General features: G+C 45.4%; 2 protein-coding genes across 2 annotated transcripts; both read right to left on the reverse strand.

Moving 5' to 3' along the window:
- Positions 1–32,365: 32,365 nt before the first annotated feature.
- On the reverse strand, positions 32,366–38,800 carry LOC137562030 (vomeronasal type-2 receptor 26-like). The gene is made up of 5 exons (XM_068273372.1): positions 38,713–38,800; positions 38,406–38,563; positions 36,595–36,822; positions 35,096–35,219; positions 32,366–33,306 (listed from the first exon to the last, which is right to left on the reverse strand). The coding sequence occupies exons 1-5, from the start codon at positions 38,798–38,800 to the stop codon at positions 32,366–32,368; spliced, it is 1,539 nt and encodes a 512-aa protein (XP_068129473.1).
- Positions 38,801–64,613: 25,813 nt separating this feature from the next.
- On the reverse strand, positions 64,614–70,863 carry LOC137562032 (vomeronasal type-2 receptor 26-like). The gene is made up of 3 exons (XM_068273374.1): positions 70,834–70,863; positions 70,657–70,780; positions 64,614–65,539 (listed from the first exon to the last, which is right to left on the reverse strand). Exons 1-3 carry the CDS (start codon positions 70,861–70,863, stop codon positions 64,614–64,616), a joined length of 1,080 nt encoding a protein of 359 aa, XP_068129475.1.
- Between the last annotated feature and the right edge of the window lie 1,226 nt (positions 70,864–72,089).

The raw sequence follows: 72,089 nt of genomic DNA on the forward strand, positions 1-72,089 counted from the left end.
TATTGTCATTGAGAATCCTCATGTATTGCTCTTTTCTCATGGTACGGTTTACTGTGATTAGTTTCCCTGGTCCATTGGCTGAAAAACACCCCCAAAGCATTAGGTTCCCACCACCATGTTTGACAGTGGGGATGGTGTTCTTTGGGTTGAAGGCTTCTCCTTTTTTACGCCAAATGAAGAAAACATCAGTGTGACTAAACAATTCAATATTTGTTTCATCTCACTATAACACAGAAGACCAGAAGTCTTCTTGTTTGTCCAGATGAGCATTGGCAAAGGCCCAGCGAGCTTTTGTTTGCCTTATCTGGAAAATGTCCTCCTTGGTCTGCATCTGTGGATCCCGCAGTGTGCAGTGTCCATTGTGGATTGTCTGCCTTGAGACATTGCCACCAGCAGAGCCCAGATTCAACAGGATGGCCTTGGTGGTGATCCTTGGATTCTTTTTCACCTCTCTTACTATCCTCCTGGCAAGCACAAGTGTCACTTTTGGCTTCTGACCACATACATCCTTTAAGATTTTCCACAGTGCGGAACCTCTTGTATTTTTTAATAATACTGTAGCCACTGGAACTTGAAAAGATTTAGAAATGGCCTTGTAGTCCTTTCCTGACTTGTGAGCAGCCACAATGTGCAACCGCAAGTCCTCACTGAGCTCCTTTGTCTCAGCCATGACTGTCCACAAACCAACGGCAGAGAGCTGCTGTTTTTCAACTGTTGAATTGATTAAAACTGCTGTTTTTCCACAGACTGTGACAGTTTGTGAAGGGTGTGAATAATTTTGGACTGGACAATTTTTGCTCAAATGTAAATAACAATAATGCCTCTTGTACATCATCTTTTGGGAGACACCTATGTCATTTCCCATAAAAAAAAATTACTTGCTGCTTGAATAGAAGTAACTTTAAGTCAAAAATGTCCTGGGTTATGAATAATTATGGGCAGCACTGTATATATTTATATATACAGTGACAGCGTTTTAATTACCTGCCATGGTTTGAAATTCCAGACTCGTGTACACGTTTCAATTGGATACAACACTTTGCTTCTCTTGCAGTTCCTCATATGTTCCAAAGATCTAGCTAAAACATACACTGCTGCATAAACATTATTAGTAAATCTAAAACTTGAGATGTACACAGGAATATTCCTTAAACTTTCATTGCCAAAACACTGTTTAACAGGAGCTGCCAATTAGTGTTGGGCGAACAGTGTTCGCCACTGTTCGGGTTCTGCAGAACATCACCCTGTTCGGGTGATGTTCGAGTTCGGCCGAACACCTGACGGTGCTCGGCCAAACCGTTCGGCCATATGGCCGAACTAAGAGCGCATGGCCGAACGTTCCCCGAACGTTCGGCTAGCGCTGTGATTGGCCGAACGGGTCACGTGGTTCGGACCCGAACGCGCTCTGATTGGCCGAACGGTCACGTGGTTCGGGTAAATAAATACCCGAACCACGTCATATCTCCGCCATTTGTCTGTGGGTTTAGCTTTGGGTAGGCAGGCAGGGTAGTTCGCGCTCCAGCCACGCTAGCCAGGGTCCCCCCTGTCATTGTGTCACTGCTGGGAACAGTAGTACACCGCTTGCTCAGCCACACTATATAGCATTCTGTTTACTGCCACTCTGTGTACCTCGCTCAGCCACACTATATAGCATTCTGTTTACTGCCACTCTGTGTCTGCTGGGAATAGTAGTACACCGCTTGCTCAGCCACACTATATAGCATTCTGTTTACTGCCACTCTGTGTACCTCGCTCAGCCACACTATATAGCATTCTGTTTACTGCCACTCTGTGTCTGCTGGGAATAGTGGTACACCGCTCGCTCAGCCACACTATATAGCATTCTGTTCACTGTTCTGTGTCTGCTTGGAATAGTGGTACACCGCTCGCTCAGCCACACTATATAGCATTCTGTTTACTGTTCTGTGTCTGCTGGGAATAGTGGTACACCGCTCGCTCAGCCACACTATATAGCATTCTGTTTACTGTTCTGTGTCTGCTGGGAATAGTGGTACACCGCTCGCTCAGCCACACTATATAGCATTCTGTTCACTGTTCTGTGTCTGCTGGGAATAGTGGTACACCGCTCGCTCAGCCACACTATATAGCATTCTGTTCACTGTTCTGTGTCTGCTGGGAATAGTGGTACACCGCTCGCTCAGCCACACTATATAGCATTCTGTTTACTGTTCTGTGTCTGCTGGGAACAGTAGTACACCGCTCGCTCAGCCAGAGTATATAGCATTGTGTTTACTGCCACTCTGTGTACACCGCTCAGCCAGACTATATACCATTGTTTACTGACACTCTGTGTACACCGCTCAGCCAGACTATATACCATTGTTTACTGACACTCTGTGTACACCGCTCAGCCAGACTATATACCATTGTTTACTGCCACTCTGATTCTGCTGGGAACAGTAGTACACCGCTCGCTCAGCCAGACTATATAGCATTGTGTTTACTGCCACTCTGTGTACACCGCTCAGCCAGACTATATACCATTGTTTACTGACACTCTGTGTACACCGCTCAGCCAGACTATATACCATTGTTTACTGACACTCTGTGTACACCGCTCAGCCAGACTATATACCATTGTTTACTGCCACTCTGATTCTGCTGGGAACAGTAGTACACCGCTCGCTCAGCCAGACTATATACCATTGTTTACTGACACTATATAGCAGACTATATAGCATTGTGTGTACACCGCTCAGCCAGACTATATACCATTGTTTACTGACACTCTGTGTACACCGCTCAGCCAGACTATATACCATTGTTTACTGAAACTCTGTGTACACCGCTCAGCCAGACTATATACCATTGTTTACTGCCACTCTGATTCTGCTGGGAACAGTAGTACACCGCTCGCTCAGCCAGACTATATACCATTGTTTACTGACACTATATAGCAGACTATATAGCATTGTGTGTACACCGCTCAGCCAGACTATATACCATTGTTTACTGACACTCTGTGTACACCGCTCAGCCAGACTATATACCATTGTTTACTGAAACTCTGTTTACACCGCTCAGCCAGACTATATACCATTGTTTACTGCCACTCTGATTCTGCTGGGAACAGTAGTACACCGCTCGCTCAGCCAGACTATATACCATTGTTTACTGACACTATATAGCAGACTATATAGCATTGTGTGTACACCGCTCAGCCAGACTATATACCATTGTTTACTGACACTCTGTGTACACCGCTCAGCCAGACTATATACCATTGTTTACTGCCACTCTGATTCTGCTGGGAACAGTAGTACACCGCTCGCTCAGCCAGACTATATACCATTGTTTACTGACACTCTGTGTACACCGCTCAGCCAGACTATATACCATTGTTTACTGCCACTCTGATTCTGCTGGGAACAGTAGTACACCGCTCGCTCAGCCAGACTATATAGCATTGTGTTTACTGCCACTCTGTGTACACCGCTCAGCCACACTATATAGCATTGCGTACTCTGCCAGTCAGTGTGTATATTGCTGGGATCAGTAATACTCCACTCACCGTCAACCACTATATGAGCTCAACATGAGTTCCCCAGAGACCTCCGCTGTGAGCAGCACTCCCAACAACAGCAACAGCCAACGCCCCACGCAAGCTATAACATCCACCCCAGCAGCCAGTGGTCAGCAGCAGCCCTCCCCGGAGGAGAACGTTGTGTCCATCAGTCCGTCGCCAGAGCGATTAATGAGGGCTGCCATTGAGGAGATGATGGGGCCTGATGTGGAGGAGGAGGTCTGGCTCAGGCCAGCATCCCAAGTTAATGTTGAGGACGATGAGGGGTCTGTGTCTGGGGATGTTGGGGTGGCAGAGGTGGTGGGTGGGTCAGACTCAGGAGAAGAGTTGTATGATGAGGATGATGATCGGGACCATCTGTATGTGCCTCAGAGTCCGACCCCGGAAAACATGTTGTATCGTGTGTTTAGGTACTAAAATCTGCGTTCCCTCCCAGTAGTGTTGGGCGAACAGTGTTTGCCACTGTTCGGGTTCTGCAGAACATCACCCTGTTCGGGGTGACTATATAGCAGACTATATAGCATTGTGTTTAATGCCACTCTGTGTACACGGCTCAGCCACACTATATAGCATTGTGTTTACTTCCACTCTGTGTCTGCTGGGAACAGTAGTACACCGCTCACCCGCCACTGTATAGCATTGTGCTCTGTGTCACTGCTGACAATAGTGGTACACCGCTCACCCACCACTGTATAGCATTTCTGTACTGCCACTGTACTGCTGCCAGTCAGCGTGTACTTTAAGGATAAGTGAAATGAGGAAGAAATCCGGTGAAAGAGGGAGGGGCAAGGGAAGAGGTGTTTCCCCTGACGGTTCACGTACAGGCCACAGGGGAGCACCCAAGAAAACCCACTCAATACTGCCCATGTTGTCCAGGACAACAACCCTCACAGATCCAAAAGAACAGGACCAGATAATTACTTGGATGACCTCTCAAGCGTCCAGCAGTGGGTTAAGCAGCACCAGCACATCACGCACGAGGTCCGAGTCCTCAGCCAGTTAAAGTCTGGGCTTTCTTTGAAGACTGCACTGAGGATGTTACCATGGCTATTTGCAAGGTGTGCAAGACCCGCCTGAGCAGGGGGAAAAGTATTAACAACCTCTCCACCACCAGCATGAGCCGCCACATTCTATCCAAACATCCCACTCTGTGGGCAAACGCGGCAGGACAGGGTACCACCAGCAACACTGCCTCCCTTGGGTTCACCAGACTCACCACCAGACCCGCCTCAGCAGCAGCAGTAGCCCAGCCATTGCGTGGTTCACAACATTCACAAACATCAGACGATGCTGACACTGTCACTTTCCGGACTAGTGCTCTTGAGGTCTCCCAGTGTTCATCAAACACAACAACCAACAGCCCTTCGGTGTGCAGCGCTACGGTTGAGTTGTCTGTCTCTGAGATGTTTGAGCACAAGAGGAAATTGCCAGCAAATGACCCCCGGGCCGTGGCAGTAACAGCCAGCCAGCATAGCCAAGCTTCTGGCCTGCGAAATGCTGCCATATCGAGTGGTGGAGACAAACAGCTTCAAGGGCATGATGTCAGTGGCCATCCCACGTTACGTGGTTCCCAGCCGCTACCACTTTGCGCGCTCTGCAGTGCCTGAGTTGCATGAGCACGTGGTCAGCTAAATAACCCGAAGCTTGAAGAATGCCGTTGCCTGCAAGGTTCACCTCACCACTGACACCTGGACGAGTGCGTTCGGCCAGGGTCGATACATCTCCCTTACCGCGCACTGGGTGAACCTTGTGGAGCCTGGCAGCGATTCCTCACCTGCTACGGCGCGGGTGTTGCCCACGCCGCAAACAGCTGGATAACAACAGCAGCACCTACCTCTCTGACTCCTTCTCCTCCAACGCATCTCAAAGCTGTACCTCATCCGGAAATGCTAACCCAGCACCAGCAGCAGTAGGATCGTGGAAGCAGTGCAGCACAGCTGTTGGCATGCGTCAGCAAGCGTTGCTGAAGCTGATCTGCCTTGGGGATAAGCAGCACACAGGGGAGGAAATTTGGAGGGGAATAAAGGAACAGACGGATTTGTGGCTGGCACCGCTGGACCTGAAACCGGGCATGAAGCTAGACACCTGGCACGAACTGGCAATGTACGCAATAGAGGTGCTGGCTTGCCCGGCAGCCAGCGTTATGTCGGAACGCTGTTTCAGTGCTGCCGGAGGCATCATCACAGATCGGCGTATCCGCCTCTCCACAGAAAATGCAGACCGTCTGACTCAAATTAAAATGAATCAATCCTGGATTGGAAACGACTACGCAACACTCCTGGACCCCAACCAAGTAACATGACCGATGAACATCTGGGATGGTTTAGCGTTTCCGGTCCCTGTTTATTGAACCTCTCATCTGTATTACATTTATGACTGCATGGCGGCAAAAAGCATTGCTGCTATATCCGCACGCTTTTTGTCCTCATGCAAGGCCTGGGTTGTTGTGTCTCACAAAGCGTGGCCTTCTCCTCCTGCACCTCCTCCTGTTCCATCACGTGTGCTGCTGCTGCTGCTGCTGCTGCTGCTGGGTTACCGTTGCCGGTCCCTGTTTATGGAACCTCTTATCTTTATTACATTTATGACTACATGGCGGTACAAAGCATGCTATCCGCACGCTTTTTGTCCTCATGCAAGGCCTGGGTTGTTGTGTCTCACAAAGCGTGGCCTTCTCCTCCTGCGCCTCCTCCTGTTCCATCACGTGTGCTGCTGCTGCTGCTGCTGCTGGGTTAGCGTTGCCGCGTGGTCCCTGTTTATTGAACCTCTTATCTTTATTACATTTATGACTACATGGCGGTACAAAGCATGCTATCCGCACGCTTTTTGTCCTCATGCAAGGCCTGGGTTGTTGTGTCTCACAAAGCGTGGCCTTCTCCTCCTGCGCCTCCTCCTGTTCCATCACGTGTGCTGCTGCTGGGTTAGCGTTGCCGCGTGGTCCCTGTTTATTGAACCACTTATCTTTATTACATTTATGACTGCATGGTGGTACAAAGCATGCTATCCGCACGCTTCTTGTCCTCATGCAAGGCCTGGGTTGTTGTGTCTCAAAGCGTGGCCTTCTCCTCCTGCGCCACCCTCCTCCTGTTCCATCACGTGTGCTGCTGCTGGGTTAGCATTACCGGTCCCTTTTCCTGGAACCTCTTATATGTATTACATTTATGACTGCATGCCGACAAAAAGCATGTTACCTGTGCAAAGAAAACAGACATTTCCCGCATTTAAAAGACAGTTTTCCCTTTGAAACTTTAAAATCGATTTTCTCAAAAACTATAAGCTCTTTTTGCTAAAAAATTTTTTCCTCTTGTACCCACTCCCAAGGTGCACATACCCTGTAAATTTGGGGTATGTAGCATGTAAGGAGGCTTTACAAACCACAAAAGTTCGGGTCCCCATTGACTTCCATTATGTTCGGAGTTCGGGTCGAACACCCGAACATCGCGGCCATGTTCGGCCTGTTCGGCCCGAACCCGAACATCTAGATGTTCGCCCAACACTACTGCCAATGAACTCGAGTTATTTCTCTCATCCAAAAATGTGCAGTTAAAAATCTTTTCCCAAAAAAGCTTTGCCCATTCATTTTTCAGGTCGGAAGGATTCTCAGCCTTAAGAAGAAAATCACTGAAGCCAGGAATGACCAGATTGCTATTTCCAAAACCAACAGTACCAGAAAGAACTGGATTGTACTTTCCTTCTGAAAGTAAGGTGGTCTGCGACCAGCCAGTATTGGCAACAAAAACTTTTCCACTGACATTCTGTTGAAGCATTTCATTCATGACAGGAACCATATCAATATCAGCGGCAAAAGAAATAATCACTGTTGCAGATGACTCTTTGATGACCTTCACTATATGGGGAGCATTCCGGTCTAATTGTTTGAGAAGAATGGTTTCCATAAAGGCCACACACACTCCAGCTTTGATTATCTCTTGTTTTATTGGTTGTAATCCAAGTTGGCCAAAATCATTATCGGATGCCAACAAGCCAACCCAGGTCCAGCCAAAGTGAAGAACGAGTTTGGCCAGACCATTAGACTGATATTTATCATTAGCAAAAGTTCTGAAGAATGAGGGAAACCTTTGCCGATCACTGAGGAGAGCGACACCAGAGACAGGACTAATCTAGAATAATAACAATAATAATAATAATAATAATAATAATAATAATAATAATAATACCCATAAATCATTTTAATTAAATATTACTTGTAGTTTGAAGGTGCTAATTTAATGGTTTATTGTGAAAATGTTTTTAAAGAATACTTATTTAATTTATCAACTAGATGTTGTAGACCTGGTGCATCGAAAGTACACAAAGTTAGTGGAACCTGGTTTAAAGCTGTGAAATTTAAAGAAAATGAAATTTCACCATTGAACTCAATCAAAACAACCTGATTGGCTATTTTGGCTCCACCCACTTTAAAAAAAATTGTATCCCAGTCACCCAGTGACCAAATGTACCAAGTTTGACATTAACAGTGTAAGAATCACAGCAATTTAAATATTCCCATTGAATAACACTAGGTAAAATTTGATTGGCTGCCTTAAGCTCCTCCCAGTTTCATGATTTTTTAACCCCAGTCAACCAGTCATGGTCGGTGCCAAGTTTGGGGCCTCTAGCTTTAAAACTATGAGAATGGCAGTAGTTGAAAAATGTTACATTGAAGTCAATAGGCAAAATCTGATTGGCTGTTTTTGGCTCCACCCACTTCTGCTATATTTTGACCGCAGTCACCCAGTGAGTAATTGTGCCAAGTTTGTTACATTTGGCAATTAAACTGTGATAATAGCAGCAGTTTATCTTTTTCCATTAAAGTCAATGGCCAAAATCTGATTGGCTGTTGTTGCCCTGCTCTTTTTTCCCCCTAATTGTGAACCATAGTCACCCAGTGACTAAAACTTCAATGTTTGTTAATGCTGGCATTTAAAATACAAAAATGGCAGCATTTTATTTTTTTATTGAAAATCAATGAATAACTTTGATTGGTTGTTGGTGGCTCTGCCCACTTTTTCTAAACTTGAACTGGAAACTCACAGTGACCACATTTGTGATATTTGAGGTTCATGATATCAATAATGTGAGATTGAGAGCCTTTTTAATCTTTCCCATTTAAAGCAATCAAATAAATCTGATTAGTTGGTTTTGGCTCCAGTGAATTTTAATCCCCATCCCCCAGTAATCAATTGTGACTTTGCACGTGGCACTTTGCACATGTTTGCACGTGGCACTTTGTACTTTGCACGTGTCACTTTGCACTTTGCACATGTTTGCACGTGGCACTTTGCATGTGTTTGCACATGGCACTTTGCACTTTACACGTGGCACTTGGCACGTGGCACTTTGCACTTTGCACGTGGCACGTTGCACTTTGCACGTGTTTGCACGTGGCACTTTGCACTTTGCACTTGACACATTGCACGTGGCACTTTGTACTTTGCATGTGGCACTTTGCACTTGGCACTTTGCAGGTGGCACTTTGCAATTTGCACGTGTTTGCACATGGCACTTTGCACTTTGCACTTGGCACGTGGCACTTTGCACATGTTTGCACGTGGAACTTTGCACTTTGCATATGGCACTTTGCATGTGGCACTTTGCATGTGTTTGCACGTGTCACTTTGCACGTGTCACTTTGCACATGGCACTTTGCACATGCCAAGTGCCACCTGCCACGTGCAACGTGCTAAGTGCCACGTGCCAAGGGCCACGTTCCAGGTGCCACGTGCTGAGTGACAGTCAGACAGCAGAGGAGAGGACACTAACTGTCACACTGGCACTGCTCAACAGCACAGCAGTTCTGTAGTAAGCTAACACAGTAGTACTACTACTCTAACAACTACTAGCACTGACTGCAGTACTACAGTACGAACTACACAATTACACAGTAATGCTATTCCCTAATCCCTAAGCTAACCTATACTGTAGCTAGCTAAGGCTAATAGCTGGCCAGCAGGCAGCAGCTGGCCTGGTCTGTGCACAGCACACACACAGACACATAGCAGCTGCCTGCAGCACTGGAGCACACACTCTGACTGTCACACAATGAAATCAAGCTAAGTAACGATTTAACAAGAGTGTAGTAATAATGAAGGGGTTAATCACTGAACAGCTTTAGGTTTACACTGTATACACACTTACTAGGCCAGCAGCACTGGAGCATGTCTCTCAGGGAGCATTCACAAGGAAGGGGCACTATTTCTCATCATGGCCAGTGTTCCTTTCGGTGATTGGGTGCCAGGGTTTAGGCTGGGAGCCCTCTGATTGGCTCAATGAGGTCAGGTGGGGCTGGCCAGGGTTCCCCTCTTTGATTGGTTGCTAGGGCTTCTGCTGGGAGCCCTCTGATTGGCTCCAGGATCTCCTGGACGTCATACAGTATCTCCATAGTCGGATATCCCTGGTATCCACGGATATCCGCATTGCCCAGCCAACTATCCGCAGATAGCTTTCCGAATTTGGGCCCAGGTATCCAGAATCCAAATCCAGTCGGATAGCTGAAAAAAGTTCGGATATCCAGGTTACCCGGATATCCGGAATCCTGATGAGCAGCATTTGCGTTTGAGGATTTCATGGAAATGTGACTTTGCACAGTCTCTACACTGTACGTCTTTACTAAAAATATGCTTATGAGAATGAAACTTTATTCCCAAACTCAAAATTGTTGTATTGCTTATCTTAAGTTTTTTTTTAAGTAAAATGAAAACTGGCCCGAGCAAACTATGGCTAGTGGGACAGATTTGGCCTATGGGTGCTATGAAGATAGACCATCGTTAGAGGGCCACATTCTGCTCTGCTCTCCTTCTCCCTCCCGCTGTTTGTGAGAAAATACGTGCAGAGCCCGTACAAGAAGTAACTCACCTATTTGCTCATTTCAGCGGTGATCTCCATGGCAAGGGTGACCTTATATGAACTGTCGTAATTTCGTACCAACGTGTAACATGACGCCCCCATAGCCATGGACGAATGATTGGGTGAGTTGCACCCAATCATTCCTGGCTGCAGAAGTCTGGAGGGAGGAAGGAAAGGAGGGAGACATGGACTAATGTTATGGGCTATCATGTTTGTAAAATTATATCTGGCTAGGAATTGACACGGAAAGGTGATATTTAACAGCACTAAATGTTCAAAGAATCTTCTGTAGCCCTGATACATGCAATATCTTTTTTTTTAACAAAAGTTTATGTTTTCTTCAAATGGTTGGCCCCTTACTATTGTCAAATTAAATATTGTATCATACAAACATAAAAGTGATGCTCTTACCTGGGGATACTTCACAACCCCTAAAACACTGGCCAGCATAATGGAGCTTGAAGATATTACAGTTCCAATAACTGCCGTGAAAGGTGATTTAGAAGGACATCGATAGTTGGGGACAAGTGGGTGGGACTCCGTGAGAAATTCTAAAGCTCCTTGTAAATCATAATGAGGAACGTTGCAAGTATCATACATCTGAAACCCCATAGTAATATTAGGGAGAATGTCTGAATTCATATTTATCTCCTCTATAGCAAAGGATAGAGTTTGAAGCATCCGATAATAATCAACATTAAACCTTAAAAACAAACAAAACATTGTGAACTAGTATTTTTGCATTTTTCATATTCATATTCAATTAGAGACAGTATTTTTGTTCGGGTTCTGATTCTGAATTCCGTAACGAATTAGGAATTTCTCAGATTCCAAGTTCAAATTTTGAAATTGCAAAATTGTAACTTATTTTGAATATACTTAACCATTAACCAGAGGATTAGTTATGGGTAGTGTAAATTTGGGAACATATGATTTTAATAGATTACAATTTGGCATGGAATTTTCATATTTTCGCATAACATGTTCGCTTTTCTCATAGAACGTTGCTCAATCATTTTCCATAAGCATGCAGGTTAGACATTTTTTGCTATTTATGCAAAAAAAAAAAAAATGTTTGTGCATTACGTGAACATAATTCCATGCAACGTTCGGAATTTCGGCATCAAAATTTCAGGAATTCTGAATTTCAGCTCAAATTTGAGAATTCAGAACTCTGCAAGATCCCTGCGCTCACCCCTACTGGGGAGGAGCAGAGAGCAGGATTTAAATGCTGGAAGAATAATGCCTCCCCACTTGTACACAGCGGTGACAGGCAACCTACAGGATGACTGTGATTACCTGATAGCAATCCCCATTCAGAACCTTCGAAGAAAACCTGTGAGGATGTAGAATTAAAAAGTTAAATATTTACCTCGGGAGAGGAAAGCCTTTGGATCCTTCAGCAGCTTCCCCATCTCCCTTCCAGTGCGGTGGCATCCTGAAGCTCATTCTCACTGCCCCTGCACAGTAGCATGGTCCCACTTGGGCTTTGGCGAACTAGACTGATTGGGTCTGTTCTACTGGGCAGGCACAGATGGCCCGTACATGTGCAGTAGCATGGAAATGCTCGGGCTTCGGCAGGAAAAGCAGACATCAGGTCTGTGGTACTCCACATGCGTGAGAAATGGGCCAGGAAAAGAGGGTGGGGAAGCCTTTGGATTATCCAGAAAGTGAAGATGTAGTCCACACAGTATCGGATAAAGATAAAAATGCTTTATTCAATCAGGCATAAGTCAAGCTAAAATCCAAAACACCACATGATGACACGTTTCGGACGTTGTTCGCCCTTAATCATAGCATGCTATGATTACGCATGGAGAATGTCCGAAACATGCCATCATGTGTTTTGGATTTTAGCTTGACTTATGCCTGATTGAATAAAGCATGTTTATCTTTACTTTTTATCTATACTGTGCACAGTACATCTTCACTTACTGGCTTTGTGGGCCTGATCAGCCCGATTTCCGCACTATTGTTAGGACTGAGCTTCTGAGCGGAATATCATCACACATTTTTTGCTATGGATTATCCAGAGGCTCCTCAAAATAGTGGTGAGTAACCCTTCGGGGCAATTTTTTCCCATACAGGTAGACTTTAAATAGAAGCCGTTTTACAACAATTAGACGTTTACCTTTACACCACTAGGCATTCATAGCATTGTGGTATAGCTAACTGGACTAGTACTGTGTTGATGAGATAGTTAGCCAGGATGACTTGGGATTGGGGGGGGGGGATTTGCAATTGCAGCATTTTAGACCAGGCAATGATCTGTTTGCATACTAGATGCTTGATTCACAAAGCGGTGCTAACCCAGTTAGAGACTTTAGGGGCTTGATTCACAAAGCGGTGCTAACTGTTAGCACGCCTGTGAAAACCCCCTTAGCACATCTAAACAAGCTTTTCATGCGTAAAACTTTACGCGCGCAAAACTTTATGCGAGTAAAACTTTACGCACGCACTGCAAAGAGCGCAGGGCGCTCCGCGCGAAGTTCTTATTAAAGCCTATGGGACTTAGCGCGCATAGGACTTTGCGCGCGATCTGATTGAGAAATCCGGTGCTAACCTACTTAGCACCCTGGTTAGCACGTCTAAAGACTTTAGACTTGCTAAGTAGGTTAGCACCGCTTTGTGAATCAAGCCCTAGGCGTGATAACCATTGCACTACGCTGGTGAAAAGCCAGTTTAGGCGTGATAAGTTTAGGCGTGATAAGTTTAGGTGTGATAAGTTTAGGCATGATAAGTTTAGGCATGATAAGTTTAGATCGCCTGCAAAGTCCCGCATGCAAAGCAGCACCATTAAACTCTATGCAAAGTGCACCAGACTTTGCTAGCGCAAAACTTTTGATCAGCTGTGCACTGCGGTGCTAACCCAGTTGGTGCTTAAACTTATCATGCCTAAACGTATCACACCTAAACTTATCATGCCTAAACTTATCACACCTAAACTTATCACACCTAAACTTATCATGCCTAAACTGAGTTTAGGCATGATAAAGGGCTTTTCACCAGCGTGCTAACTGTTAGTATCGCTTTGTGAATCAGGCCCTAAGACTGAAACTATGACGGGCGGAGTCTGAAAGGAGAGGGAGACTTTTATGCTGGCATCAGCCAATGGTTGCAAGCATGCAAACTCCCACACAGCTGAATGGTAATCACTCAATCCTGAGCAGTCCAGAGCTGCAGAACGATTGCAGATGGAATGAACACTCAGTGTTAGTGCAAGCAGAACTATGCAAGCAAATGCATGTGAAGGAATCAGAACTGCTTGGCTGCAGTACCTCTGCAGCCAGCAGTACATGCTGCAGAAGCAATCATGACACTTATATTGTTTAAAAGGAAATAAATATGGCGGCCTCCATATTTTTTTCACTGCAGTTGTCTTTTAAATGTTATGGTCTATGTTTTCTTTCCAATATGATAATGAATGAATAAATATTTAGATTTTTTTTAAACAAACGGAGTGGTGCTTCATATATGGGTGACCTTTTCTTCCTTACTTTTCATATGTGTCTACTACACCCATAGCATACCCCCTTAGGTTGAGTGCGGTGTCCCCCTTTCGTTATAAAGGAAAACCATGTACAGATAGTCATTAAAGGTATTGCCTGAATCAACATTTGTTGGCTGGATGTCAGCATAACTCCTCCGTGACTAACACCAAACCATACCTCACTTGAGCAGAAAAAGGAAAGATTGTGTGATTAAACCTTGCTGTGTACGGACTTGACCTGGTGAAACTACTCTTATTTTGCTTTCTCCCTCCTTGAAAATAGAGTTACATTTAGTGATACAAACTTCTTAATAATAAGTGCATGCATGAATACATGTTGGAACAAAACAAAAAACAAAAACTAACATTGCACAGGTGGTCCTGGCTGGTTTTGCACTGAAAGAGATTATTTGATATACTTTATCTGAATGGACGGGGAACAAAGCTCCGACCATCAGATCTCCGGGTTGTGTTACCCCCTCCAGTTGTGACATAGCCGGCAGCTGGCATCTCTGACACAAGAGAGTTTGAATTATACAGATGTAACACAGTTTGAAAATCATTTCTGAAGATAATAACTTCTCAGTGTTGCAAAAGCTTGCGCCAACCACTTATTAAAGTTCAAGAACTGTTCACTGCCTTTTAAGTAGACTTGCAGTCTAGAAGAAATAGGCATGATATGTTCCCAATGCAGCAGTTAAGACCATGATTAATGATACTGAAACATCCTGCAATATTTATAGGGAACGGTATTTTGATGTGTTAATGCTCATGTCATCCACCCGGCAGGAGCAAAGTATTCCCAACGTCTCTAACAAATTAAATCCCTCTCTTAATAAAATTAAACAAGCACCCCGGTGACTACTTGTGCTCCTAATTGTGCAGCTGTGTCTTCTCCAGAGTACACAGAGGAGAACAAATGACCATTCAACCAAAAGACTAATCATTACCCAATATTTTGTGGATGCTAACATACTTGGTGATCAGTGAAGTACTGGAAAAAGTATTGTGTGTATACCAGGTCATTCTTTAGGAATGGGAAATTTTTTACTTTAGATTTGGTCAGTATTGATTGCTGTAGAAATTTTAGTTTTCCAGGACAATATTCTGACCAATAAAGACCCAGGCTATACATACTGTAAACAGTTTAACCTCCTTGGCGGAAACCCCGAGTAAGACTCAGGATGGAAAAAAGAAACCAGGAGCGGTAGTCCCAAATCCCAAGGTAGTCCCAAGTGGGGGGTGCTGGGAGGAGTATGCAGAGCCTGTGTAAACTCACCTCCCCCGGGGTCCAGACGCTGGCAGCCATTCTTGTTCCGGTCCTCGACGGCTCTCGAGGATAGCTTCGATCCCTAAGGTGAGATTGCCGTTTGTCATCATGATTACGGACGGTGGCTTCAGTGTGTGTGTGTCAGGCAGCGGGAGGGGAAGGAATTAGTGTTGGGCGAACATCTAGATGTTCGGGTTCGGGCCGAACAGGCCGAACATGGCCGCGATGTTCGGGTGTTCGACCCGAACTCCGAACATAATGGAAGTCAATGGGGACCCGAACTTTTGTGCTTTGTAAAGCCTCCTTACATGCTACATACCCCAAATTTACAGGGTATGTGCACCTTGGGAGTGGGTACAAGAGGGAAAAAAATTTAGCAAAAAGAGCTTATAGTTTTTGAGAAAATCGATTTTAAAGTTTCAAAGGGAAAACTGTCTTTTAAATGCGGGAAATGTCTGTTTTCTTTGCACAGGTAACATGCTTTTTGTCGGCATGCAGTCATAAATGTAATACATATAAGAGGTTCCAGGAAAAGGGACCGGTAACGCTAACCCAGCAGCAGCACACGTGATGGAACAGGAGGAGGGTGGCGCAGGAGGAGAAGGCCACGCTTTGAGACACAACAACCCAGGCCTTGCATGAGGACAAGAAGCGTGCGGATAGCATGCTTTGTACCGCCATGCAGTCATAAATGTAATAAAGATAAGTGGTTCAATAAACAGGGACCACGCGGCAACGCTAACCCAGCAGCAGCAGACGTGATGGAACAGGAGGAGGCGCAGGAGGAGAAGGCCACGCTTTGTGAGACACAACCACCCAGGCCTTGCATGAGGACAAAAAGCGTGCGGATAGCATGCTTTGTACCGCCATGCAGTCATAAATGTAATAAAGAAAAGAGGTTCCATAAACAGGGACCGGCAACGCTAACCCAGCAGTAGCAGCAGCAGCACACGTGATGGAACAGGAGGAGGCGCAGGAGGAGAAGGCCACGCTTTGTGAGACACAACAACCCAGGCCTTGCATGAGGACAAAAAGCGTGCGGATAGCATGCTTTTTTACCGCCATACATGCAGTTATAAATGTAATAAAGATAAGAGGTTCAATAAACAGGGACCGGGCGGCAACGCTAACCCAGCAGCAGCAGCACACGTGATGGAACAGGAGCAGGCGCAGGAGGAGAAGAAGGCCATGCTTTTTGAGACACAACAACCCAGGCCTTGCATGAGGACAAAAAGCGTGCGGATATAGCAGCAATGCTTTTTGCCGCCATGCAGTCATAAATGTAATACAGATGAGAGGTTCAATAAACAGGGACCGGAAATGCTAAACCATCCCAGATGTTCATTGGTCATGTTACTTGGTTGGGGTCCTGGAGTGTTGCGTAGTCGTTTCCAATCCAGGATTGATTCATTTTAATTTGAGTCAGACGGTCTGCATTTTCTGTGGAGAGGCAGATACGCCGATCTGTGACGATGCCTCCGGCAGCACTGAAACAGCGTTCTGACATAACGCTGGCTGCCGGGCAAGCCAGCACCTCTATTGCGTACATTGCCAGTTCGTGCCAGGTGTCTAGCTTCATGCCCGGTTTCAGGTCCAGCGGTGCCAGCCACAAATCCGTCTGTTCCTTTATTCCCCTCCAAATTTCCTCCCCTGTGTGCTGCTTATCCCCAAGGCAGATCAGCTTCAGCAACGCTTGCTGACGCATGCCAACAGCTGTGCTGCACTGCTTCCACGATCCTACTGCTGCTGGTGCTGGGTTAGCGTTTCCGGATGAGGTACAGCTTTGAGATGCGTTGGAGGAGAAGGAGTCAGAGAGGTAGGTGCTGCTGTTGTTATCCAGTGGGAGGGACGGCGGTGCAGCTGTTTGCGGCGTGGGCAACACCCGCGCCGTAGCAGGTGAGGAATCGCTGCCAGGCTCCACAAGGTTCACCCAGTGCGCGGTAAGGGAGATGTATCGACCGTGGCCGAACGCACTCGTCCAGGTGTCAGTGGTGAGGTGAACCTTGCAGGCAACGGCATTCTTCAAGCTTCGGGTTATTTAGCTGACCACGTGCTCATGCAACTCAGGCACTGCAGAGCGCGCAAAATGGTAGCGGCTGGGAACCACGTAACGTGGGATGGCCACTGACATCATGCCCTTGAAGCTGTTTGTCTCCACCACTCGATATGGCAGCATTTCGCAGGCCAGAACCTTGGCTATGCTGGCTGGCTGTTACTGCCACGGCCCGGGGGTCATTTGCTGTCAATTTCCTCTTGCGCTCAAACATCTCAGAGACAGACAACTCAACCATAGGGCTGCACACTGAAGGGCTGTCGGTTGTTGTGTTTGATGAACACTGGGAGACCTCAAGAGCACTAGTCCGGAAAGTGACAGTGTCAGCACCGTTTGTGAATGTTGTGAACCACGCAATGGCTGGGCTACTGCTGCTGCTGAGGCGGGTCTGGTGGTGAGTCTGGTGAACCCAAGGGAGGCAGTGTTGCTGGTGGTACCCTGTCCTGCCGCGTTTGCCCACAGAGTGGGATGTTTGGATAGAATGTGGCGGCTCATGCTGGTGGTGGAGAGGTTGTTAATACTTTTCCCCCTGCTCAGGCGGGTCTTGCACACCTTGCAAATCGCCATGGTAACATCCTCAGTGCAGTCTTCAAAGAAAGCCCAGACTTTGGAGCACCTGACTTGCTGGCGATTTCTGTTTGCGCCTCTTTTGCCTCTCACTTGAACTTCCATGCTTGCGGTGCCTGAAATTGCGCGCCGCCTACCTTGTGGCACAAGGCGAACTCGTGCAGCAGTGGGTTCCTCAACAGACTCATCTGTGCTGCTGCTACGACGGCGATGTTCTCGTTCACAAACAAAATCTGGGTCTATGTCCACATTGTCCATACCCTCCTCTTCCATCTCCTCAAACTCGTCATATGTCATTGTGGGGGGCCGCCGCCGTGGAGTAGAGCTCCCCAGAACAACCTCTGCGCAGCTCACTCCAACGTCGTCTGGTTATCTGGCAGTTGTGTGCGTGGTGTCGCTGCCGGTTGTGTCAGCTTTGTGCCCACTGGCTCCTTGTAACTGGCTGAGGACTCGGACCTCGTGCGTGATGTGCTGGTGCTGCTTAACCCACTGCTGGACGCTTGAGAGGTCATTCAAGTAATTATCTGGTCCTGTTCTTTTGGATCTGTGAGGGTTGTTGTCCTGGACAACATGGGCGCTATTGAGTGGGTTTTCTTGGGTGCTCCCCTGTGGCCTGTACGTGAACCGTCAGGGGAAACACCTCTTCCCTTGCCCCTCCCTCTTTCACCGGATTTCTTCCTCATTTCACTTATCCTTAAAGTACACGCTGACTGGCAGCAGTACAGTGGCAGTACAGAAATGCTATACAGTGGTGGGTGAGCGGTGTACCACTATTGTCAGCAGCGACACAGAGCACAATGCTATACAGTGGCGGGTGAGCGGTGTACTACTGTTCCCAGCAGACACAGAGTGGAAGTAAACACAATGCTATATAGTGTGGCTGAGCCGTGTACACAGAGTGGCATTAAACACAATGCTATATAGTCTGCTATATAGTCACCCCGAACAGGGTGATGTTCTGCAGAACCCGAACAGTGGCAAACACTGTTCGCCCAACACTACTGGGAGGGAACGCAGATTTTAGTACCTAAACACACGATACAACATGTTTTCCGGGGTCGGACTCTAAAGCACATACAGATGGTCCCGATCATCATCCTCATCATACAACTCTTCTCCTGAGTCTGACCCACCCACCACCTCTGCCACCCCAACATCCCCAGACACAGACCCCTCATCGTCCTCAACATTAACTTGGGATGCTGGCCTGAGCCAGACCTCCTCCTCCACATCAGGCCCCATCATCTCCTCAATGGCAGCCCTCATTAATCGCTCTGGCGACGGACCGATGGACACAACGTTCTCCTCCGGGGAGGGCTGCTGCTGACCACTGGCTGCTGGGGTGGATGTTATAGCTTGCGTGGGGCGTTGGCTGTTGCTGTTGTTGGGAGTGCTGCTCACAGCGGAGGTCTCTGGGGAACTCATGTTGAGCTCATATAGTGGTTGACGGTGAGTGGAGTATTACTGATCCCAGCAATATACACACTGACTGGCAGAGTACGCAATGCTATATAGTGTGGCTGAGCGGTGTACACAGAGTGGCAGTAAACACAATGCTATATAGTCTGGCTGAGCGAGCGGTGTACTACTGTTCCCAGCAGAATCAGAGTGGCAGTAAACAATGGTATATAGTCTGGCTGAGCAGTGTACACAGAGTGTCAGTAAACAATGGTATATAGTCTGGCTGAGCGGTGTACACAGAGTGTCAGTAAACAATGGTATATAGTCTGGCTGAGCGGTGTACACAGAGTGTCAGTAAACAATGGTATATAGTCTGGCTGAGCGGTGTACACAGAGTGTCAGTAAACAATGCAATATAGTCTGGCTGAGCGGTGTACACAGAGTGTCAGTAAACAATGGTATATAGTCTGGCTGAGCGGTGTACACAGAGTGTCAGTAAACAATGGTATATAGTCTGGCTGAGCGGTGTACACAGAGTGTCAGTAAACAATGGTATATAGTCTGGCTGAGCGGTGTACACAGAGTGTCAGTAAACAATGGTATATAGTCTGGCTGAGCGGTGTACACAGAGTGTCAGTAAACAATGGTATATAGTCTGGCTGAGCGGTGTACACAGAGTGTCAGTAAACAATGGTATATAGTCTGGCTGAGCGGTGTACACAGAGTGTCAGTAAACAATGGTATATAGTCTGGCTGAGCGGTGTACACAGAGTGGCAGTAAACAATGGTATATAGTCTGGCTGAGCGGTGTACACAGAGTGTCAGTAAACAATGGTATATAGTCTGGCTGAGCGGTGTACACAGAGTGTCAGTAAACAATGGTATATAGTCTGGCTGAGCGGTGTACACAGAGTGTCAGTAATCAATGGTATATAGTCTGGCTGAGCGGTGTACACAGAGTGGCAGTAAACACAATGCTATATATAGCGTGGCTGAGCGAGGTGCACAGTGGCAGTACACACAATGCTATATAGTCAGGCTAAGCCGTGTACACAGAGTGTCAGAAAACACAATGCTATATATAGCGTGGCTGAGCGAGGTGCACAGTGGCAGTACACACAATGCTATATAGTCAGGCTAAGCCGTGTACACAGAGTGTCAGAAAACACAATGCTATATATAGCGTGGCTGAGCGAGGTGCACAGTGGCAGTACACACAATGCTATATAGCCAGGCTAAGCCGTGTACACAGAGTGTCAGAAAACACAATGCTATATATAGCGTGGCTGAGCGAGGTACACAGTGGCAGTAAACAATGCTATATATATAGTGTGGCTGAGCGAGCGGTGTACTACTGTTCCCAGCAGCGACACACAATGACTGGGGGGGACCCTGGCTAGCGTGGCTGGAGAGCGAACTACCCTGCCTGCCTACCCAAAGCTAAACCCACAGAGAAATGGCGGAGATATGACGTGGTTCGGGTATTTATTTACCCGAACCACGTGACCGTTTGGCCAATCAGAGCGCGTTCGGGCCCAAACCACGTGACCCGTTCGGCCAATCACAGCGCTAGCCGAACGTTCGGGGAACGTTCGGCCATGCGCTCTTAGTTCGGCCATGTGGCCGAACGGTTTGGCCGAGCACCGTCAGGTGTTCAGCCGAACTCGAACATCACCCGAACAGGGTGATGTTCTGCAGAACCCGAACAGTGGCGAACACTGTTCGCCCAACACTAGAAGGAATGACTCACCACTTCCTTCTACGTTCCAGGCACTGCATTCCACAGCTCGTCTCCTCCTCAATGTTGCCCAATGCACTTGTGGAAGTACAGTGGGCAACTTAAGGAAGTGCGGAGCTGTGAAACGCAGTGCTTGAAATGCAACTTGGAAGGAAGAGGTGAGTCATTCCTTCCCTGCCCAGTGCCTGACACACAAGGTGAGCTAATAGCTGGAGGAGGAGTGAGGATGTGAGGGTTCCAGGTGTGGGAGGGGAAGTCTGACCCCCCTCCCCACCACTATGCCCACCATGTTTAGTGTCAGATTGCCATTAAAGTATTTTGTATTTTTTTCAGCTCTGTGGTCCCTTAGTTTCATTAATGAATTGCATATCCATTATTAAGATTGAGACGAGCACAAACAAAATTGAGTTGATGTCCCCTATCCTCTTTTTTTACTTAACCTTAACTGCCTCCTGGTGGGTGTCTAACCTTATCTCCCTGGTGGGCAACTTTAACCGTGCCCAGCCCCCCAGATGGGCACTTAACCTAATCATGGCCTTTAGTAGGCAGTTAACCTAAACCCTAAGGCCACCTAAGCTTGCCCCGCCTGTTCCCCGACCCCCTACCCAACACACAACCCCAGAGAGAAATTTGGGCAACCACTAAATAGTGAGCACAGGCTGTGCTGGCTATTAGTAGCTGCAGTTTACATGGCAAGTGGCCAAATTTGTCTGGGCTACGATTAGCTGTTCCCAGGGGGGTTGTAACTACAAATCTTTGGGCCCCCCAGCAAAACTTTGATAGGGCCCCTTAACAATTTGCTGTCCGCTCCATGTCATTTGGCGTGGATGCGTTGGCAGCTCCAAGACCTCTCAACACTATTTGGTGTGAAGTCCTGGGGGCAGGGTTTTGCAGGAGATTGCAGGCGCTGATGCGCTCAAATCTACACTTGAATGATGGAGCTCTGCTCCATAATCAGTCTCCCAATGACGATCACCACTTGATAACTGTTAGACGGTGAAACCCATCTATTTACAATGTACAGCGCTGTGATCACGGCTGTCCCCCTGGGAGGCGCAGGAGTAGTGTTGGGCGAACAGTGTTCGCCACTGTTCGGGTTCTGCAGAACATCACCCTGTTCGGGTGATGTTCGAGTTCGGCCGAACACCTTATGGTGTTCGGCCAAACTGTTCAGCCATATGGCCGAACTAAGAGCGCATGGCCGAACGTTCCCCGAACGTTCGGCTAGCGCTGTGATTGGCCGAACGGGTCACGTGGTTCGGACCCGAACGCGCTCTGATTGGCCGAACGGGTCACGTGGTTCGGGTAAATAAATACCCGATCCACGTCATTTCTCCGCCATTTGTCTGTGAGTTTAGCTTTAGGTAGGCAGGCAGGGTATTTCTCTCTCCAGCCAGGCTAGCCAGGGTCCCCCCAGTCATTGTGTCGCTGCTGGGAACAGTAGTACACCGCTCACCCACACTATATAGCATTGTGTTTACTGCCACTCTGTGTCTCTGCTGGGAACAGTAGTACACCGCTCACCCTGTATAGCATTGTGCTCTGTGTCGCTGCTGGGAATAGTAGTGCACCGCTCACCCACCACTGTATAGCATTGTGTTTACTGCCACTCTGTGTCTCTGCTGGGAACAGTAGTACACCGCTCACCCACCACTGTATAGCATTGTGCTCTGTGTCGCTGCTGGGAACAGTAGTACACCGCTCAGCCTCCACTGTATAGCATTGTGTTTACTGCCACTCTGTGTCTCTGCTGGGAACAGTAGTACACCGCTCACCCACCACTGTATAGCATTGTGCTCTTTGTCGCTGCTGGGAAAAGTAGTACACCGCTCACCCACCACTGTATAGCATTGTGCTCTGTGTCGCTGCTGGGAACAGTAGTACACCGCTCACCCACACTATATAGCATTGTGTTTACTGCCACTCTGTCTCTGCTGGGAACAGTAGTACACCGCTCACCCACCACTGTATAGCATTGTGCTCTGTGTCGCTGCTGGGAACAGTAGTACACTGCTCACCCACCACTGTATAGCATTGTGCTCTGTGTCACTGCTGGGAACAGTAGTACACCGCTCAGCCACCACTGTATAGCATTGTGTTTACTGCCACTCTATGTCTCTGCTGGGAACAGTAGTACACCGCTCACCCACCACTGTATAGCATTGTGCTCTGTGTCGCTGCTGGGAATAGTAGTACACCGCTCACCCACCAGTGTATAGCATTGTGCTCTGTGTTGCTGCTGGGAATAGTAGTACACCGCTCACCCACCACTGTATAGCATTGTGCTCTGTGTCACTGGCTGCTGGGAATAGTAGTACACCGCTCATCTGCCACTGTATAGCATTTCTGTACTGTACTGCTGCCAGTCAGCGTGTACTTTAAGGATAAGTGAAATGAAGAAGAGATCCTGTGAAAGAGGGAGGGGCAAGGGAAGAGGTGTTTCCCCTGACGGTTCACGTACAGGCCACAGTGGAGCACCGAAGAAAACCCACTCAATACCGCCCATGTTGTCCAGGAAATCAACCCTCACAAATCCAAAAGAACAGGACCAGATAATTAATTGGATGACCTCTCAAGCGTCCAGCAGTGGGTTAAGCAGCACCAGCACATCACGCATGAGGTCCGAGTCCTCAGCCAGTTACAAGGAGCCAGTGGGCACAAAGCTGACACAACCGGCAGCGACACCACGCACACAACTGCTAAATAACCAGTCCGAAGAATTTCCTCAGGACACAATGGTGTATTCGCAGGAGCTATTCCCAGCCCAACAAACTTCCACCTTTCAAAGGTCAATGGAACAGCCAGAAATTTTGTGCCCGGATTCACAACCATTAACTGTGGGAAATGCACCGCGCACTGAAATGCAAGGCTAGTCCGAGGACTTTGAAACCCAAATCCCAGAGCAAGTTGGGCAGGAGGAGTTTCAATTGCAGGAGGTCGGCCGAGAAGATCTGGAAGACGACGTTGGAGTGAGCTGCGCAGAGGTTGTTCTGAGGAGCTCTACTAGTGTTGGGCGAACAGTGTTCGCCACTGTCCGGGTTCTGCAGAACATCACCCTCTTCGGGTGATGTTCGAGTTGGCCGAACACCTGATGGTGTTCGGCCACATGGCCGAACTAAGAGAACATGGCCGAACGTTCCCCGAACGTTCGGCTAGCGCTGTGATTGGCCGAACGGGTAACGTGGTTTGGACCCGAACTGTCACGTAGTTCGGGTAAATAAACACCCGAACCACGTCATATCTCCGCCATTTGTCTGTGGGTTTAGCTTTGGGTAAGCAGGCAGGGTAGTTCGCGCTCCAGCCACGCTAGCCAGGGTCCCCCCAGTCATTGTGTGTCGCTGCTGGGAACAGTAGTAAACCGCTCGCTCAGCCACACTATATAGCATTGTGTTTACTGCCACTCTGTGTACCTCGCTCAGCCACACTATATAGCATTGTGTTTACTGCCACTCTGTGTCTGCTGGGAACAGTAGTACACTGCTCGCTCAGCCACACTATATAGCATTGTGTTTACTGCCACTCTGTGTACCTCGCTCAGCCACACTATATAGCATTGTGTTTACTGCCACTCTGTGTCTGCTGGGAACAGTAGTACACTGCTCGCTCAGCCACACTATATAGCATTGTGTTTACTGCCACTCTGTGTACCTCGCTCAGCCACACTATATAGCATTGTGTTTACTGCCACTCTGTGTCTGCTGGGAACAGTAGTACACTGCTCGCTCAGCCACACTATATAGCATTGTGTTTACTGCCACTCTGTGTACCTCGCTCAGCCACACTATATAACATTGTGTTTACTGCCACTCTGTGTCTGCTGGGAACAGTAGTACACTGCTCGCTCAGCCACACTATATAGCATTGTGTTTACTGCCACTCTGTGTACCTCGCTCAGCCACACTATATAGCATTGTGTTTACTGCCACTCTGTGTCTGCTGGAAACAGTAGTACACTGCTCGCTCAGCCACACTATATAGCATTGTGTTTACTGCCACTCTGTGTACCTCGCTCAGCCACACTATATAGCATTGTGTTTACTGCCACTCTGTGTCTGCTGGGAACAGTAGTACACTGCTCGCTCAGCCACACTATGTAGCATTGTGTTTACTGCCACTCTGTGTCTGCTGGGAACAGTAGTACACTGCTCGCTCAGCCACACTATATAGCATTGTGTTTACTGCCACTCTGTGTACCTCGCTCAGCCACACTATATAGCATTGTGTTTACTGCCACTCTGTGTCTGCTGGGAACAGTAGTACACCGCTCGCTCAGCCACACTATATAGCATTGTGTTTACTGCCACTCTGTGTACCTCGCTCAGCCACACTATATAGCATTGTGTTTACTGCCACTCTGTGTCTGCTGGGAACAGTAGTACACTGCTCGCTCAGCCACACTATGTAGCATTGTGTTTACTGCCACTCTGTGTACCTTGCTCAGCCACACTATATAGCATTGTGTTTACTGCCACTCTGTGTCTGCTGGGAACAGTAGTACACCGCTCGCTCAGCCACACTATATAGCATTGTGTTTACTGCCACTCTGTGTACCTCGCTCAGCCACACTATATAGCATTGTGTTTACTGCCACTCTGTGTCTGCTGGGAACAGTAGTACACCGCTCGCTCAGCCACACTATATAGCATTGTGTTTACTGCCACTCTGTGTACCTCGCTCAGCCACACTATATAGCATTGTGTTTACTGCCACTCTGTGTCTGCTGGGAACAGTAGTACACTGCTCGCTTAGCCACACTATATAGCATTGTGTTTACTGCCACTGTGTACCTCGCTCAGCCACACTATATAGCATTGTGTTTACTGCCACTCTGTGTCTGCTGGGAACAGTAGTACACCGCTCGCTCAGCCACACTATATAGCATTGTGTTTACTGCCACTCTGTGTACCTCGCTCAGCCACACTATATAGCATTGTGTTTACTGCCACTCTGTGTCTGCTGGGAACAGTAGTACACCGCTCGCTCAGCCACACTATATAGCATTGTGTTTACTGCCACTCTGTGTACCTCGCTCAGCCACACTATATAGCATTGTGTTTACTGCCAGTCTGTGTCTGCTGTGAACAGTAGTACACCGCTCGCTCAGCCATACTATATAGCATTGTGTTTACTGCCACTCTGTGTACACCGCTCACCCAGCACTATATAGCATTATTGTGTTTACTGCCACTCTGTGTCTGCTGGGAACAGTAGTACACCGCTCACCCACCACTGTATAGCATTGCGCTTTGTGTCGCTGCTGGGAATAGTGGTACACCGCTCACCCACCACTGTATAGCATTGTGCTCTGTGTCGCTGCTGGGAATAGTGGTACACCGCTCACCCACCACTGTATAGCATTTCTGTACTGCCACTGTACTGCTGCCATTCAGCGTGTTCTTTAAGGATAAGTGAAATGAGGAAGAAATCCGGTGAAAGAGGGAGGGGCAAGGGAAGAGGTGTTTCCCCTGACGGTTCACGTACAGGCCACAGGGGAGCACCCAAGAAAACCCACTCAATACCGCCCATGTTGTCCAGGACAACAACCCTCACAAATCCAAAAGAACAGGACCAGATAATCACTTGGATGACCTCTCAAGCGTCCAGCAGTGGGTTAAGCAGCACCAGCACATCACGCACGAGGTCCGAGTCCTCAGCCAGTTACAAGGAGCCAGTGGGCACAAAGCTGACACAACCGGCAGCGACACTACGCACACAACTGCCAGATAACCAGTCCGATGAATTACCTCAGGACACAATGGGGTATTCGCAGGAGCTATTCCCAGCCCAAAAAACTTCCACCTTTCGAAGGTCAATAGAGGAACAGCCAGAAATGTTGTGCCCGGATTCACAACCATTAACAGTGGGAAATGCACCGCGCACTGAAATACAAGGCGAGTCCGAGGACTTTTAAACCCAAATCCCAGAGCAAGTTGGGCAGGAGGGGTTGCAATTGCAGGAGGTCGGCCGACAAGATCTGGAAGACGACGTTGGAGTGAGCTGCGCAGAGGTTGTTCTGGGGAGCTCTACTCCACGGCGGCGGCCCCCCACAATGACATATGACGAGTTTGAGGAGATGGAAGAGGAGGGTATGGACAATGTGGACATAGACCCAGATTTTGTTTGTGAACGAGAACATCGCCGTCATAGCAGCAGCACAGATGAGTCTGTTGAAGAACCCACTGTTGCACGAGTTCGCCTTGTGCCACAAGGTAGGCGGCGTGCAATTTCAGGCACCACAAGCGTGGAAGTTCAAGTGAGAGGCAAACGAGGCGCAAACAGAAATCGCCAGCAAGGCAGGTGCTCCAAAGTCTGGGCTTTCTTTGAAGACTGCACTGAGGATGGTACTATGGCGATTTGCAAGGTGTGCAAGACCCGCCTGAGCAGGGGGAAAAGTATTAACAACCTCTCCACCACAAGCATGAGCCGCCACATGCTATCCAAACATCCCACTCTGTGGGCAAACGCGGCAGGACAGGGTACCAGCAACACTGCCTCCCTTGGGGTCACCAGACTCACCACCAGACCCGCCTCAGCAGCAGCAGTAGCCCAGCCATTGCGTGGTTCACAACATTCACAAACATCAGACGACGCTGACACTGTCACTTTCCGGAGTAGTGCTCTTGAGGTCTCCCAGTGTTCATCAAACACAACAACCAACAGCCCTTCAGTGTGCAGCCCTACGGTTCAGTTGTCTGTCTCGGAGATGTTTGAGCGCAAGAGGAAATTGCCAGCAAATGACCCCTGGGCCGTGGCAGTAACAGCCAGCATAGCCAAGCTTCTGGCCTGCGAAATGCTGCCATATCGAGTGGTGGAGACAAACAGCTTCAAGGGCATGATGTCAGTGGCCATCCCACGTTACGTGGTTCCCAGCCGCTACCATTTTGCGCGCTCTGCAGTGCCTGAGTTGCATGAGCACGTGGTCAGCAAAATAACCCGAAGCTTGAAGAATGCCGTTGCCTGCAAGGTTCACCTCACCACTGACACCTGGACGAGTGCGTTCGGCCAGGGTCGATACATCTCCCTTACCGCGCACTGGGTGAACCTTGTGGAGCCTGGCAGCGATTTCTCACCTGCTACGGAGCGGGTGTTGCCCACGCCGCAAACAGCTGCACCGCCGTCCCTCCCACTGGCTAACAACAGCAGCACCTACCTCTCTGACTCCTTCTCCTCCAACGCATCTCAAAGCTGTACCTCATCCGGAAACGCTGACCCAGCAGCAGTAGGATCGTGGAAGCAGTGCAGCACAGCTGTTGGCATGCGTCAGCAAGCGTTGCTGAAGCTGATCTGCCTTGGGGATAAGCAGCACACAGGGGAGGAAATTTGGAGGGGAATAAAGGAACAGACGGATTTGTGGCTGGCACCGCTGGACCTGAAACCGGGCATGGTTGTGTGTGATAATGGGAGTAATCTCATTCGCGCTTTAAGGTTGGCTAAGCTGACACACATCCCTTACCTGGCGCACGTGATGAACCTAGTAGTTCAGCGGTTCCTGAGGACATACCCAGGCGTGGCCGATCTTCTGTTGAAGGTGCGACGAGTGGCCAAACATTGTAGAAATTCCAGTACTGCTTCGGGGGCGCTCGCCAAGATGCAGGAGCGCTTCAATCTCCCCCACCATCGCTTGCTGTGTGATGTCCCTACGCGCTGGAATTCTACGCTGCACATGCTAGCCCGCTTTTGCGAGCAGAAGAGTGCAGTGGTCCAGTACATGACGGCGCAGTACCGAGGCGCATCCGGACAGCTGCCAAGCTTCTGTGGATCCGATTGGGCCAACATGTTGGACCTCTGCCAAGTCCTCCAAAATTTTGAGGTGTCCACGTTACTTGTGAGCAGTGACAACTCTTCAGTCAGCATTACCATACCACTGCTGTGTTTACTGAAGAGGTCAATGTTGAAAATCAAGGAAACAGCTGTCATGATGCAACTGGGGGAATCTGAAGGAGAAAACGATCAGCGTGATGGTACCAACATCAGGCCATCCGCCTCAGGAAACGCTGGCCCCAGCAGCTATGACGAAGAAGAGGAGGAGGAACAGCTGGAGTTGGAGCAGGAATTTCCTGCCACCACTGACGAGGGCCAGAGCGGTGCACGTTGGACTTCCACAATTCAGCGCGAATGGTCAGCAGAAGCAGACCAGGAAGAAGGTGACGACTATGATGCATCACAACAACTATCACAATGCTCACAAGAGGATGATGAGGATTCTGGCAGGACTCTGGCACACATGGCTCAATTCATGCTAGACTGCATTGAACGCGACCCACGCTTTGTGCGCATTCTGGACAACATAAATTACTGGGTTTATACCCTTCTGGATCCACGGTACAAACACAATGTTCCAAAACTGCTTGAAGAAAGAGTCAGACAGGTCAAAATGGAAGAATACCAGCAGGCCCTTGTGGAGACTTTAGAGAGGAGATTGACATCCTCCCCCTCCTCTAGCCAGTTGTACGCCGACAGACTGACTTACGCAAACCCAGGACGACCAGGAGGGCAGCAAACAACACAAGCCGCAGCTAGTGCCCAAAAGGGAATGGTATCGGCAGTGTCCTTGGAGTGGGAACATTTTCTGACACCCATGCAGCAGCCCACAGAACAGCAAGCGTGCAGATCCACCTCCAACACCGATCGCCTGGAGAAGATGGTCAAGGACTACATGTCAGATGGCGTAGCTGTGTTGAACAATCCATCTGCACCCTTCAACTATTGGGTATCGAAGCTAGACACCTGGCACGAACTGGCAATGTACGCAATAGAGGTGCTTGCTTGCCCGGCAGCCAGCGTTATGTCGGAACACTGTTTCAGTGCTGCCGGAGGCATCGTCACAGATCGGCGTATCCACCTCTCCACAGAACATGCAGACCGTCTGACTCAAATTAAAATGAATCAATCTTGGATTGGAAACGACTACGCAACACTCCCGGACCCCAACCAAGTAACATGAACAATGAACATCTGTGATGGGTTAGCGTTTCTGGTCCCTGTTTATTGAACCTCTTATCTGTATTACATTTATGACTGCATGGAGACAAAATGCATTGCTATCCGCAGGCTTCTTGTCCTCATGCAAGGCCTGGGTTGTTGTGTCTCAAAGCGTGGCCTTCTCGTGCTGCGCCGCCCTCCTCCTGTTCCATCACGTGTGCTGCTGCTGGGTTAGCGTTACCGGTCCCTTTTCCTGGAACCTCTCATCTGTATTACATTTATGACTGCATGCCGACAAAAAGCAAATTGCTATCCGCACGCTTCTTGTCCGCATGCAAGGCCTGGGTTGTTGTGTCTCAAAGCGTGGCCTTCTCCTCCTGCGCCGCCTCCTGTTCCATCACGTGTGCTGCTGCTGGGTTAGCATTGCCGGTCCCTTTTTACGGAACCTCTTATCTGTATTACATTTATGACTGCATGCTGACAAAAAGCAAATTGCTATCCGCACGCTTCTTGTCCTCATGCAAGGCCTGGGCTGTTGTGTCTCAAAGCGTGGCCTTCTCCTCCTGCGCCGCCCTCCTCCTGTTCCATCACGTGTGCTGCTGCTGGGTTAGCGTGGCCGGTCCCTTTTTACGGAACCTCTTATCTGTATTACATTTATGACTGCATGCCGACAAAAAGCAAATTGCTATCCGCATGCTTCTTGTCCTCATGCAAGGCCTGGGTTGTTGTGTCTCAAAGCGTGGCCTTCTCCTCCTGCACCGCCCTCCTCCTGTTCCATCACGTGTGCTGCTGCTGGGTTAGCGTTACCGGTCCCTTTTCCTGGAACCTCTCATCTGTATTACATTTATGACTGCATGCCGACAAAAAGCAAATTGCTATCCGCATGCTTCTTGTCCGCATGCAAGGCCTGGGTTGTTGTGTCTCAAAGTGTGGCCTTCTCCTCCTGCGCCGCCCTCCTCCTGTTCCATCACGTGTGCTGCTGCTGGGTTAGCGCTACCGGTCCCTTTTCCTGGAACCTCTCTTCTGTATTACATTTATGACTGCATGCCGACAAAAAGCATGTTACCTGTGCAAAGAAAACAGACATTTCCCGCATTTAAAAGACAGTTTTCCCTTTGAAACTTTAAAATCGATTTTCTCAAAAACTATAAGCTCTTTTTACTAATTTTTTTTCCTCTTGTACCCACTCCCAAGGTGCACATACCCTGTAAATTTGGGGTATGTAGCATGTAAGGAGCCTTTAAAAAACACGAAAGTTCGGGTCCCCATTGACTTCCATTATGTTCGGAGTTCGGCTCGAACACCCGAACATCGCGTCCATGTTCGGCCTGTTCGGCCCGAACCCGAACATCTAGATGTTCGCCCAACACTACGCAGGAGCGATTGGCTGAAGCCTATGACAGCCGATTGCTGGGATTGGCTGGTGGGGGGAGGGAGGGTTGGGAATAAAAAAACCCACAAAAACTTACATTTATTGACAAAAAACAACAAATAAAAACAAACAAACACCTTAGGAGCGACCAGAGCCCAACAACAGAAAGCTCTACTGGTGGGCAGAAAATGGGGGTGGGGAATCACTTATGTGCTGAGTTGTACGACTCTGCAGTGAGCCCTTAAAGTTGCAGTGGCCTAAATTGTAAAAAATAGCCTGGCCACTAGGGGGTGAAAGCCTGCGGCCCCCAAGTCATTAATGTTCACAACGCTTCCTTTGCCTCTTCTTGGTGACCCTCACAACATGAGGACGCATCTTACAAGTAATGCCAGCAGGCTCTTCACACCCATAACATGTGTAGCCCCAAAAACACCTGATCGGGAGTATCAGAGAAAGGGAATATTAGGCCACCCTGCAGTCACAGGGACTGCTCTCCCCTTAGTTACGCCCCTGGTTCCTAGGGGCTGGGGGCATACATGGATCCATATTTAGTTTTATACTACTGAAGTGCTAAAATGCACTGCTGCCTGGCTAATGCAATCGCCTTGGGGTTAGTAAATCAGGTCCAATATGTCATGTATGATCACTGCATGCTACTGACAATCAATAATCTTTATTGCCTATTTTATGCTTTTTCCTGTTATTTATTTGTAACCTTTCAATTTTTTTGACAAGTTATTGTTTGATAAAAATGTTTGTAAACTAGTATACCTTTACTTTCATACAATTATATTTAAACACTAACACTTTAAGCAAAGATAAAAATACATACTTTTTATTTAAATAAATATTATCATCCTGTTTTTTTTTTTCAAATAAAAAATACAGGGTCACTGGTCAATAAATGTTCTGAATAAATGTTATAATAAAAACTTGAAAAGTATATTAAAAAAGAAAGAAATACCTCCCCACACACACACACACACACACGCACACGCACGCACACGCACGCACACGCACGCACACGCACGCACACGCACGCACACGCACGCACGCACGCACGCACACACACACACACACACACACACACACACACACACACACACACACTGCAGGTTATCCTTTCAACCTTTCAAAAACAGAAAAAACCCTACATCACGTTGTGTTACATGCATATTTTATTTGTCCCTTGTTTATTATTTATTAGTTTGTTTTTCCCCATTAGATGTTCTCTGGAGTTCATGTCAGGTCTGTACAAGATGATGAAACATTTAGGAAGGAACATACAGATGACCAGAGCCCAGCTGGAGGCCACAATGGCAAAGATCTCCATAGCCACAGTGTATTTGCCCTGAGCACTGAGGGATGCTGGGATAAATGATATCCAGACACTGAGGAAGGCCAACATGCTGAATGTAATATACTGGGCCTCGTTGAAGCTATCAGGAAGTCTCCTCGCCAGGAAGGCCACGATGAAACTAATGATAGCCAAAAGAAAGAGGTAACCCAACATGGTCCAAAAGGCAATAAGTGAGCCCTCATTACACTCAACAATGATGAACCCAGGTTTGGGTAGAATGTTGTTTTGTGGGAATGGTGGTGTGAATGACAACCAAATAATGCACAAAATGAACTGTATGGAGAAACATATAAAAATAATAACATAAGACACACGAGGAGTAGTCCATCTTCGTAGACTGCTGCCTGGTCTGGTGGCCATGAAAGCCAACACCACCATGATGGTCTTAGCCAGGATGCAGGAAACACAGAGAGCAAAGACCAGGCCAAAAGAAGCCTGGCGCAGAAGACATTTCTCAGGATGTGGGTATCCAATGAACACCAAGGAGCAGAGAAAACACAAAGACAACAACACCAGGAGAAGACAACTTAGTGTATAATTGTTCGCTTTGATTGTTGGTGTGTGTTTATGTTGTATGAAAACCTTCAAAATTAGAGCAGGAGTAAAGGCTGATAAGATGATGACAGATGTCAAAGTTGCTCCCAGTGGCTCCTCAAAGGAAAGAAACTCAAGTGACTTTGGAAAACAAGCTGACTTCTGTGAATTTGGCCATTGGTCCCATGGACACTTTATACAATCGATGGAATCTAGAATAAAGAAAATTATTTCATAACGAAGGATGAGTTTAGCATGGCAATTATTAGGGCTGGTTCACAATACAAGAGATTTTACAAGTGATTTGTAATGTTAAAAGCTCTTTCTAATGGAATCCTATGTGTGTGTTTTCACTGGAGCAATGTGATTATGTGAAAATCACCCGCAGCATTGCATTAGCAAGAGATTTTAACCAATTGACCCCTGAGGGGTTTTTCCACTTTAGGACCAGAGCAATTTTCATATTTTAGCACTCCTCTCTTTCTTTCCCCAATTACTTAATCGCTACTATTCACAACAAAGTGACCTATATCTTGTTTTTTTTTTACCACCAATTGGGCTTTCTTTGGGTGGTACATTATGCTGAGAATTATTTTATTCTAAATCAATTTTAATGGGAATAATACGAAAAAAAGGAAAAAAATTCATTATTTTTCATAAAAGGATAAAAGTCACACATTTTTGGTTCAGTTCTAAATATTGTTAGAATTAATGGTATACATGTTCCTAGCTTTCTTGTTTAGTTTTTATGTGCGTACAGAAAAAAAGGAAAAGTAGTTGCTAGCTCTCTGATACTCTTGCTTTGTACCATGCCTACTGTTCCTTCAATTGGCATATGTAAAGGTGGCCATTAATGATACAATTCCGTGGCCGTTTGATCATTTGTGATCGCAGGATAAATTGATCAGAAATGGTTGGTCATACCCCTTAACGATTACAAACCAATTCGATAGATGGAATCAATATTTTTTTTATTGATCCCATCAAACTGATTGGTTGGTGGGAATTTGGTCTTTAATGGGCATGACTGATCATTTCTGTTTGATCACTGTGGCAATCAGAAGCCATCCATTGGCCATGGGATTGTATTGTTAATGGCCACCTTAAAGGATACCCAAAGTGACATGTGACATGATGAGATAGACATGTGTATGTATAGTGCCCAACACACAAATAACTAGGCTGTGTTCCTTTTTTTCTTTCTCTGCCTGAAAGAGTAAGGCCTCGTTCACATCAGGGCCGTTTCTGTGCGCTTTCCACAGCGCACTGCCCTGTGCGTTCAGCAAGGTATTGATTTTTCCATGTAACTAAATGTAGCTGGTTCACATCTATGCGCTGCGCTGAACAGCGTTACAGAAACGTAGTGTTGCAGGCATTTCTGTGCGTTGAGCTGGAAAGCGCACAGCAATGCAAGTGAATGGGTCCGCTTTTTTAGCGCATAGAAGCGCGTACAAGCGCATAGAAGCGCGTGCGTTTTTTACCCCTAATTGGAGAAAAAAATACATTTACATACAAAAACAAAGTTTTATTGACAACTGCTGCTGCTACAGTAAGCAAAACGTGCTTTAAAGAAGCGCAGCGCAACGCACAGAAACGCGGACTAAAGCGCGCACAAGCGCATGCGTTTTTTACCATGCGCTTTAACACGTTTTTCAGCGCAGCAGATGTGAACGAGGCCTTAAATATCAGGTATGTAAGTGACTGACTCAGTCCTGACTCAGACAGGAAGTGACTACAGTGTGACCCTCACTGATAAGAAATTCCCCCTTTTATCTCTTTCTTGCTCTCAGAAGCCATTTTCTTAGTTCTCAGTTAGGACTGAGTCGGCCACTTACATACCTGATATTTAACTCTTTCAGACAGAGAAAGAAAAAAAAGGAACACAACAAAGTTATTTGTGTGCTAGGCACTGTACATACACATGTCTATCTCATCATGTCACATGTCACTTCGGGTATCCTTTTAGGATAAACCAAAAATGTAGTTCCCACTGTCACTTACCTGTCTGGTTGGAAACTTCTCCTTGTAGACACGGGACACACTCAAAGCAGCAGACCGGATGTCCTTGTAGAGCAGCCTTCCTGAACCCCGGGGGACAACTCTCACTGCAGACTGAGCGAGGAACCTGTCAATATATAAATAAAGGGCAATCTGAATAAAATAATACTTTTTTTTCTTTTAAATTTGCATCTTTGAAAAATAGTAACAAATGTTCTTCCACTTCTCCTATTCCAGCTTGTTTTACCGAGTTGATATTACACCAACATACATGCCCTGCCATTTAGACTCATTACCATTTATGCCCCCTGGTTGGTTATGTCATTACTATGGCTCCTCCCTTCCTGTCTCCCTATTGGACCTGCCTCTGTTGGTACACATCTCTGCTAACAAGTGTTCTTATGTAAAATATAAAGGCAAACAGAGTAGGTAGGAAAGCACTTATATTGTCCTAAGTCCTATTTTTTTAAAGGATACCAGAGCTGAATCAAGTCCGAGAAATGAGGGAAGCAGGCATGTACGGGGAGCTGTCCTGATTGCCACCGCCCCCTCTGTTCTCTTCTGTCTCCCTCCTTTAGTATCTAAATTCCCCCTAGCAGCCTCTTCTGGGATGCCGGAGTCTGGAATTAGTGCAAAGGTGCTGACCCGACTGTGCGTGTTCGACATTGTGTTACCACGGCCAGGAGTGCCTGCGCATGACGTAATGGTGATGTCATGCACATGCGCACCGACCATGGTTGCATGATGCTGGAAGAGCACAGCCGGGCCAGTGTCTGCGCACTAATGCCCGACTCTGGCGACACAGAGGAGGTACGAAAGAAGGGGGACATAGGAGCACTGAGGGAAGTGGTGGTATTTCCAATGAATATAAAATAGAATAGTAGAATAAAATCAATTGATCTTAAAGGAACTCTGTCGCGAAAATCTTTAAATTTTAAATATATGTAAACATATACAGATAAGAAGTATGTTTCTTCCAATGTAAAATGAGCCGTAAATTACTTTTCTCCTATGTTGTTGTCACTTACAGTAGGTAGTAGAAATCTGACAGAACAGATAGGTTTTGGACTAACCCATCTCCTCATGGGGCATTCTCAGAGTTTTCCTTATTTTCAAAAGCACTTAATAAATGGCAGTTGCCGGCAACGTCCAACTGCTAAAATAGCGTACAGTGAGCAGGGAGGCTGGCCAGCATCTTTGTATAAATCTTTTTCAAGGAGTGTCTTTATAAACAATAAAAGCCATGCTGAAAATCCCCTAAGGAGAGATGGACTAGCCCAAAACCTGGTGGTAATGTCAGATTTCTACTACCTACTGTAAGTGACAGCAACATAGGAGAAAAGTAATGTATGCCTCATTTTACACTGGAAGAAACATACTTCTTATTTGTATGTGTTTACATGTATATATCTTAAATTGTAAGATTCTCGTGGCAGTGGTCCTTTAACAACATAAATAATACAACAGTCCTCTATTTATTCCCATTTAAGCACAAATCTTACCTGTGTGGCTCCCATAATCCAGCGCAACAAACTGGTCTTGATGGTGAACACTGGACCATGTGATGCTCTGATGTCATAGCTTCCTACTTCTACATACTGCATGGATCCATCTGGGCCTTTCTGCCAGTTGACAATTGCAAATATAGCAGGTATGTCTCCATTTTCATCAAAGTAAATGGTTGTCCCAGTGCTCAGTGTTACACTTACATTGTCTATGTACCGGAGTAACTGTAAGATAAAGAAGGTATCTTTCTTACAAAACATTAACTCAACCTCTGCTAAAACTAATTTAGTTTAGATACTGCAATAAAACACAAAGTGACAAGTTATTTAAGAAATATTAAAATCATGTTTTTTGGGCTTTTTGGTTTTTCCACCAAGCCAGTAGATGGCACTAAGCAAATTGATGATGCAAGTTAAGATCAACCCATTGAAGAACTGCACCAATTAACATTTCTGTAGCCCTTCATCATAACTGACAGGGCATATTTAATGTGACCTGAGTCCCAGAGTTTTTTTTTTTTAAACAAACCTCTGTATTTGTATCCACAGACTACATTTCCTGACATTCTTTAAAGAGGTCTTGGATGCTTTACTTGCATTGAAAGGCATCCGCGGCTATACTTTTTAGGTAATTACTGGAAGTGTTGATCCAGGGATTTCTCTGACTGCCATCTGGAGTCGGGAAGGAATTTTTTCCCTTTTAAGTCTAATTGGCTAAAGCCTTGTAAGGCTTTTTGCCTTCCCATGGATCAACAGGGATATGTGCAGGTTCAGGATGGTGTTTTATTTTTATTTTATTTATTTATTTTCTCTTTGAACTTGATGGACAAATGTCTTTTTTCAACCAAACTAACTATGTAACTATAAGTATATATGCAACATGCATTGTGACAGACACATGCGTGACACCACCCAGAATTACAAAAGCCAGCAGAGGTTGGTAGTCAAGTAGAGAAGATGGATCATCTCGTATGGGCTGGAAGCAAAAGGAGCAGCACCCTGTAGGTAAGTAGTGAAGCCCACCAAATCTCCCCCTGCCCCAATGGCGCACACCATTATGAACTTTTCTTATGGGGAGGCTTGTTTTTCCTTTTTTTTTCTTTTCACACAGAAAGAAGAAAACGTGGGAATTTTGTGTAAAGTTTTGTAAGCAGCAAGCACATTCAACATCTTCCTCCACCTTTTTTTTCTTTGTAAAATATATGCATATATTTGCATTTTAACATACGGAGCCTTTGGAAATCATTATGTGGGGTAAAGACCTGAACTAGTGCGGTTAACCTGAACTTATGTGTAGTTAAGACCTGACCTGAAGCAAAATGTGAGCAAAAATTCAAATATTGTGAAATTGACCAACTGACTTTCATTAGCATGCAAATGTTTATTTTGGCAAAAATGGAAACAAAATCTTACATGATCAAATGCTTCACAAACAACTCTACAATTTCTCTACAATCTAGGTACAAAGAAATAGAAAGTACATTTGATATAAAACTACTAATAACATACTACTATTAGTATTTTATAACAACTTACAATTATCTTATTAAAACCTAGAATCTGTACTCTCAAATTCTTACAATAAAAAGCATACTATTATATTCATTATATTCTCCTGGGCCCCTCTGTGCCGTTTCCGCAGCTCCCCGCCGCGATCCTGGCTTTTAATCGCCAGTTTTAGGCAGTGTTTACAAACAAAAAACATGTCCGCTAACCAGGAAGTGATGTTTGTATATATCTTATGTTACAGTATACTACAAGTTTTTATTACATAGAGAATGATCTGCACTCCAGTCTGGAATTCTCACAGTTCTCAGCATGAGACAAGCAGTTTCCTTCCCCATCAGAGAGCTCCGTCTGTGAGTAGTAAACAAAGCACACAGAGCCTGGAGGGTGTGTGCAGGGGGCGTGTATAACTTCTCCCTATCACAGTAGAGGCAGCACATTCCTCTCTGGCTCGACAAGGCTTGACAAAGAAAAGAAGATTACATATATTACAGAGACAGTGCAACTAGAAAAGGCTGCAGTAATCCAGACCACATTAGAACAGGTATAGGAACTTATAGGATACAAGAAATAAGGCTGAACATTTTGTTACAGAGTCTCTTTAATTACCTGCCATGGCTTGAAATTTGTAAAGCTTGTGCAGGTCTCTGCAGATTGGAAACCATTTTTTTTGCAACTTCTCATTTGTTCCAAACATGTTGCTAAAACATAAATTGCACCATATAAATTGTGAGTGAATTTAAAACTAGTGGGGTAGATAGGACTGTTCATTACATTGCTGAAACTCTCATTTCCTGTACACACTGCGGCAGGTGCCTCTAAGGAATCAGAACTGTTTAGCTTAGTCAAAAAACTGCAATTAAAAATATTTTCCCAAAATAGTTTTTCCCAGAGTGGCTTCAAATTGGAGGGATTTTCAGACCTGAGAAGAAAGTCATTGAAACCCGGAATGACTTTGTTGTTGGACCCTAATCCAACAGTCCCTGAAAGAACCTGAAAATACTTTTCCGTTGAAAACAAGGTGGTCTGTGACCAGCCACCATTGGCAACAAAAATTTTTCCTTCGATGTTCTGATTCAGCATCTCATTCAGGATGGGGATCATGTCAACATCGACAGCAAAGGCAATAATCACTGAAGCAGTGGAGTCTTTGATGACCTTGACTATATGAGGAGCATTGCGATCTGGCTGATTTTGAAGTATGGCTTCGGTGAAGGCCACACATCCTCCAGCTCTGATTATTTCTTGTTTGATTGGCTGGATACCGACCAGACCATAATCATTATTTGTTGCCAACAGCCCAACCCAGGTCCAACCAAAGTGAAGGATAAGATGGGCCAAACCTTTAGATTGGAACTTATCACTGAAAACAGTCCTGAAAAAAGAGGGAAACCTTTTTCGATTACTGAGAACGGCAATACTGGAAAGAGGACTAATCTAAATGGAAAAGATACAATTAATTAATGAATGTAATTCTTTCTTTACAGTTCAATATAGATACTTCTAATAGAACTAAATGCTACCATGCAACATTTTTTTCTATAGCCTTATTTTGATTTCATAGCTATATTTTGACTGCACTGTGACTGCATAAAATATTGCAGCTGCTCCCCCTCCATAGTGCAGCCCAGTATCTTTCCCCCTGCACCTTCCTTGTTTTCTTGACATTTCCCTTTATCAAGAAAGTATCACTTACCAGGTAAGTAAGTGATACTTTTAATCCCTGGGTAAAATACATTTGGGGGAAAGAGGAGTCCTGGTTGAATAAAAGCGTCTAAAAACAGTGTTAAATCAGAAAAGGATATGAGGTGGCTTACCTCAATGACAAAATGTTTGTGTATAACAAAAGATTTTTTATTTAGCACAGGCAACGCGTTTCGCGGGTCTGAGCCCGCTTCCTCAGGCCAATAACAGAGGCTCCTTATGCCACATTGATTTTATCATTTGGCACTGTTATTGGCCCGAGGAAGTGGGCTTAGACCTGCGAAACGCGTTGCCTGTGCTAAATAAGAAATATTTTGTTATACACAAAGATTTTATCATTAAGGTAAGCTACCTCATATCCTTTTCTGATTTTAAGCTGTTTTTAGACACTTTTATTCAACCAGGGCATCTCTTTCCCCCAATTGTGCTTAGTTTTACCCCCGCACTCTCTGTGTTCGAGGGGTGGTGACAGACCACCTGTGGGTCCTACCACGGTGGACCCCTGTCCCCTTTTTTCCGAAGAAAGCGACCACATCCAGGTCCTGGCTGGGACTACCCCGAGTGGAGTCGGGTTTATGGTCTCCACCTACTTTCTGTGGTCGGTTGCCCCCTGTAACCCTCCTTTGTGAGTGGTATTTTGATTTATTACTATCTACTTGTACACCGACGTATTACACTAATGGACACCCGCTTTTGTCTCCTATACTTTTTTCCCACAGGGTGCCGAGACACCCCCACCGCATTACCCTGGGTAAAATGGTGCGAATGGGAATGTCACTAATAGTACACACATTATTCAGTGTGCTCATTGGTTGGTAAGACTGGCTGTGTCTCACAGGCAATGTATGGTTTACAAGCTGTACAAAGTTGTGCTTTACCAAGTAAAACGTGATGGTGGCAGGGGGATTATAAAGCATGCTGGCTGCTGCTGCGGCTCGCTCTGCAAAGGTTATGAGTCAGAAATTTAGATACTTAGATTTAGTACAAGTAGACCCCTATATTTTTATATAGTGAGTCAGGCCTAAATTTCTAGACTTATAGTTTAGTATTAGGGCTGGGACAAGGTTCTTCAACACTAGAGGCTTAGTTTGCCCTCCCCCGCTAAATAGGCTCCCCCTCCCCTGTATCCCCTCCCTTCTCCTGGCAGGCTGGCAACATTATGTATGGATCCCCCCTCCCCACATTGCTGCAAGCACAGGGAAAGGGGGACCGACATGTATCTAACTTCTCCCTCTCATCATCAGCCCCCCTCCTGCAGGCTGAGCAGTGCGCTCACCTCCTCCTGTCTGCCCCGCAACACCGCCACTCTGAACTTGAAGCAGAGCGGCGGTATTGCAGGGCAGACAGATGGAACCTCCGGCAGCTGGAACCTAGAAGAGGTGGGTGTGTGTGGGCTGCCTATAATCTTCCCTGCTCGAGCGCTGCGGTCCAGAATGCTGCCAGAGTGTGGGGTGAAGGGGTGGAGGTGAGCGCACTGTTCAGCCTGCAGGTGGAGGGCCGACAATTAGAGGGAGAAATTAGATACATGTCGGCCCCCCTCTCTATACCCTTGCAGCCATGTGCTCAGAGGCTGGAGCCCATCCATCTGTTTAGTATAAACAATATACTGTATATAGATGAGTATACAATTAAAAGGTTACACCCAAGTTATTCAAAAGTTCTCTCCCCCTGAAGAGGTATCTACCAATCCCAGGTGTTGTGTGCAGATGATTATTGTCCTGTGATCCTAGTCTTTGTAATTTATAATTTGAAGAAATTCAAAAAAATATATTATGTGTGATCAATCGCCATTATCACCACCACTTGTCTTAGGATTCCAGCCTGCTTTGCCCTCCATTACAATCCACAGCACAGCAGTGTGGACCAAACAGTGCCTGCTAGGCTCAGCATTAGTAAATTATTAAGTTCGAGTTAAAGCGGATCCGAGATGAAAAACTAACTATAACAAGTAACTTGTCTATATATCTTATCTAAAGTTTAGATAGTTTACACAGTAAATCTATCTGCAAACAGCTTTAATAGAATATGATTATTTCTTCCTGTGATACAATGACAGCAGCCATGTTGTTTGTAAATATTACACAAAGGCAGGCTTATCCTAACCCCCCTCCTCCTCCCTCCTCCCCTCTGCTTCTGAAATCTCTGGCTAGTAATACCTCCCCCTCCTCCTGCCCAGACTGAGCTTCCATGAGCCCTTGCTATTGTCTGAAAGTGCCTTGGCTCTCTGAAAACCTGTGGGCATGGCTTGTTTAGTTTATAGGGAATTAGAGTATTAAAACAAAAACAAAAAAGTATTTGGCTTGAGGAATGCCCTATAAACAATAGGAAAGGAACACAATTATGCAATGAGTAAAAGTTCATCTCAGATCCATTTAAGCTGAAACAAGTGGTGTGGAACTTTTTCATTCATTTAACATAAGCATGATCAAATTCTGTACCTTTGAGGAGAGTAAAACTTTCACTAAGACACAAATGGAATGTTCTTACCTGAGGGTATTTTAAGACTCCTAATACATTGGCCAGGGTGATGGAGTTTGTAGACACCCCAGATCCAACAATCCCTGTGAATGGTGATTTAGAAGGACATCGATAGTTGGGAACAAGTGGACGGGACTCAGTAAGAATTTCTAAAGCTCCTTGTAACTCATAATGAGGTATGTTGCAAGTGTCATACATCTGAAACCCTAACGTAGAATTTGGTAGAATTTCTGGGCTCATATTTATCTCCTCCGTAGCAAAGAAGAGGGCCTGAAGCATCCGATAAACATCCAAATTAAACCTTAAGAATCAAACAAAAGATTATCCTACTAATATAATAAATGGGAAAGTTCGGATGTTTGGATGTTTGGATGTTTGTTACTCGATCACGCAAAAACGGCTGAACGGATTTGAATGAAATTTGGCACATACATAGTACATTACCTGGAATAAAGTATAGGATACTTTTTATTCCCATAACCAAAAAGAGACAAATACAAATTTCACTGGAAAATGTAAACTGCAGCCATTCTTACACTGTTACACTGGAGGTGTGTTTAGCTTCTAAGGGTAGAATGGTTAATTTGCATATATTCAGCAGTGATGCACTGGGAGACATCTCAAGCTCACTCCAACCTGAATTATCACAAATTCTTTCTGTTTTAAGAAAGCAAACTTTTGTTTTTCTTAACATCTGATAGAACATTTCCGAGGATATTGCGTGGGATCATTTATTTAAAGGGACAGGTAAGTATTATTGGTTAATTAAGAATATTAAAGGACTTTTTTCGTGGTTATGTTTTTTGTTCAATTAAAATACTTTTTCTAAGTGTTTGTGTGTTTATTTACTTTTAACTCTTAAAGGAAATGGGTAAGGGGTACAAGTACCTCTATACTCATTTCTCCTGGGAGGGGGGTGGGCATCTGGGGGACCCCTTTTTAAAGGGGACTCCCAGATTCCACCAGGAACCCCCCCCCCCCCAGGAAATCGCGGCCTCCACCTCCACCGCCCATCGGAGGTGGAAAAGAGCCCCTTGTCCTTGGATTGGACAAGGGCTTGGAGGGGGAGGGGAAAGCTTGGCTGCCCCTCCCCTTCCGAGACCCCCCAATCCATGGACCATGCGGGCTGGTATAGACAGGGTGCGGAGCCCCACGCGGCCGGTGCTCCGCATTCTGGCTATCCCAGCCTGCATGGGGGACAAGGGGTTAAAGAGGTCTGGGAGGGGGGACCCCACGTCGTTTTTTTTTATATTTCCCACACTCAGAACGAAGTAAGTAAAACTCTTCCCACTTGGGGGAATCTATGAAAATAATACACTATTGTTACCTGTGCAAAAAAAACTGACATTTTCCGCATTTAAAAGACATTTTTGCCCTTGAAACTTAAAAATCGATTTTCTCAAAAACTATAAGGTCTTTTTGAAATTTTTTTTCCTCTTATTCCCACTGATCCCCTTAATATACCCTAGGAATTTGGTGTTCCTAAACCTTAAGCAGGCTTTGCTATTAACCGTTAAAGTCGGCGGGTTTTTAAATGTATACATTTTTACTTTGAAACTTTAACATCAATTTTCTCAAAAACTATAAGGTCTTTTTGAAAAAAAAATTTTTCCACTTATTCCTCCTGATCTCCTTAATATATTCTCCAAATTTGAGGCTCTTAGCATTTAAGGGGGCTTTGCTATTAACCCTTAAAATCTGCGGCTTTTTTATATTATACGGAGCGTTACGGTTTAACGCGAAATTACGGTAGCGTTTAATGCGAAATTACGGCATAAACGAAACGCGAAATTACGCGTTGAAAATTACGCCTATGGTATTTTCAATTACGATTTTGATGTCGTTCAAAAAGATCCGCACCATCAACGTAGAAACTTTAATAGTTAAAAATAATAAAATCCATGTGTGGGTACAAACAGAGATATCTGTGTTTGTACCCACACATGGATTTTATTATTTTTAACTATTAAAGTTTCTACATTGATGGTGCGGATCTTTTTGAACGACAGTATATTGTACTCGTGACTCCAGAGGAGATCCCAGCACATCATCTTGTTACCATTGGTGCAGTGCCTTTCACCATTATAAATTACGATTTTAATGGCAATTACGCTACCGTAATTTCGCATCGTAATCGCAAATTTCGCATGCGTAATTATAGTAATGCGAAATTACGAAAATTTCAGCTCAACTCTAGGTAGGTTTCTCAAACTTTGCACAGTTGGTCACTGGGTGACTGAGATTAATATTCAGAAAAGTGGGTGGAGCCTACAAAAGCCAATCAAAATCCACCTATTAATCTTTAAGAGGAATATTTAATTGATGCCATTCTTGCACTGTTAATCAGTTGTACCTGGTACAGTTGGCCATTGGGTGATTGGGGTTAAAATTCAGAAAAGGGGTGGAGCCACAGCCAATCAGATTTATTTTATTTCAATGCAAATTATTGATGCCAAAGCTCACAAACTTGGTCATTAAGTAATTTTGTGTTAGGGTTAGAAAAAGTGGGCGGAGCCAGCACCAGCCAAACACATACCTGGGCAATGCCGAGTCTTCAGTGGGCGGAGACAAACACAAATTTCACTGGGAAAATGTAAGCTGCAGCCATTCTTACACTATTAATTGTAGGGTTCTAAAACTTTGCACAGTTGGTCACTGGGTGACTGTGATTAATATTCACAAAAGTGGGTGGAGCCTACAAAAACCAATCACAATTCATCTATTGATTTTCAAGGCAAATATTTAATTGCTGCCATTTTTGCACTGTTAATGGCACAAGCCTCAAACCTGGTACAGTTGATCATTGGGTGACTGGGGTTAAATATTTAGAAACAGCGAATCAGATGTGTTTTATTTTAATGAAAATTATTCATGCCAAAGACCACAAATCTCACAAACTTGGTCTTGACTATTGACAATTGTGTGTTAGGGTTAGAAAAAGTGGCCACAGCCAACAGCAGCCAAATACATACCCGGGAAACATTAGGACATCAGTGGGTGGAGAGAAATACAAATTGAACTGCCAGGATGTAAACTGCAGCCATTCTTACACTGTCTGTCAATGGCAGGGTTCTTAAACCTTGCACAGTTGGTCACTGGGTGACTGGGATTAATATTCAGAAAAGTGGGTGGAGCCTACAAAAGCTAATTAAAATTCACCTATTGATTTTCAAAGGAGTGGAGCCACAGCCAATTAGATTTATTTCATTTCAATGCCAATTATTGATGCCAAAGACCGCAAAGCTCACAAACTAGGTCATCATTGAGTAATTGTTTGTTAGGATTAGAAAAAGTGGACAGAGCTAACACTAGCCAATTACCTACCCGGGCAACGCCGGGTGACCAGCTAGTTAGAAATAAAGGTGTACTCATTTTATTTTTTTATTTTATTTTCATATTTCCAGTCCTTAAATAGAACGCACAGCTGTAAATTCATTAAATGGCCAATATTGTAAAAAAAATGTAACAGTTTAAATACTTATGTACACATAATGATAGGAAGTACATTTCTCTCAGAGTAAAATGCACTACACATTACTTTTCTCTTATATTTCTATCACTTACAGAAGGCAGTAGAAATCTGACAGATCTTACTGATATTGGACTAGTTTATCTCCTCAAGTGGGATTATTAATATTGCCTTCATCCTTCCTACAAAAGCTTTCTCTGTAAAGCATCTGTACAGAGATGTCGGTCAGTCTGCCTACTCATTTGCACACTATTCTGGCAGTAGAGATGTCACGAACATAGAATTTTCCATTCACGAAAGACGTGCGTGAATTTTCTCAAAAATTTGTGAACCGACTGTTTGCAGTGGGCTCCATAGACTTATACGGCAGGCAAATGGCTGCTGACTTTAACAGTTAATAGCAAAGCCCCCTTATAGGCTAGAAACACCTCCATTTATTTCATTTAATCCTTTATGGAAATGGGTAAGGGGTACTTTGTACCCCTATACTCATTTCTCCTGAGAAGGAGGCAGGCATCTGGGGGCCCTCTTCTTAAAGGGGACTCCCAGATGCCACCATGAACCCCCAGGGAGTCGTTGCCCCCACTTCCTCCTGGGGCACCGGAGGTGGGTAAGAGCCCCTTGTCCGTGGATTGGAGTAGGGCTTTCCCCCCTCCTCCAGAGTACCCCCTCACCATTGACCATGCGGGCTGGTATAGCTCAGTGTGCGAAGCCCCACATGGCTGAGGCTCCGCATTCTGGCTATCCCAGTCTGCATGGGAGACAAGGGGTTAAAGAGGCCCAGGAGGGGGGACCCCACGTCATTTAAAAAAAAATTCCCACACTCTGAACATTAAAAAAAAGTTTAAAAATAATAGGAAAAGTGCATTCGGACCCCCTGGAAACCCAGTCATGAAATTCATTGCTCTTTCTTTTGATATATGTAAATTTACACTACCGTTAGGTTTGCTACATTGTCTGTCATTTACAGCACTTAAGTGTGGGCATTGCAAATCTGTATGTCTTTAACATACTGTATATACTCGCGAATAAGCCTAATATTTCAGCATAAGAAATGGGCTGAAAAGTTACTGCCTCGGCATATATGCAAGTCAGTGCAGCAAAACAGATGGTGGAGCAGGTTTTGTTAATGGCAGAGGAGTATAAGGATTGTGCATTAGTGATCCTGCTCTCGCCAGCTGGCTCCTCGCTGTGCCTGTGCGCTCCATCCCCTGCAACATGGTGTGCAGAGTGTGCTGCTCAAGACTACCTGTGTCCCCTGGCTTGTGGAGCGGAGCATACAAGCAATGTGTCAGCGGTGCAATGATTGGGGATTCTTCCTGTGTAATCGCTGTGCCTCATATCTATGATGCCATCTAGTGGCTTCTTGAGACACAGCTGCATGATCCTGGGGCACATCTGGATATGGGGGGAGGCTATACTGTGGAGGGGGCTTATACGTGAGTCAATAACTTTTTCCTGGTTTCTGAGGGAAAAGTGGGTATCTCTGCTTATACGCAGGTTGGCTTATATGCGAGTATATATGGTAGTTGAAATACCTATCCTAACTTTATTTTCTGCTAGGATGACAATGCACTTTACTGTACAAAAAGCTGTCCAGACTCCTCCCCTATCCCATCATCACCCACATGAGTTAGCCAGAGAGGGGACAGCAGGCAGTATTTCCCTATTAGCACAGATTACTTGACCCAGCCTACTTTGTCCATTGGCAGGTAAAAGATCAACTCTTTTGCCCATAAAGAGGGCCTGTACACACACACACTCGATGAATGTCGTTCAACGGGAACCACGACCCGATCCTGACATTGTACAGACGCATTACTATCTTGTAGGCTAGCAACTAGTGATGAGCTGAAATTTAACATTTGCGTAACTTGCATCATAATTTGTTATTACGATGCAAAATCTTAATTCATAATTTTTGGAAAACTCATAATTCATTTTGTCATAATTTGTAATGCTGCATCATAATTTCCCTTTAACTCATAACTTTGTGCTTAATTTCTTGTTTACTAATACATTTGTGTTATTTTATTGTAATTACACAAAAAATCAAAGTAATCAATCATAATTATGCTAAAATTACTCGTGGATACACAAAATTGTGCATAATTATGAATTAACTATAACAAAATAATTGTAATTACAAAAATAACCATAAAGGACTTACGAGGCCAAAATGTCTAAAAAAAGCAAAGTACCTGTAAGCTGTTTAAATGCACGGAGGACGCCGTCCGCGCCCTCCGTGCAGTTCCGCCGGGTCCTCTTCCTGAGATCGCCCCCCGCGCCGACCCCGACCCCCCAGGCCGGGTCGGGCTCTCGTGCCGCTCTCAATATGGCCGCTTCCATTGGCCGCGGCTGCGCAGTCCGCCTGGCCGCGAGTGCGGCTGCGCAGCTCTACGGCCAACCCCCCGAACCACGCACTGTAGCGTGGATCGGAGGGGTTGGCCGTAGAGCTGCGCAGCCGCACTCGCGGCCAGGCGGACTGCGCAGCCGCGGCCAATGGAAACGGCCATATTGAGAGCGGCACGAGAGCCCGACCCGGCCTGGGGGGTCGGGGTCGGCGCGGGGGGCGATCTCAGGAAGGGGACCCGGCGGAACTGCACGGAGGGCGCGGACGGCGTCCTCCGTGCATTTAAACAGCTTACAGGTACTTTGCTTTTTTAGACATTTTGGCCTCGTAAGTCCTTTAATGAAAACAATGTCTATACTCATAATTATGTGAAATTTCACTTAATTTTTTCAAAATTATGATTTTTCAGTTACGCTCATAATCGTAAGTATGAAAATTATGCACAATTACAAAAAAAATGCTTAATTTTCCATTCCGATCATCACTACTAGCAACGTGTTCTGTTGCAGTGTGTGTGTGTGTGGAGCAGGGCCAACGGAAGGATGTGGTTGTAACGTCACTTGGTGGGCCGGGTGAGTGGGGAGAACAAAGCACTCAGCTATCGCTGAATTCTCAGCAAAGGTGGTTGTTATTGTCTGCCTTGGCAGGAGGAGGTGGGTGGGGTAGTATAGAGCTGCTCCTTGTTATGGAACACCCACTCACCTTGCAGGTGCAAGTTTTTTGCAAATTAATCCTAGGTCACATGACTGACTTTTCCAAGCAGCTGCATCAGATGTAAAAATTGTGTAATAGTCCCCTTTTCACCTTTGCTAACAAGGGAAAACCTTGGAGGGTGAATGGGAACTTAAATTAATGCTGGGAAATGTGGCCTTGTTTTTTTTTAAACACTACTGTACAGTTACTGACTGCAGATTCATAAATACATTTAAAACTTAACAAAAACTAATCTATCAATGTTTGATATGATGGAAGGTGATGATGGTATATAAGTCAGTAATCATTTAACCCAGGAGAGGGTTTCTAACTTGCCACTTAATAGTACACTTAATTTTTTCTTATCTTCAGTGTCTTCAGTGGAGTTCACAATCTAATCCCACCATAGTCATAGTCTAATGTCCTACCATATTATTATTATGTATTTATATAGCACTGACATCTTCTGCAGCATTTTACAGAGTACATAGTCATGTCACTGACTGTCCTCAGATGTGCTCTCAAGCTAATCGTATCATAGTCATAATCTAATGTCCTACCATATTATTATTATTATGTATTTAGCACTGACATATTCTGCAGTACTTTACAGAGTACATAGTTACGCCACTGACTGTCCTCAGAAAAGCTAACAATATAATCCTCCCATACTCATAGTCTAATGTCCTATCATATTATTATTTATTTATATAGCACTGACATCTTCTGCAGCACATTACAGAGTACATAGTCATGTCATTGACTGTCCTCAGAGGAGCTCACAATCTAATCCCACCATAGTCATAGTCTAATGTCCTACCATATTATTATTATGTATTTATATAGCACTGACATCTTCTGCAGCATTTTACAGAGTACATAGTCATGTCACTGACTGTCCTCAGATGTGCTCTCAAGCTAATCGTATCATAGTCATAATCTAATGTCCTACCATATTATTATTATTATGTATTTAGCACTGACATATTCTGCAGTACTTTACAGAGTACATAGTTACGCCACTGACTGTCCTCAGAAAAGCTAACAATATAATCCTCCCATACTCATAGTCTAATGTCCTATCATATTATTATTTATTTATATAACACTGACATCTTCTGCAGCACATTACAGAGTACATAGTCATGTCACTGACTGTCCTCAGAGGTGCTCTCAATCTACTTAGTCATAGACTAATGTCCATTATTATTATTATTATTATTAATATTATTATTATTATTATTATTATTATTATTATTATTATTATTATTATTATTATTATTATTATTATTATTATTATTATGTATTTATATAACAGTGATATCTGTACTGTTGGAAATGTCAATACTATTAAAATACATAATAATAATATGGTAGGACATTAGACTATGGCTGTGGTAGGGAATAGATTGTGAGCTCCTCTGAGGACAATCAATGACATAACTATATACTCTGTAAAGTGCTGCAGAAGATGTCAGTGCTATATAAATACATAATAATAATATGGTAGGACATTAGACTATGACTATGGTAGGATTAGATTGTGGGCTCCTCTGGGCACAGTCAGTGACATAACTATATACTCTGTAAAGTGCTGCAGAAGATGTCAGTGCTATATAAACACATAATAATAATATGGTAGTGACATTAGAGTATGACTATGGTAGGATTAGAGTGTGAGCTCCTCTGAGGACAATCAATGACATAACTATATACTCTGTAAAGTGCTGCAGAAGATGTCAGTGCTATATAAATACATAATAATAATATGGTAGGACATTAGACTATGACTATGGTAGGATTAGATTGTGGGCTCCTCTGGGCACAGTCAGTGACATAACTATATACTCTGTAAAGTGCTGCAGAAGATGTCAGTGCTATATAAATACATAATAATAATATGGTAGGACATTAGAGTATGACTATGGTAGGATTAGAGTGTGAGCTCCTCTGAGGACAGTCAGTGACATGACTATATACTCTGTAAAGTTCTGCAGAAGATGTCAGTGCTATATAAATACATAATATTAATATGGTAGGACATTAGACTATGACTATGGTAGGATTAGATTGTGAGCCCCTCTGAGGACAGTCAGTGACATGACTATGTACTCTGTAAAGTGCTGCAGAAGATGTCAGTGCTATATAAATACATACTAATAATATGGTAGGACATTAGACTATGACTATGGTAGGCTTAGATTGTGAGCGCCTTTGCTTATTAGCTACCCTCTTGATAAGCAAAGTGTTGAGCTCATATAACCCAGCCAAGGTCTTCAAACCCTTGGAACCACTGAGCTGATGACAATAAATTAGTACGTGGTGGGATTGTAAAATAGCCTATTTTCTGCAAAGACTTCCACCAAGGAGAAGTTCAGTAATTATGCCCCAGTAATGCTGGATAAGAACCCCAGGACTACGGGTGCATACACACTTCAAATTTCAATTGGTCAATGTCCGGCCATTGCACCACTTCCATTGCAAGGGGTCAACAGATTTTAAATATAGGTAAGAGATTTAAATGTAAGAAAGCTCACATACTACCAGGGGCGTAACTAGAAATCAAGGGGCCCCCCTGCAAAACTTTGAATGGGGCCCCCTCCCACCTTCTCACTCTGCCCAAACTCCTCAAGCATCACTACAGGACACAGCACTTGTGGAGGGGTAGTGTAACGATTGTGGAACTTTCTCTGTGAGCAGCGCACAACGCGTGCGCTGACACGCTGGAAATCCTCCACAAGCGTATAATTGCAGGCACCCAGCAAAAGGTGCTACGCACCCGTAGAGGGAAATTCCCGTCGGCAGATGGCGCTGGGGAGTGCAGAGGAACCAATCCTCTGTACCTCCACAAATGCCAGACAGGAATTGTACGAAGCGCAGAACGCAATCGCAAGAGAAGCGATTGCGAATGAGAACGAGCAAAGGGACAGGTTGTATGTGTGTGCGCCAATCTAGTCGCCACCCCGCGACCGCGCACACACAACAGCAGATACGAAACAGAAACGCAACCGCAAGAAAGGTGATTGCCAGAAGTGACACAAGGCAGATCAGAACAGAATATGAGGATAGCAAAGGCACAGCAAATCATACAATGAGGAGATGCGGAAAATAACAAACGCTAGCTAACCGCGAACACCGCACTCATTCGCAACAGTGCACGCGGTTATGCGCGGTCTCCATGGGATAAGCACAATAGAGACAAGCACGCCTAACTAACCATCGACAGGCAAACATGAAACAGAGGACGTGAGCGCTTGCTCAACGGTTACCTCACCGAGCCTCCAGCAAGCGCTCGTAGCAGACAAGACAGACACACGAAAACAGGAACAGGCAGGAGATAGGATCCACAGCACTAGCGAAAGTGACTAGCGCGATCCAGAGAGGCAGAACAGAAGGATCCACAGCACTAGCGCGAAGCGAGTGCGATCCAGGGACAGAGTAACAGAACAGAAGGATCCACAGCACTAGCGCAGGATGCTAGTGCGATCCAGAGAGGCAGAACAGAAGGATCCACAGCACTAGCGTGAAGCGAGTGCGATCCAGGGACAGAGTAACAGAACAGAAGGATCCACAGCACTAGCGCAGGATGCTAGTGCGTTCCAGAGAGGCAGAACAGAAGAGATAGCTGGTAGCAACTGCTGCACCAGCTATGCTCCAAAAACAGAGATCAGAACGACTTCCTGTCGACCACCATTGGGACAGGACAATCGCAACAGACAAACAAAACAGATAAACAATCCTAACTGCACTAGGGAATCTGCCTAGCACAGTTTCCAGGAATTACTCTAAGCTGATCTTCAAACAAAGAGCATGGCTGACACTCTCCAGAGTGCTTCACAGGAAGGAATCCATATGAACATCCAAGCATTGTGGGAAACACATAGTACTTATAGTACACGCTTCCAATGAATGTGGCCAGGCAATTTGCATGACAACGTATGCAAATTCCTCAGCAAGCACAAGCTGCAAAACTGACAGAAGCTCTTCTTTCCAGAGTCCTGCAGCATGCAAACCTAAACAATGGTCAAAAAGCTGCCTGCCTGCACAGGCAGCTGAGCAAATCATCACAGTTAGAAAGGCTGGAGATAGAACAGGCTGTACACAAGACCCTGCTACACACTGAATAGGGACTGTCTGCAATTCTTTGTCTGCAAGACTTTGTATAATTCCTAATCAGTGGCTGAGCAGATGCAGTCATTAGAACAATTGTGCAGAGAGCAGAAAGTTTTCTCAGGACGGAGCCCCCCTGTGGCTTCTGTGCTCCCCTGCAGCTGCATCCCTTGCAGGGTCTATTGTTACACCCTGCATACTACATGCAAGTAGTTAAATTACCAATCATTCGCCAAACAAAATTGTATGTTGTGCACACGCCCTAAAGCCTGGTACAAACTTTCAATTGTGGCTGGCTAATCACTGACCAATTTTTTCACCTCCATGTAGTATGAGGGTCAATATACATTGGATGCTATGAGCAGATAGTGTAGGTAAACCCTTACACTATACGGAGGTTGTAAAATTGGTCAGTAGATGGCCAATCAAAATTGGATGTGTGTACAAACCCTTAAGACTGGTACACACTGTCAATTATAACTGGCCAATCACCAATTTTACCACTTCCATTTAAGTATGAAGGTTTACCAACACAATCTGCTCATAGTATTTAATATCTGTTGGCCCACATACTACATGGAAGTAGTAAAATTGGTCAGTGATCGGTCAATTATAATTGAAAGTGTGTACCAGGCTTAAAGGGAACCGAGTATCATTTTGAACTCCTAGGGCAGCTCAATAGAAAATGAATATAAAAATGCATGCTAAAAATGTGGTTTAATATTTTAAAAAAACTGTCATTTTTTTTTTACATTTAAAGGGAACTTTAACCCTAGAAAAAAAATGAGTTTCACTTACCTGGGGCATCCTGTGCCCTCACAGTCACTCATGGCTCCTCCAGTCCTCCGCCACCAGCTAGTTTTGTTTTTGCCACCTCGGAGTCGGCGGGCCGCCATGCGTACCATTGCACGCATTCCCGCTGGTGCAGGAAGCTATCGCGGACATTAACACATACATTTTTAGGCATTACTGGTGCAACATTTTTCCGCATTGAACCTGCAACGTGTAAAAATGTACTTGTTAATGTCCGTGATAGCTTCCTGCACCAGCGGGAATGCGTGCAAAGGTACTCGTGGCGGCCTGCCGACTCCGAGTTGGCAAAAATGAAACTGGCTGGTGGCAGGGGACAGGAGGATCTGTGAGTGACTGAGAGGGCACAGGATGGCTGCAGGGGGCTGGTAGAAGCCCCAGGAAAGTGAGTTTCAGAGTTAAGGTTCCCTTTAAGGGTTATTTACAGGCAGAATCCTTCCACTTCCTGTACTTCCTCCATCCATCCACAGGTTCCAAGCAACGGAAGAAGGAAGGGAGATAAGAACTAACCTTAAGGGGCCCATACACCTAACGATTTTCCCGCCGATGTACAGCAGATTCGATCACTGTGATCGAATCTGCTGTGAAATCGTTGCGCAAACGCTGACAGAATGATCGATTTCCATCCGAAATCAATCATTACCGTCGATCTGTCCATGCAGAAGATTTCGCTCGATTGCAAATGTCGATAGCGGCGTATGACTGCCCGACGACCGACGCAATACAGCGGCAATACATTACCTTATCCGGCCGGCGCGAGTCCCCGCTGTCACCGCTGCTTCTTCTCCACTGAGTTCCGGGTTCCGGACCGCCTGGCCTCACTTGCGCTTTGAGTCCTATGGGAGAAAAGCGCTTTACAAATGTTATTGTATTGTATTGTATTGTACTTACTGCCTGTCCTGACAGGAAGTTTAAACAGTAGAGCGCCCTCTACTGTTTAAACTTCCCCGGACGTGAAGTGAAGCCAGCTGGTCCGGAACCCAGCGGAACAGGTAATGTATGCAGGGGGGGGGCGGCAGCGGCAGCTCCACAGATTGTGATCGGTTTCATGCTGAAATCGATTCAAAATCTGTTTGCAGTAAAGGCAGCCATACGATCCCTCTCTGATCAGAGAGGGATCTATCTGTTGGTCGATCTGATGAAAAATCGACCAGTGTATGGCCACCTTTAGATCACAAGCTTAGATCAAACCAATTAAGTATTAGGGTGGTGGATGAGTATTCCCTACTATGCTTCAGAAAGATAACATTAGTCACACTTATTATTATTATTATTATTATTTAGTATTTATATAGCGACCAACAACATCTTCCACAGTACTGTATAGAGCATATAGTCTTGTCACTTGACTGTCCCTTATAGGGCCTCACTATCTAGTCCCTACCGTAGTCATATGTCTATATTGTGTAGTGTATGTATCGTAGTCTAGGGCAAATTAAGAAGGAAGCCAATCAACTTATCTGTATGTTTTGGGGGTGCGGGAGAAAACCGGAGTACCCGGAGGAAACCCACACAGTTACGGGGAGAACATACAAACTCCTTGCAGACAGTGCCCTGGCACACTTGATGAACTTCACACCTCACCTGGATCAGAATCAGAATCAGAATCAGCTTTATTCGCCAAGTATGCCAGAAACATACCCGGAATTGTTTTTGGAGCACAAGGCATGGCATTTGTACATGCAAACATACATAAGAACTACGTACATACGGTGTAGGGTAGGCTACATAAACATGAACATGAACATAGACATGTACATAGTGAGCGGCACTCCGTCAAACCGGGGTTATATGCAAGAGGAAAGACGCAAGCTGTCATGAGTGGTTCGAGTTCAGTTGGAGTACCGCTTGGGGAAAGAAGGTATTCCAGCGTCTGGTGGTTCTGGTGGGGACAGCCCTGTAGCGGCGGCCCAGTGGAAGGAGCCTGAAGAACCGACTGCCCGGGTGGGAGGGGTCGGTTGAGATCTTGGTGGCCCTCGTCCTCATCCTTGCAGTGTGGAGGAGATCGAGGGGTGACAGTGGCAGTCCGATGATCTTTTCTGCAGTGCTGATTACTCTGTGGAGTTTGTACTTATCGCTAGCAGATGCCCCTGCGTACCAGACGATGAGGGATGTGCAAAAAATGGACTCCACGGTGGCAGTGTAAAAGCACCTGAGCAACTTGCATGGGATGCCAAATTTTTTCAGTTGGCGCAAGAAGAATAACCTCTTGTAATGATCCGCTCAGCTGCCTGCGCAGGCAGGCAGCTTTTTGACCACTGTTCAGGTCTGCATTCTGCAGGTCTCTGGAAGAGAGACCTTTTGTCAGTTTTGCAGCTTGCTGCTGCTGGGGAATTTGCATACGTTTGTCATGCAAATTTCCTAGCCACATCCTCTGGAGGTTTGTACTATAAATACCATGTGATATCACAGACCTTCGCTGGTCATAAGGGTTAGTCCTGTGAAACACTCCTGGAGTTTCAGCCTTGCTCATTGTTTAAAGATTAGCTTAGAGTAATTCCTGGGACTGCACTAGGCAGATCCCCTAGTGCAGTTAGGATTGCATATCTGTTTTGTTTGTCTGTTGCGATTGTTCTGTCCCAGCGGTGGTCGACAGGAAGTCGTTCTAATCTTTGTTCTTGGAGTATAGCTGGAGCAGCGGTTGCTACCAGCTATCTCATCTAATATGTCTTGCCTGGATCGCACTCGCCTGTGGATCAGTCTCTCTCACTTATTCCTGTTTTCGTGTATCTGTCTTGTCTGCTATGAACGCTTGCTGGAGGCTCGGTGAGGTAACCGTTAAGCAAGCGCTCGCGTCCTCTGTTTCATGTTTGTCTGTCGGTGGTTAGTTAGGCGTGCTTGTCTCTGTTGTGCTTAACACGCATAAACGCGTGCACTGTTGCGAAGGAGTGCGGTGTTCGCGTTTAGTTAGCGTTTGTTATTTTCCTTATCTTCTCATTGTATGATTTGCTGTGCCTTTACTACTCATGTGCTCTGCCTTGCTGTAGCCTTGTGTCACCTCTGGCAATCGCCTCTCTCGCGATTGCGTTCCTACTTCATATCTGCTGTTGTGTGTGCACCGTCGCGGGTTGGCGACTAGTTTGGTGCACACACATGCAATCTGTCCCTTTGCTCAATCTCATTCGCAATCGCTTCTCAGGCGATTGCGTTCTGACTCGGTTTCCTTTGTTGTGTGTCCGCCTTCGCAGGTTGGCGGCTAGATTGGTGGACATACATACATTCCTCATCTGTGCTTATTCGGTCTTGTGTCGCTGTTAGCAACCGCCATCTCTGGCGATTGCCTTCTCACTTTATCTTCCTGGTTGTGTGTTCATCGTCGCAGGGTGGCGACTAGATTGGTGAACACACATACCCTCTGTCGCTTTGATCTCTCTCTTTCAGGGCTATCTTGCCCTGCGTTTATTCCCTTCTTGCAATTCCTGTCTTGCGTCTGTGGCAGGGCAGAGGAGCTGTTCCTCTGCACTCCACAGCTCCACCTGCATGAATTTCCCTCTACAGGTGCATTGCACCTTTTGCTGGGTTCCCTCAAATGATATGCTTGTGGAGGATTTCCGCAGTGTCAGCGCACGTCTTGTGCGCTGATCACGGAGAGAATTCCACAATCGTTACACCTCTGCTGTGCCTTTTTCTGGGTTATGGTGGAGTTCTGCCCCCATTTTAGGTCCTTAGTGATGGTTGTGCCGAGGAACCGAACACAGGTGACCCTGGAGACTTCGATATCCCTTATGAGAATTGGGTGGAGTGGGGGGGGGGGGGGGGGCATCTCCTGAAGTCCACGACCAGTTCCACTGCCTTTGCTGCATTGAGGACTAAGTTGTTATCTGTACACCAGTTGCAGATCCTGTCTATCTCACCACGGTAGGCGTCCTCACTGTTACCGCTGATGAGACCAATGATTGTGGTGTCATCCGCAAACTTGATGACCTTAACAGAGTCGTCAGTTGAGATGCAGCTGTTGGTGTACAGGGAGAACAGGAGCGGGGACAGGACACACCCTTGCGGAGCACCTATGTTAGTAGTTCTCACCTTGGAGAAGCAATTGCCTAGCTTGCCCCTCTGCGTTCTGTTGAACAGGAAGTCCCCGATCCACCTGCAGAGGGGGGGGGGGGGGGGCTACTCCCAACTGTGCGAGGTTGGCCAGCAGGATTTCAGGGCGGATGGTATTGAAGGCGGAACTGAAATCCAAGAACAGCAGCCTGGCATAGGCGTTTGGCCTGTCGAGGTGCTCCGTAATGTACTCCAGGCTGATGTTGATGGCGTCCTCTGCCGACCGGTTTGCCCTGTATGCGAATTGATGTGAGTCAAGGAGGGCGTTAGTGGAGTGCTTCAGGGAGGCAAGGACCAGCCGTTCAAAGATCTTCATGATGCTGGGGGTTAGGGCCACTGGTCTGTAATTGTTCAGATCTGTGTTACCCGACTTCTTGGGGACTGGGATAATCGTGGACCTCTTGAAGCAGGAGGGGACCTTGCCCTCCGTAAGGGATCTGTTGTATATGGAGGTGAGGACAGGGGCCAGCTGGCTTGCACACATCCTCAGGCAGATTGACGTTACCCCATCCGGGCCCGAAGCTTTCCTAAGGTCAAGCTTGCGTAGGTGCCGTAGTACATGCTCCTCACTAACTGCGATCGGAGCGTCACCGCCAGCACCCGGGACAGATAGAGGGGAGTGCGCCCCATTGTCCTTGGCCGCTGTCGTACCAGGCTGCATGGGTGGTTTTTCGAACCTGCAATAAAACTTGTTGAGTTCGTCGGCCAGTTTAGTGCTGGGGGCTGCTTGCTGGGATGGGGGCTTAAGGTTCGTAGCTGCCCTCAGGACCTTTCCATAGCTCCCGTGAGTTGTTGGACTTGAGACTCCGGCTCAACTTGTCCGAGAAGACCCTCTTTGCATTTTTTAGTTCCCAGTTAAAGGCATTTCTGGCAGCTCTGAACTCCTCCGGCGAACCGGACTTGTGCGCCACCTCCTTCAGTTTCCAGAGCCGTCGCAGCTTGCTGTTGAACCAAGGCTTGTTGTTGGGGTACACCTTGAAGGTCTTGGTTGGAATGCAGGAGTCCTCACAGAAACTGATGTAGGAAGTGACATTCTCTGCCCATTCCCCCAGGGAGGGAGCTGCCAGGGCAGCCCAGTTTGTGCAATCAAAGCATGCCTGAAGCTCCAGCTTTGCCTCCTCTGTCCACCTTTTGGTTGACCTGACGACAGGCTTGTTGGTGTCAAGGTGCCTTCTGTAAGCGGGGATCAGATGAATTAGACTGTGGTCGGAGTTCCCCAGGGCAGCTCCTTGGGCAGCCTTGTACGCGTTCTTGTGGACAGTGTAACAGTGGTCAAGAGTGCGGTCATTCCTGGAGGGGCAAGTGACATGTTGCTTGTACCTTGGCAGTTCGTGGTTCAGGTTTGCATGGTTGAAGTCCCCCAATATGATAAGGAGGGCCCCTGGATGGTAGGTTTCCCACCGGGAGATGCAGTCGCTCAGAGAGCTCAGGGCCTGCTTAGCGTTGGCATTGGGGGGAATGTAATCGATAACTTTATTATGATAGCGGGAGTCTCTTTCCTCCCTACTGAACTGAAAGAGTGGTGGCAGTGTATTTACCCGATTTCCAGCGTGAAATCAATATTTTTAGTTTACCGATTGTATATACAATCAGAATTGTACATGTATGGGCACCTCCAACCAATCTTAACCGTTTACTACGCACACAGTGAATTTGCCTCCAGTAGTCTCTAGTGCATGAGACCTGCATGGCAACAGTGGCCTAGTAATACGGGATTGGTGGATGTTTGTCCCATTACATATTGTCGGCAGCTGCGCGACCAATCTCTGTCAGTCTGTTCACCGTACTTCCTGCGGCAGTGAAAAGAAAGCAGGTGGTTTTACTTCTCAAACATGGCAGCCCTTTCAGCTATTTGAAACTAGTAGGTGATAAGATCCCTTTTGGGCATAAAATCAAAAATCAATTCTTTATTTTTATCTGGTAAAGTAATAAGGATGCTAACCAGGCAATCCAAAAGTTAAAATCTCTATTACTTTTCTTGTTGATAAATGAGCATTCCCCAGTTTATCTGACTCTTATTTGGTACACACAAAATTTGGTACACAAAAAGGAAGTTGCAGGGCATGCTGGGTTGTCCTTCTCTACTTTCCCCTCAGACATAACTAATGCAGCCTGATTGGCTGAAGCATTTTTTCCTCTTGTATTCCCCTCCCACACCTCTGTTCCTCTCTTAGCCAATATTTCTCATGCTGAGACAATGCACTTTCTATAGCGAACGGTGGCCGATGCATACACAATCAGGCAGAAGAAAGTAAGGAAGGAAATGACATCAGGATTGGCTTCAAATAGCTACTGTTAAAATGAGAAATGCTAAGAAGGATTTTCTCTTTTTTTACTGTAGAAAAATCTCTAAAAACCAAAATGTGGACAGTGCAATACATATGTTATGTAAGTAGAGCAAGTATCTATCTACTTATATAAGTGAGTTTTTTTGTGAGATCGAATGGCTGACAGCTCTTCTTTGAGTTTAGGAACTGTGCTAGCCACTAATCCATAAATGAATAAAAGGAAAAAAACAAAACAAAACAAAAACTTACACGGCACAACTTGTCCTGGGTGGTCTTTGACTGAAAGAGATTGGATGATAAACCTTATCATAATAAATTGCTAGCAACACGCCAATCATCAGATCCCCAGGCTGGGATATACCTTCAAGATCTGCCATTGCTGGCAGCTGACATCCTTGACCCAGAACGCCGTGGATTATTCCAGAGAAAAACACTGTGACAATCCACACAGGAAAACACCTTTTCATTGTTTCTCAACTCAGCCAGCGATTTACGTTTGTATGGAATGGGCATCAACACTGTAGACATGATGGTTTTATTTTGGAGTCACATTGAGGTCCTGTCCTGCATTTATACCTTTGTGTTATTGCATATATATTCTGTAAAGCAAAAAGCAATGATGCCCATCACAATTACATTAAAAACTTTCCCAAAAGGGACATATGGAAATCAAATTACATCTTATACCCATGTGAAAATGGCTCTCCTCAGTCTTGTCATTGTGCAGATGTGGCCTCCCCGGTGTGCAAGGAAGGACATGCGAAGAACGTTTGCCAACGACTCAATGGTGGATTTTATTTGTGGATTCCTAATGTAATTCTGAAATGACTTATCAAAAATGACAGTTATCATAAGATAACTTCCCCAGTTATCACTATCTGAGGATTTCCCTCTTCTGCGCACTTCAGAATATGTTGATTGAATACTGCTTGATTTTAAAGTGAACCCGAGATGAAAATAAACTGATGAGATAAACAATTATATTTATCCTCCTACTCCTAAAAATGACTGTTTTAATTATTCCAGGGTTTTCTTTTATATTTAAACATTTACAAAGTATGTTAAATGTTATACTGTCTCTAATCAGTGGCTGCCTATTAAGTGTCTCGAAAAAGAGTTAGAAGATGGTTAACACTTCATGAATTTTATCTCTCCCTACCCTCAGAAGTTGCATTCAGCCAGGAACTTTTATGGCTGTAATTTGCTTATCAGTGACAAGCTACCAACAAGACAGAAGCCGTCACTTCAATGCCAAGAAATTAACTCTTTCAGGGAGCAAAATAAAACAAGTAAAACAGTCTTGTTATTAATGTGTTTTGTACGGTACATTGTAACGATTGGTGTCAGCACACAGAGAGAATCTGATTATTGATGATCTGCAGAATCATCAACAATACAGATGTATACCTGATTATGGATGATCTGCAGAATCACCAATAATACAAGTATGACTAACTTCTGGACACCTAATAAAGTGTAAGTGTTTGGTGCAACTGTAGGCTATCTCCCGTGAGACGGGAGACACAGATAACTTCGGCCAGAGACCACCTGAGGAGCAGGTGGCCCTCGGCTGTGCAGGGACTATCTCCTTAAGAGAGGGGATAGAGATAATCTGGCAGCCAGTGATTCCCTGGTAAACTGGGAATCAGACTGTACTGCAGCCAGAGGACTCCTATGAGATAGAGGCCACTGGCTGCACTGCAGGAAGGACTCTCTGAGGAGCAGGAGGTCCTTGCAGCTAACTGACACTTGGTGGAATAGTGTCACGGGTAGTACAGACAGACTGAACACTCGAGGGATGAGTGACAGCCAGAAGGGTCGGGCAGGCCAGGTCGGCAACACACGAGCAGATAAGGTAAAAAGACAGAAGGCTGATTCGGTAACCGGGTACAGGCAAGGTTGGCAACTGGTAGGCAGATAGGCAGAGGTACCGAATCAGAAAGCAAGAGAGAGGTCGACAGAGCAAACGGTCATAACAGATATAAAGCACAATCCTAGTCTGAGGTGTGAGGTCCTTGGTCTCGACACCCGGGAACTAGTCTAAAGAATAACACAGTATTCTATGCTTGGGTGTGAGGTCCTTGGTCTCAACACCCTGGAACTGTTCTAAAGTATAACACAGCAATGACACAGTAATCCTAAGCTTGGGTGTGAGGTCCTTGGTCTCAACACCCTGGAACTGGTTTAAAGTGTAACACAGCAATTTTATTTATTTATTTATTGTATTTATAAAGCGCCAACATATTACGCAGCGCTGGACAATAAATAGGGATACATACAATATTTAGGGGTGACATACAGCAAAATGACAATACCTGAATACAAGAAGATCAGATCATGCAGCACAGTATGAGTACAAGGTAATGCTTAGTCAGTCACTGGATGGAGCATGGAGATTAGGCAAGTTAGGTTCACTCAGATGCCTAGCATGGGTTCACAGTAATGGAGGTGCATGATCAGGTTGGACACAAAAGGAGGAGGACCCTGCCCAAAGGCTTACAATCTAAAGGGAGAGGTAGGGACACGAGAGGTAGGAGACCAGAGTTCAGCTGTGGGTTTAGAGCAATTGTGAGAGGTAGTAGGCCAGAGTGAAAAGGTGAGTTTTGAGGGCTTTCTTGAAAATGTTGAAGGAGGGGGCTGCCCTAATGGGTGGAGGTAGGGAGTTCCATAGTGTTGGAGCAGCTCTTGAGAAGTCCTGGAGGCGTGCATGGGACTGGGTGATGCGAGATGCGGTTAGGCGAAGTTCATTGGAAGAGCGGAGTGAGCGGCTAGGTGTGTACCTCTGAGTAAGATCGGAAATGTAGGTTGGACAGGTTTTGTGCACAGATTTGTAGGTCAGACACAGTATCTTGAATCTGATTCTGGACTGGATAGGAAGCCAGTGGAGGGATTCAAGGAGGGGATCCGCCATGGTGGAGCGATGGAAGCAGTGGATAATTCTGGCTGCTGCATTCATGATGGACTGCAATGACACAGTAATCCTAAGCTTGGGTGTAAGGTCCTTGGTCTCAACACCCCGGAACTGGTCTAAGGTATAACACAGTAATAAACAAGAGCGTAATCTGGCTAAGTGTGAATTCCCAGGTCCACCTGGTTCTAACACACTGTAGGATCCGACTGAGGTCTGAGTGCTCACACATAAGTATTCGCAACGGCAGACAACCAGCAACTGACAAGCAAGATCTATATATACAACAGCGCTCCTCAGCGCCGCCCCCAGCCACTCAGCCAATCAGGAGTTCTGCTGGGATCAGCTGATCGTCCTGATCAGCTGATACCTCTCCTGCTGGCATAAAGGTCCTGTCTTCTAGCATGCGCACGCGTAGCTCTCCATCTGTGTGCACTAGAAGGCCCTGGCAAACCAGACACATGCTGCTGTGTGGAAACCGCCGGTCTGAACGCGGAGACAGCCGCCAGACCGCGCGGCGGCATCGCCGCTATTCATTGCATACATACACTTGTTTATCTCATCATGTCACATGTCACCGTGGGTACACTTTAAGCATACCAGGATTCTGGCAAATGTTTACAATAAATAAATAAATAAATTGTGGGCGTGCACATTTCATTTTGTCCTCAGAAGATAATGAATTTTTCACTGTCAACTTCCATAATGGATAGCTGTGAATGTCAGCTGTTCTGAATCACTGCTTGACCTTGCTGTGCTCCCCAATACTCCACATACCAAAAGAGGTCATCTTGGCACTGTTCTAGTCACTTAACAACCTATAGGGCTTGATTCACTAAAGGGTGCTAACACAGTTAGCACAGTTAGCACGCCTAAAAGCTTTGCACGTGCAAACTAGGGTGCTAAGTACTTTGCAGGGCAAAGCTGTTACTGTTCACGTGCTAGTTTTGCGCGCGTAAAGGTTTATGCGCACTACTTTGCGTACAAAGTATGCTTATCACACTACTTAGCACGTGAAGCAGCTGATTTTGCACGCGAAGTAGTGTGCATAAACCTTTACGCGCGCAAAACTTTATGCGCGCTAAACTTTTGCACGTGATAAGAAGCTTTTCACTGGCTAATACTTAGGACGCTTTTGTGAATTAAGCCCATAGAGTCACACTACAGTCGCACTACACACTACAGTTGCTCAAAAGCCCAAAAGCAGTTCAAATGCAGAGAAAGTGTCATTTACGACCTTGGACCTCTACATCTTAGAAACAAAAATTGAAGTATCACAGCCTACTTCTTAATCAGCTATCACTATACATGATAGTGTAATGGTTAAGGGCTCTGCCTCTGACACAGACTTCCTGGGTTCAGATCTTGGCTCTTCCTGTTCAGTAAGCCGGCACCTATACAGCAAGGAATCCTTGGGCTACACTCCTTAACACTACTACTGCCTATAGAGCCTAGTGGCTGAAGCGCAAGTGGTTTGAGTCTGCCAGGAAAAAGTGTACTATAAATGTTATTTGTCTTGTAAATGTTCACCTTGTCATGTATTGTCACTTCAAGGACCCATTAAAATCATCAGTGGCTTTGCTACTAAAAAGTAAACAAGTTTAGTTTACTAAATTTAATCAGATGTAATTACTTATGGATTATGTTTAATTATAGTCCATTATTTATATCACATTTTTTATTTTTTCCCATAATATAGTCTTTGGAGTTCATGTCAGGTCTGAATAAGATGATAAAACATTTAGGAAAGAACATACAGATGATCAAAGCCCAACTGCTGGACAAGATGGCAAAGATCTCCATGGCCACAGTGTACTTGCCCTGAGCACTGAGGTATGCTGGGATAAAAGATATCCAGACACTGAGGAAGGCCAGCATGCTGAACGTAATGTACTGGGCTTCATTGAAGCTGTCAGGAAGTCTCCGAGCCAGGAAGGCCACAACAAAGCTAATGGTAGCCAGGAGAAAGAGGTAACCCAACATGGTCCAGAAGGCAATGAGAGAACCCTCGTTACAGTCAAGGATTATGACCCCAGGTTTAGTTTGAATGTTGTTTTGTGGGAATGGAGGAGTGAGTGACAGCCAATTAGCACACAGAATAAACTGTATAAAGAAACAAATACCAATAAAAATATAGGACACTCGAGGTTTAGTCCACTTCTTTAGACTGCTTCCTGGTCTGGTGGCCATGAAAGCTAACACCACCATGATGGTTTTAGCCAGGATGCAGGAAACACAGAGCGCAAAGACCAGGCCAAATGAAGTCTGACGTACAAGACATTTCTCTTCTTGGGGATATCCAATAAAAACCAAAGAACAAAGAAAACACAAAGACAGCAACACCAGGAGAAGACAGCTCAGTGCATAATTCGTGGCTTTTACTATTGGGGTGTGTTTTTGCTGCATAAAAATCTTCAAAACAAAAGCAGAAATAAAGGAAGATAAAATGCTGACAGCTGTCAACGTTGCCCCTAAAGGTTCATCAAAATGAAGAAACTCAAATGTCTTCAGTATACAGCTGGTTCTCTTTGTATTTGGCCACTGATCCCAGGGACATCTCATACAATGAATGGAATCTAGGCCAAGAAATGATGTTATATTACGAAGGATACACACTGTCTATGTGTTTTGAAAACATGAAAAAAGGTCTCAACAAAACTACAGCCTGGTAAGACATTTGATTCTGAAGCAGTTTAAGGCATGAAACATACTTAAAGGACACTCACAAAAAATATAAAACTTAAAATTTACTGTATAATTCACATACATTTAAAGAAGTACATTTCTCTTAGAGTAATATGAGCTAGGAGGCCTACAAGCCACCGACTAACTCATATTTTTACTTTAAGCTGGATTACCTTCTATTTACTTTTCAGTCGACCTGCCAGAACTGCCGCTGGTCAACTGATATGCTTTAATTAGTCTTGTCTTGTTAGAGATTGTCAATGAGATGCTTACAATTCAACTTTGCATTCAAATTTAATTAGCTTTGAATTCAACCTCATTTCTAGATTTGAATTAAACCTCTCGCATAATCTGAATGGCCAGTTCTAAGTTGCATATCATTTCTGTTAAATTTGCACACCCGTCAGAACTAACAGAATCTCATTGGCCAACCATCTCTACCCATGATGTACAGTGTAATACAGTATCTAAAAAACAATACTTGAGCTGGCATTTATCGATGACTAATTTTTGAAGCCAGGAACCACATTTTTTTCTAGTTTAGCAGATTCTGGATAAATAGGGACTATTATTCAGAATCAAAATCAGAGTAATTTTATTTTGTCAAGTACGACTGGGTTATGCCCAGAATTGGGCTTGGCATGTACAGGGCTCAAGTACAGAATAGGACACACAATATACTATACAATATAATACAGAGACACAACTGACACAAAAACAGATAACAGGGAAGAATAATCTAACAAATATGAAATGTTAACATAGAATTTGATCACAGTTATGTACAGTGTGCAATGTTCTGCAGTGCAAGCTTGTATTGTCAGTTACAGATCAGAAGGGAAGTATGACCTAATGGGGGGGGGGGGAGGGTAGTCGCTGGGGCACTAAGGGGGTGGAGTGAGAGGAAAAAGTTCAGTGAGTTGACAGCTGAGGGGAGGAAGCTGTTCCTGTGCCTAGAGGTCCTAGTAGCATGGGACCGAATCCACCAGCCTGAAGGGAGCCAACTGAAGAAGCAGTGGCTGGGTTGTGAGGGATCGTTGGAGATCCTCATAGCTCTGGAGCGCAGTCAGGAGTTGTGAAGTTGGTTCAGAGGAGGGAGTGGTTTCCAGATGATTCTCTCCACTGATCTGATGACCCTCTGTAGTTTGTGACTGTCACTGGTGGAGGAGCCAGCGTACCAGACCAGGATGTAAGAACAGAGGACAGATTCAATTGTGGTGGAGTAGAATCCCATCAGAAGCTCATGGGCCATACCCAACTTCTTCAGATGGCTTAGGCCAACTGGTGAGGCCAAATAAATCTTCTAATTTTCAATTAAAATTTGTTAAAGAGGAACTGTAACGACAAAACGGCCCCTGGGGGTACTCACCTCGGGTGGGGGAAGCCTCAGGATCCTAATGAGGCTTCCCACGCCGTCCTGCGTCTCTCGGGGGTCTTGCTGTAGCCCTCCGTACAGCGGTGACGCAATATTTACCTTCCTGGCTCCTGCGCAGGCGCTCTGATGGCTGTCGGCGCCGAAGTAGGCGGAAATACCCGATCGCCGTCGGGTCTGCTCTACTGCTCAGGCGCAAGTTTCCGGCGCCTGCGCAGTAGAGCGGACCCAACGGAGATCGGGTATTTCCGTCTATTTCCGTGCCGAAAGTTGCCACAGCGCCCCCGCTGGAGCCAGCAAAGGTAAATATTAAACTGACAGTCGGCACAGTCGCCGGCTGTTCGGAGGGCTGCGGCGAGACCCCCGTGGGACAGAGGACGGCGTGGGAAGCCTCATTAGGATCCCGAGGCTTCCCCCACCCGAGGTGAGTACCCCCCAGGGGATGTTTTTTATGTTACAGAGTCTCTTTAAAAGAGTCATAGCTGCTTTAGGCTGGATTAGGACTGACAGGGGTCATCAAGTGAGGACCCTTAAAGACATAATACAAAAGGATACCCGCCAGGGTATGGAGAGCAGAGCCTCCACTCTTGGGACGGAGATTGAGTGGCATTGCTTCTTGCACCCATCTGCAGCATAATGTGCATTGGAGAGGAGCCAAGCTGAGCCAAATACATCATTGCCGAGTGGGAGGGACCACGAGAACACAATATCGAGATGGATCACGGGGAAATAATGCTGGAACAGTGGTTTAGTGGCAATGCTTCCTGGTTCTGCAGAATAATGTGCATCAGAGGAAGGGAAGGGATCAGAGCGGAGTTCACTGCCACTATGTATCTCCCTGTAATGTGAACTTTTTTGCAGACAAGCTGTGTTTATGGCTGAGGGTGAAATGGGTGAATGAATGAATGATGTTCTCATCTTGGCCTGGTGATCTTGCAATGTGGTTCTCCATATCCCCACCCCTATTAAAATGACATTAGTATTTATATAACCAGACTGATGTAATGTGTAGCACAGGTTTTAGGATCATTCATTAATGAATTGTATGTGATTATGCAATGAAAGGAACAGAGGTTTGTACGTGGGCATGTATGTATTGTACCAGGAAGGTTGCTGGGGGGAAGAAGTGTTTGTGGACAACTAGACTTCCAGGGATATGGGGGTATTTCCTGTCTATTCACTGACCTCAGGAGTTTACAGTCTAATCCCTGCCTCACATCACTAACCCCAAGCTCCACAAGATGCTCCTGCACCATGGACACACCAGGTTAAGTATATTTTTCTCTCCTGATTTTTTGTCCTCTATGCCTAGGTGGGCCTTGTGGTGACATGTGTCTTATGGTGCAAAACATGCAGTATGTTATGTTTAAAAACCTAAAAAAGTACATTTATTGTTTTGTCTCTGATCAATGTCACAGTGTTTCTGTGCCCCAGAGAGCTAAAATATATGAACTATTGACATTCTTATCTATCCCCTGCTGTCAGAAGATATTCTTTGCCAGGTAAGAGCTGTTTGGCTGTAATTTCATATCAGTGAGGGTTATGCTACAGTCTGACCGGGGCCCTTGGGACTCCTTGGACTTCAAAGAATTTTTTTTAACCACTGACTAAACTGACTAAACCTTGAATTGCAGGCATTGTAATGTGCAACTATGATGGCCAAATTGTAAAATTAAATTTAGGGAAAATTCATAATAAATTTTCCATATAAACATAATCCATCCATAATTTTGCTTAATTTGCAAAATGTTGCGTTAATTTTGTGCCGACTTTGGAGGTTAATAGCAAAGTCCCCATACATGCTATCATCATCAAAATTGCTACAAATGTTGAGGGGAATACTGGGAACAAGTTAGACATTTCGAAATGCAAAGAAAACCATTTTTATACTGTCATTTTTCTAGGTTTCAAAACCATTTTTCCCTTGCATTTTTAAAATCAATTTTCTCAAAAACTATTTTTAGAAAAATTGGGGGCTTTTCCATTTACTGCTAAAGTCGTCACAAAATGACATGAAAAAATTACGCAAAATTACAAATGTGTATACGAAATCGCTTGAATTTACAAATCCTAAATATGTATAGGCATTATTGTGAAAATGCATGCAAAATTTCACGTAATTATATTTAGCTTACCATGATCCTCACTACTGGTTTCCCTGAGTGATCAAAGATAAGCGCTCTGTACTGAATGTGTGAGCAGTAAGTAGTCTTTGGAAGCACATGGTGACAGAGGTGCTTCCAAAGCCTTCTAAATAGTGATGAGCAGAAATTACGCCCATGTGTAATTATGCATCGTAATACGCAATTACGCATCATAATCGTAATGTGTAATTTCAGGGGAACAGCGTAAGCAATCTCATAATTAAATGTTCCCATTCGTAATTACGCATGAATGTACATGTAATTTACGCGTAATTTCGTGCCGACTTTGATGGCGAATAGCAAAGTCCCCATGCATGCCATTGCTACCAAAATTGCTACATATGTTAAAGCAGTAGGATCAGCCATATTATGCCAGGGAAAAAAACACATATATAAGTAGATAAATACTTGATCTACTTACATAACACATGTATTATACTGTCCACGTTTTGATTTCAGTGAATGTTATATAGTAAATGACGAGAATTCTGTTCCTGGTGGGGGCCATGTATTTTGCCCACAGTTAAGGCTAACTTGTGATGTCATTTCTGCCCTTTACTTTTTTCTTGTCTCCTCCAATCGCTGAGTCGCCTCAGCCTTGCTTGTAAACACAAGTGAGTAGGGGATTAGGTTTCAGATAAGCAGCTGGCAGGGAAATAAAGGAAAGAGGAGGAATACATTATAGATAAAAAGAACCCCCAGCATGCAATTCTTTTGCACGACTACTAAAGGGCCAATGTTCCTTAAGTATGTGATAACTAGATAGTATGGGGGCTTTGCTGTTCACCATCAAAGTCAACACAAATTTACGTGTAAATTGTGCGTCAATTCATGCGTAATTACGAATGATTATTCAAAGTCAATTGAATTACGAATTTGTAATTATGTGTTTGCGTAATCGTAGTTAGCAGATTACGATCATCACTACTTCTAAAGGCTCCTAGAAGCAGGGCCGGCCTGCCCATGAGGCGGGGTGAAACATTTGCCTCAGGCGACACTTCTAGGGGAGCAGCAACCACCCGTCCGTGGGTGCGGGGGGGGGGGGGGCGGGGGGGCTGGCCGCCGAGCTGGAGGGGTAGCGGGCAGGAAGGGGGTATTGGGCCTAGCGGCGGGGAGGGGGGGTCAGACCACCCCCTCCCTCGCCTGGGTCCCCCGATCTGCACTCCACCTCCAGCTTTAAATGGTTACATAGCAGCCGATAGTAAGAGGGATGGGCGGGGATCACTCACCTCTTCCGGTTCCAGCGTGCGCTCCACTGATGTCACTTCCTGCAACGCCTCCCACTGCAAAAAATGGCAAATTTTTCTAAGTTTGCCTCAGGCAGCAAAAAGTCTAGGGCCGGACCTGCCTAGAAGCAGCAAGTTTGGACCAGAGACAGTGCTGGAATGAGGACACATCTCCCTTTCAATAGGTGAGTATAATGTAACTTTTTTTTAATCACTTCACATTTGCTTTAAAAATAAAGTGCTAACATTGTCAATTGGCATTTTACCAGTCTGGTTGGAGATCTCTCCTTGTAGACATGGGACACACTCATAGCAGCAGACAGGTTGTCCTTGCAGTGGGGCCTTTCTGAATCCTGGAGGGCAACTCTGACTACAAACTGAGCTGGGTACCTTAAGGTAAAATTAAATTCTTTAATATTCAAACAGAAAACTCTTTTATTTACAATATTGGTATGGGCAAATGCATAGAGCATCATAGGCAAAAAAACTATTTCTTAGTATTACTACCGTATTTTTCGCCGTATAAGACGCTCCGCCATATAAGACGCACCCAATTTTAGAGGAGGGAAATGAAGAAAAAAAAAGATTCTGAACCAAATACTGTAGTAAAATATTTTATATCAGCTACATTAAGTTAACAGCAGTTTAAGAACAATTTTATGTCAACCATGTAACATATTAACATAACATAATGTAACATATTAAGAACTATCTTCACTCAGTCAGTCAGCAAAGTCAGTAAACAGTAACAATACCAAAATAAGGTTCTAATGTGCTGCCATTTTTATTAGAACCCTAAGAATTCCTCTTCTTCGCTACTATCAGCATTGAGGAAGGACAGATCCACACAGTCACTGTCATTACTTTCTTCTTCACTGGTGTCAAATAAGACATCATCCTCTGTTCCATCTAAGGAATTACTAATGCCACATTTCTTGAATGATTTTATAACAATGTCCTCCTTTACAGAGTCCCATGACCTTTTAACCCATTCACACACTTGCGTGATAGTGGGCCTCTTCATACGTCCAGTAGGCGTCAAATCATGGTTCCCAGCAGCCATCCAGTTGTTCCATTCCTCTCGCATCAGAACTTTAAACGGTTTGTTAATGGAAACATCCAGAGGTTGCAGCTGGCTGGTAAGACCACCAGGAATTACTGCTATGTGGGTCTTTACCTCCTTAAAGTTCTTTTTAGTTGTTTCCGTGATGTGTGCTCTGAACTGGTCAAGCACCAGCAAGGAAGGTTTCTTCAGAAGCCCACCAGGACGTTTGGCCCACACTTTAGCAATCCACAGCCTCATGCCATTTTCGTCCATCCACCCTTTGTCATGAACATGCACGATGACTCCACGTGGAATTGCTTCTTTTGGAAATGTTTTCCTTTTGAAGATCAACATTGGTGGCAGTTTGGTACCATCTGCACAGCAGGACAGCACAACCGTGTAATGGGTTTTCTCATGCCCTGAAGTTTTCACGGTTATGGATTTGGCACCTTTTGTGTCTACAGTCCTGTTAGACGGGACATCAAAAGTTAGTGGGACTTCATCCATATTCCCAATCTGGCTTATTTCAAAGTTATTCTTCTTTCTTGCATTAATAACAAAGTTATGAAAAGACAGAATCTTTGATTCATACTCCTTTGGCATTTTTTGGGCAATTCTCGTTTTGGTTGCGCATAGAAAGGCCCGATCTCTTCA

The sequence above is a fragment of the Hyperolius riggenbachi genome, chromosome 3, assembly GCF_040937935.1.
Source record: "Hyperolius riggenbachi isolate aHypRig1 chromosome 3, aHypRig1.pri, whole genome shotgun sequence".
Lineage (NCBI taxonomy): Eukaryota > Metazoa > Chordata > Amphibia > Anura > Hyperoliidae > Hyperolius > Hyperolius riggenbachi.

Bases quoted from the DNA above. Each gene is read 5' to 3' on its own strand.
- LOC137562032 (XM_068273374.1), bottom strand. From the start codon at position 70,863: ATGCTCTATGCATTTGCCCATACCAATATT. The intron at 70,781-70,833 runs GTAAATAAAAGA...TTTTACCTTAAG, and splicing joins CATTTGCCCATACCAATATT to GTACCCAGCTCAGTTTGTAG. The intron at 65,540-70,656 runs GTAAAATGCCAA...TTCTTGGCCTAG, and splicing joins AGAGATCTCCAACCAGACTG to ATTCCATTCATTGTATGAGA.
- LOC137562030 (XM_068273372.1), bottom strand. From the start codon at position 38,800: ATGTTTGGAACAAATGAGAAGTTGCAAAAAAAATGGTTTCCAATCTGC. The intron at 38,564-38,712 runs GTAATTAAAGAG...TTCTTTGTCAAG, and splicing joins CAAATTTCAAGCCATGGCAG to CCTTGTCGAGCCAGAGAGGA. The intron at 35,220-36,594 runs GTAAGATTTGTG...ATATATTGACAG, and splicing joins GGATTATGGGAGCCACACAG to GTTCCTCGCTCAGTCTGCAG.